This window comes from Lactuca virosa, chromosome 1 (genome assembly GCF_052849685.1).
Source record: "Lactuca virosa cultivar CGN04683 chromosome 1, Lactuca_virosa_CGN04683_v6, whole genome shotgun sequence".
Classification (NCBI taxonomy): domain Eukaryota; kingdom Viridiplantae; phylum Streptophyta; class Magnoliopsida; order Asterales; family Asteraceae; genus Lactuca; species Lactuca virosa.
The window spans coordinates 129,851,626-129,923,714 of record NC_136426.1 but is presented as its reverse complement, the minus strand read 5'-3'; the positions used below and the strand labels follow the sequence as shown (position 1 = coordinate 129,923,714).

The 72,089-nt window shown below is 35.9% G+C and overlaps 4 protein-coding genes across 5 annotated transcripts; 2 read left to right on the top strand and 2 right to left on the bottom strand.

The window, feature by feature from the left end:
• Positions 1-7,483: 7,483 nt before the first annotated feature.
• Positions 7,484-10,583, top strand: LOC145158089 (2-isopropylmalate synthase A-like). Its single transcript, XM_079077034.1, has 12 exons — positions 7,484-8,207; positions 8,365-8,578; positions 8,640-8,720; positions 8,845-8,934; positions 9,018-9,104; positions 9,184-9,284; positions 9,386-9,419; positions 9,514-9,588; positions 9,665-9,748; positions 9,846-9,980; positions 10,065-10,207; positions 10,289-10,583. Exons 1-12 carry the CDS (start codon positions 7,573-7,575, stop codon positions 10,383-10,385), a joined length of 1,776 nt encoding a protein of 591 aa, XP_078933160.1. The 5' UTR covers positions 7,484-7,572; the 3' UTR covers positions 10,386-10,583.
• A 4,347-nt stretch (positions 10,584-14,930) lies between these two features.
• On the top strand, positions 14,931-17,755 carry LOC145158081 (uncharacterized). The gene is made up of 10 exons (XM_079077028.1): positions 14,931-15,334; positions 15,873-15,967; positions 16,057-16,114; positions 16,206-16,400; positions 16,482-16,561; positions 16,643-16,725; positions 16,875-16,926; positions 17,018-17,086; positions 17,147-17,233; positions 17,309-17,755. Exons 1-10 carry the CDS (start codon positions 15,217-15,219, stop codon positions 17,585-17,587), a joined length of 1,116 nt encoding a protein of 371 aa, XP_078933154.1. The 5' UTR covers positions 14,931-15,216; the 3' UTR covers positions 17,588-17,755.
• Positions 17,756-19,361: 1,606 nt separating this feature from the next.
• LOC145158071 (Pentatricopeptide repeat (PPR) superfamily protein) lies at positions 19,362-23,479 on the bottom strand. Of its 2 annotated transcripts, none has more exons than XM_079077021.1 (12): positions 23,122-23,479; positions 22,617-22,734; positions 22,276-22,516; positions 22,073-22,175; positions 21,396-21,460; positions 21,161-21,277; positions 20,965-21,063; positions 20,713-20,866; positions 20,542-20,624; positions 20,301-20,450; positions 20,123-20,218; positions 19,362-19,725 (listed from the first exon to the last, which is right to left on the bottom strand). In XM_079077021.1, the coding sequence occupies exons 1-12, from the start codon at positions 23,192-23,194 to the stop codon at positions 19,633-19,635; spliced, it is 1,392 nt and encodes a 463-aa protein (XP_078933147.1). In that variant the 5' UTR covers positions 23,195-23,479; the 3' UTR covers positions 19,362-19,632. The 2 variants fall into 2 exon arrangements, with proteins under 2 accessions (XP_078933147.1, XP_078933151.1); XM_079077025.1 differs by having other exon boundaries at positions 23,161-23,477.
• A 3,956-nt stretch (positions 23,480-27,435) lies between these two features.
• LOC145158060 (clathrin interactor EPSIN 2-like) lies at positions 27,436-31,842 on the bottom strand. The gene is made up of 12 exons (XM_079077015.1): positions 31,518-31,842; positions 30,776-30,841; positions 30,641-30,692; positions 30,457-30,536; positions 30,286-30,364; positions 30,121-30,204; positions 29,884-30,029; positions 29,512-29,784; positions 29,192-29,421; positions 28,957-29,114; positions 28,250-28,877; positions 27,436-28,168 (listed from the first exon to the last, which is right to left on the bottom strand). Exons 2-12 carry the CDS (start codon positions 30,808-30,810, stop codon positions 27,810-27,812), a joined length of 2,124 nt encoding a protein of 707 aa, XP_078933141.1. The 5' UTR covers positions 30,811-30,841; positions 31,518-31,842; the 3' UTR covers positions 27,436-27,809.
• Between the last annotated feature and the right edge of the window lie 40,247 nt (positions 31,843-72,089).

Sequence of the window (72,089 nt, the reverse complement as noted above, 5' to 3'; positions counted from 1 at the left end):
TTTATAGTAATTGAATTTACAAAAACTACCCTCCATAATTACTTAATCACCTTATAGTTATATAAACGACTAAACACCCCTTCATAATACTATTTTAAATAGATTTAACGATATTTGTACTAAACTAATGTCGAAAGTACTCAACACTAGTCTTATAATAACCGCATCGTCGATACCTTTCTAATGATATATACATTTGTATATATATGTGTACGTATATATGATTTATACTTTATTTTAATACGTAAATATGCTATTATAATTTGTAACTCGTTCATACGAACTCCATTTTTGACGTTCTTTATATCCACGCGTTGGTATTTACGAGTACTACAACTTTCATTTAGAGGCCGTCAGCTAATTCTCATTCTATCTCAGATTTACAAAACTGTATCGAATTTATCGCGCTCGAAGAGTAGGGACCAAGTTTCGTCCATATCTTTAACATACGAGCTCTACTCTCGACATTCTTTATATCTACGCGTAGGTAAAAACAAGATCTAAAACTTTCATTTAGACTCCGTCGGCTAATTCTCGACCGATCTTAAATTTAACAGTAGGAGGAGATTAGACTGTTAAATGACCGTGAAGAATTCGTAACTCCTCCATACGGACTCTGTTTTCGTCTGTCTTTTTACCGTTGAGTTCCTATTAATGAGATCTTCAACTCTCATTTAGGTCGCGTAAGCCAAAAACCGCTCGAACTAAAATTCGAGTTTCAGGCCGTGCACTGCTAATCCGAATCTTAGAAAAATCATAACTTCCTCATACGAAGTCAGATTTGGGCGTTCTTTTTATGGATGTTCTCGATTTAACATATTCTACGACTTTCGTTTAGATTACTAAGGCTAAAAAGTCTTCTACTGTAAATTCACTATTTACGTCTCCCAGTGTCGTGTCGGTTTTGCCGTAAAACTTCGACGGGCCATAACTTATTCGTTATAACTCGGATTTCGGCGTTCTTTATATGTACGAAACCCTTGTAACATATACTAAAACTTGGTTAAGATTAATCCTTCTAAATAATCTTCCATCAAAAACTCATTTTTGATGCTCTTCGTCTCTAAATTGACTAGCCCGGATCTGTGGGCGTTACACACATACCATACAATCATATAGCATACATACTGCCGGACAATTCTGGGGTGCCCGACCTACCCGGTACGGCCATTCTGGGGTGCCGACCTACCCGTGTCAAGCCATTCTGGGGTGCTGACCTACCCGTCGGTCCTAACAACCGACCCTCGGGGACTATACCACCCCCTACTGCTACTATCACATATATCATAACATAAACATACTATCATACATATCTGGGGTGTCCAAACTACCCTTCGGTCCTAACAACCGGACTTGGGGACTATTCCCCTCCTACTACCACTATCACATATAACATATCATGCCAGCATATAAACATATCATCACATACTGTCAGACATATCTGGGGTGCCTGACCTACCCTTCGGTCCTAACAACCGAACTCTACTACTATCACATATAACATATCATGCCAGCATACAACATATCAGGTAGTAGCAAACCTAGATGATATCAAAAAGACGATCATCTAACATACAACTCATACTGGTGGGCCGACATTGTGGCCGTAGACCCACCGCTACTGGAAGGTAACTCACCTCGTACGAGTAGCTGCTGAAAATCTGTGCGGGAAATCTCTGTCTGTTGCTGCTCCAGAAATCCTCCAGCTATAATCCCCACAAAATACTCAGTCAAAATATGATATCTACTCTTAGGGTAAAATGACTATTTTACCCCTGACCAAGTCTAAGTCCAAGTCAAAGTCAAAGTCAAAGTCAAAGTCAACTTCCAGTTGACCTGACTCGCCGATTTGGGCTGCCAACTCATCGAGTCCCTAACCTTTTAACTGTCCTCATCCACGTCTCTACTCGTCGAGTTTAGAAATGACTCTACGAGTTCTCCTTCTATACGAGCATCGAATGAACCTTCATCCGACTCGTCGAGTTGTATGAACAACTCGTCGAGTTCATCCTCATCCTAAGAACCAGTCCTGTCCTCGACTCGCCGAGTTGTATGAACAACTCGTCGAGTTCATCTTCCAGAGTTGGGAGATTGCCTTGGACTCGCCGAGTCTGTTCATGCACTCACCGAGTCCTATGAACTCCAGGACTATGGCTTAGCCCAATACGTTGGGTCACTCCCCTGGACCCTCTAAAACCTTTCCAGCACTCCACTGGGTCTCTTTGACCCATAACAGAAAAGGGGAGTCTAACCTCGGACCCGCCGAGTCGATACTGTCCAAGTCTATTTCTTCGATTTCTGGCGTACAACTCTTGTCCAAATGATAGATCTAGGTCCCTAAACTCGATCTAGCACATAAAGTTACGAACTTTACGTGCATGCATGGGACTTTGAGCCTAAAAGGCTCTAAAAGAGACTTTTAAGTTGCATGGGGGTTCCATGGGTGCAAAAGCAGCCCTTTTCTGCCTTGTAACTCCTTCATGGACCTAGATCTGAAGCCTCAACCCCCAACCATGCTTGCAATCATGGTTGGTCACCAAGAATGGTTTATAAAAGCCCTAAATCTCCCCAAAAAGGGATCTAGCAAATGAACAAGCAAGGTACCGACTTTATACCTTCTGGGAACTGCAAATGATGCACAAACTTGAACTCCCTTGGTCTTCTCTTGATCCCTCTAGGCCCTTCCTTCTTCCTTGTGATCAAAATCACCAAAAATCACCACAAATGCCTTTAGATCTTCACACACACAGTTAGGGTTTGCTATGGGGGTTTCTGGAAGCAATATGGACGAAGGGTGGCTGAATGAGATGCTTAAATAGGGTGCAAACCCTTAGATTAGGGTTTTGTCTAGTCAGAGTCTACTCGTCGAGTCTGGAGGCCGACTCGACGAGTACGTCATTTAAATCTTGTATCCAATCCGCTTCTACTCGACGAGTTGGGCCTTCAACTCGCCGAGTCCCAGGCCAAAAATGCATAATACTTAAATAAAATACATACCAGGAACCAGGTGCTACATTTTGTCCCTTTCTTGGATGTTCTTGGAGTTTGAAGAACTCCAAAACGTGTGGTGGCTTTCCTAGGTCCTTGGAATTCTGTTAATTGAGAAAAAGGACCATGCTTGGTGTATTTTGTACACATGTTCAATTTATAGCCTCATTAAGGAATTAATGGAATTTGAATGCTAGATCTAGCCTTGAAATTGAATCTTAATGGATAAAGTTGGAAACTTTATCCATTAAGTCGGTGTGGAAGAGTAGATCTAGAAGTATGAGCTTTGATCTGAAAGGATTAAGCTCTTAATGAGAGAAATGGCATTTTGCTAGTGGCCACGACGTGACGAAGTCAAAAATATCGATTGCCTTATCCTGGCATTGCCACGCCAAGGAGGGACACGACGTGGCAATGTCCTTCTTGATTGACTGTTTGACCTTACGTTCCCACAACGTGGCGTTGACTTTGACCAAGATTTACCGTTGACGTTTTGACCAGTTTGACTTAAGGTAAAACGTGAAGGATTTGGGTTGTTGACTAATATCCTACCATGTTTTGGTGCTAGTAGGTTCGTGGGAGCATTCGGTGCAGAAAGGGAAGTGTGTCGTAGTGTTTCTAGGTTCTTCGTTTCAGGTGATTTTTCCTCACTATACCCGTAGGTCGAAGACACCAATGTCAGCCCACTAGTTTTGATTATCATTTAGTAGGGGGTGCCCTAAGGGCTAGGGATGAGATTTAGAACCAGAAAACCGGACCGAAACCGAACCGTTAGAACCGGAATCTATAGAACTGGTTCTGGTTCCGAGTTTAAGGAATAACTTTATACAGGTTCCGGGTAATCCGGGTTTTGGGTCCTTCGGGTCCAAGTAAACCGGGTTTCAGAACTGGAACCGTGTTAGGAACTGGAATCGGTTTTAGGGGACGGAACTGGTTTCTATGAAAAGTTTAAAACATGCATATCTCATTCGTTTGAAGTCGGATTGGCATGAGGTTTTTTCCAGAGTGTAGTTTATAGTTTGTACATGATTTTACACTATAATTTTGTCATTTTTTGGGTTCATATTCATTGACTTATAGTCCCTCAAATTCGGGATATCAATGCTGGAAATTTTATATTTTTCAATTTTTTTTTCTTTTTGTATTTTGTGAATGTTTTAAAACATGCATATCTAATTCGTTTGATGTCGAAATAACATGCGGTTTTCAGCAAACTGTAGTTTAGAGTTTGTACATAAATTTAGACTATAATTTTGTCATTTTTGGTTTCATATTCATTGCCTTACAGTCCCCCAAAGTCGGGATATCAAAGCTGCAAATTTTCTGTTTTTCAGTTTTATTTTTGTATTCTGTGAAATTTTAAAACATGCATATCTAATTTGTTTGAAGTCGAATTATTATGAAGTTTTTTGCAACATGTAGTTTAGATTTTGTACATGATTTTAGATTATAATTTTGTCATTGTTGGTTTAATATTCAATGACTTACAGTCCCCTGAAGTCGGGATATCAAAGGTGAAAATTTTCAAAGTTCAACCACTAAATAATTACCAAAAAATTTCGGTTTTCCCGGGTTTTCTGGTTCTAGACCCACTTTACCCAGTTCCACCCGATTCACTTTGATGTTTCCAGGTTTTCCGGTTCTAGACCCAATTTACCTGATACCTTACCCAAAACTGGTTCCAATATACCGGTCCGGTTTCCGGTCCTACAAAATCTCGTTAACCGGTTCCCGGGTTTTTCGAGTCCGGTTCTACCGGTCCAGTTTTGGACCTACTCTCATCCCTACTAGGGGATGTATGTAGCCATGTAGGATAGACTAAGTACTTTTGATATATTCTTTCTTTCATGTTCCTTGTTTGGTTGTGACTATATAGTAGGATCATCTGTCCGAGTGTCTATCTCACCTATGGATACATATGGCTATGCATTCCTTGGATATTTGGTTATGTGTCCTTGTGTATAGGATGTTGTTGTATTGTAGTGAGCTGTTAGATATATATAAATATCCTTGTGTGTTAGGATGCATCAGGAGTGATATGTTGGTTAGAGTACCAGTAGGTTGGTTATCGTCTAGTGGAATGCCCTAGGGGTTGCATGTAGCCACGTAGGATAGCTTGGGAACTCTTGATCTAGGCTTTCTTGTATGTTCCTTGTTTGTTTGTAGCTCTAGAGTAGGATTATCTGTTCGGGTGGCTATCTCACCTCTGATTCCTTATGGTTATGCATAAAATGGAGAGTTGTCGGTAGCGGAGCAGTGTGCTATGAAGGGTCTAGTAGGTGGTAGTGAGTTGTATGATTGGTAGTTGTCAGTATTTATGTGCCTACTTGATCTATTGTTTGTGTATATGTCGACATATTGTGGCGGTTGAAGTTGAGACGGTCCTGTTGTGTGATGTAGGCCAAGAGACAAGGTGCGGGCGGGCTGTAATCCGTAGGCAATGAGACTCAGGAAGAGCGGTTGGGTTGAGGCGATATGCCAACATACCCGGGGTAATCCAGTCCGATGATTGTGGACCAAGTATGCATGCTTGTATATTATCTGTTATACGGTATTTTGGGGGAACTCACTAAGCTTTGTGCTTACCTAATTGTTTATGTTTTATAGTTCTATCGGTGATTGTGGGAAGGCGAAGGTGTGACTGTACACACTCATTATCAGCATTGAGGATTCCTCGTTTATTATATTACTCTAATTTTCGACAAATGTGATTTGGAATATATGGTTTTCTTAAAATGGATTTATAAATGTGAAGTTTTACCTTAATAAAAATGAAAATTTTTTGTTGTGAAAATGGGACGTTACATGACCCCTGTATGGTCACGTCGTGACATATGGTTTTTCCCAAAAACCATGCATTTGACTCTTTTACGCCCTACACTGATCCATTCTGGGAGACGGGTGTTACATATGATTTCTAACTTTTCAAAACTCTTTATAACCTTTTAGGTTGTAAATGACAAATACCCTTAAAACATGTATAAGCTAAGAAAAACATTTTGTTAAAAAAACAACTTATTGACTTATTGATTTTTCTCACCACAAAAATTAATCTAAACATTTTTTTAAAACTCATTTTCTCATCACCATAAGTCAATAAGTTCTTTTGACTAAAAGTCCTTTTGAGGTTCAAAACGAAATACCAAACACTCTCTTAAACCAAATCTGCTATATTGTTCACTCAAAACATCATCTTCGTCATCTAAATAGGACCAGGTAAGTCCTTTTGCCAAACTCCAAACCCACATAAACCTATCCGAAAATGGATTCACCAAGCTCCTAAAAGTTCTTCTGCTTATTGACACATAATTTCATGTAAACTTTAAGATCACATATAAGAACTCATCATAAACAAAAATTGCAGATTTCAGCAACAAAATATTTCAGATTCAACTAAAAATCAACAAAATCGTGAAGTAAATAGAACTAATTTCAGCTTCATGAAACCGAAAAGAAACAAAAAAAAAACTTGTCGTTGTTGAGGTGGTTTGACGAGGTAGCAGCGACACCAGGAAGAAACAAAAATGTGTCGTTCGACGGGCTGCGTCTCGGAGATCGACTACTGCGTCAGCGGAGCAACGTCGTCGGTCTTAAGGTTGTCCGTCGAGGCAGCAACAAAGGAGCAAGGATGAAGGGTGAAGTGGTGAAGGTGATCAACAAGAGAGAAGGGTGAAAGTGGCCGCAAGGAAGAGAAGAAACAAAAATAGACATATTTTTCTAGGTTTGTAGAAAATGAACACATGTTTTTACATCTGCAAAGTTTATAGTGCATGTTCCATGTTTTCTAGCAAAAGAGGACGTGCATACGTTTTGACATGTACAGTCTTCTAAAAAACAAACAATCTTCAAGTTAAAATGTGTGTCTGTTTGTAGGTATAAAAGGTTAGAAGAGCTTTAAAAATAAAAAAATTAATAATAAAAAAAATAAAAACAAAACGTTAGATGTTATATTTCACTTATAAGACTATTAAAGAGACCATCATTTACAAAAGTTCAAAAAGATCAAGCTTGAGAAGAAAAATGAAAATTAGTAAGTTCTTACATGCATACATTTTTGGTACTTTTTTAAGAATTATTATTAGCCTGTTATATCATTAAAAATTTAACTTAGTGGTATTTAAGTATATTCCCCATATTTAAGTTCAAGTGTTTGATTTCGTTTTTGATTCCTTCACTATATTTAAAAAAAAAAAAAAAAAAAAAAAAAAAAAAAGTCATTTTGGGAGTCCAAAAGTTTCTAGGTAACAAGGCTACACTCTAACATTTTAATTTGTAGCATCAATAATCAATTCATTGTAGTCATCATCAATCACATAGGGTAGGTATATATTTGGCTGAAATGAAATGAACTGATTAATAAATTTCTTTTATGGCATATGGACATAGTTTATAAATTTATTTCCATTTTATAAAATATTTAATAATATTAGGAATTTTTCTATTATGAAAATAATTTGTTCATATATGAATGTTTGGTGAAATGGGAAGCATGTCATGTTGTGGTTGAGGTTGACTACTTCAAATAACCCTCTTTAAAACTTCATCCCTCACCCACGCCCACAGAGCTCTGTCTCCACCATAGCCATGGCGGCGTCTCTCTCGCACATCCCAAGCTTCTTCTCTCCGACCATCAACCCCTCCTCCACCAATCGAATCCGCACTCTATTCTATTTCAAACCCTCAATAACCCAACCCCACAAATCATTCGCAATCCTCTGCTCCCGCCGCCCGGACTACATCCCCCACCACATTTCAGACCCAAACTATGTCCGCATCTTCGATACAACTCTCCGAGACGGAGAACAATCCCCCGGCGCTACCATGACCACCAAGGAAAAGCTCGATATTGCTCGTCAACTTGCCAAACTCGGCGTTGACATTATTGAAGCAGGATTCCCTGCTTCCTCCGAAGCAGACCTAGAAGCCGTTAAGCTAATTGCAAAGGAGGTCGGAAATGTCGGCGCCGAAGAGGGTGGCCATGTCCCTGTCATTTGTGGCTTAGCGAGATGCAATAAGAATGATATTGATAAGTCATGGGAGGCTGTTAAACATGCTAAGTTCCCTCGGATACATACCTTCATTGCAACGAGTGAGATCCACATGCAGTATAAGCTAAAGATGTCGAAAGAACAAGTGATTGAAAAAGCCAGAAGTATGGTCGCATATGCTAGAAGTTTGGGCTGTAATGACGTTGAATTTAGCCCTGAAGATGCTGGAAGGTACATTATCATTCATCCCTCATTGTTGTATTGGAACAATCAGAATCAAAATCATCAGGATTTTGCCCCAATTATTCCCTTTCTCTGATTCTTCTGAACCTGTCATGATTAGGGTTTATTGATAGAAACTATAGATTCGTTTTATGTCTATGAACAGATCAGAAAGAGAATTTCTATATGAGATATTGGGTGAAGTTATTAAAGCAGGAGCAACTACTCTCAACATTCCTGATACAGTGGGCTATAACTGGCCTCGTGAATTTGGGCAACTCATCGCCGACATAAAAGCAAACACCCCTGGAATCGAGAATGTCATCATTTCTACTCATTGCCAGAATGATTTAGGGCTTTCAACTGCTAATACTCTAGAGGTAATCTACTAATCTTATACAAATAAACCTTGATTCATATGCTAATCTATTTGGATTCCAGGGTGCTTATTCAGGTGCAAGACAATTAGAAGTAACAATCAATGGAATTGGAGAAAGAGCTGGTAATGCTTCATTGGAAGAGGTGAGTGTAAAACTGTAAATAATATACAATCAACTTCAAGTCTCCATTTTTTAACAAATTAAAAGTTATTTAAATAATGGGTCTCTCTCTTTTCCTCTCTTTTCTTTTCTTTTATTGAATATAGGTTGTAATGACTCTAAAATGCAAAGGAGAGTTATTGGGTGGTTTGTATACTGGCATTAACACAAGACATATTGTCATGGCTAGCAAAATGGTATTATATATTTATACTTTCCTTCTAATATATTATAAGTTTATAATTTATAATTATAACATTATATAAATCTTGATCTATAGGTGGAAGAATACAGTGGACTAATGGTGCAACCACATAAAGCTATTGTTGGTGCTAATGCTTTTGCTCATGAGAGTGGAATCCATCAGGTTGCAACAATTTACATATAAATTTGTGTGAAAAGTAAAAGTTTCAATTAACTTATAATACCAAATATACCCTTTGTAGGATGGAATGCTAAAGAACAGAAACACATATGAAATCATGTCTCCTGAAGATATTGGACTTTACAGATCTAATGAATCTGGTCTTACACTTGGAAAACTCAGGTATATTCTTATAACAAGTTATTTATTTTTTGTTATTTTGGTTCCTTGAAAAAAATAAAATTCTTTATACAAGATAATGATTTTTAAATATTGTTGTACAGTGGACGCCATGCTTTGAAATCTAAACTTTTTGAGGTGAAATTCTCTTTTGAACTCATTGATTTTTTTAATTAAGCAACCAATTATTTAATTGTTATGCATTAAATCTTTTTTCTATTTCACTCTTCAGCTTGGTTATGACATTGATGGAAAGGAACTTAATGATCTTTTTTGGCGATTTAAATCCGTAGCTGAAATGAAAAAGGTACTAAAAACCTTTTTTTCATGGTATCTAAGATTATTTTAATTTCTAAAATCTAATAAAATTATTATGTTTTTAGGTTATAACTGATGATGATTTAGTAGCATTGGTATCAGATGAAGTATTCCAGCCCCAAATTGTTTGGAAGTTTGGAGATGTTCAGGTATTTTTCATTTTCATTTTTATTTAAAAAATTAAAATATATATATATATATATATATATATATATATAAATATTCTTATAGTAATAAAATTGACAGGTTACATGTGGGACCCTTGGTCTATCTACAGCAACAGTTAAGTTAATAGACAGTGAAGGAAAAGAACACATTGCTTGCTCAACTGGAACAGGACCTGTTGATGCAGCTTATAAAGCAGTTGATCTCATTGTCAAGGTTCAAATCATAAATCTTTTTGTAAGGGTAAAATGGTCATTTTGGATTTTAAATTATGATTTTGTTTTTTTGTTTTATTTACAGGCGCCTGTGAAACTATTGGAGTACTCAATGTCAGCAGTTACAGCAGGAATTGATGCAATTGCAAGCACACGTGTTGTAATTAATGAAGAAAACAATCAGACAACAACTCATTTAACTGGAGGAAAGAATGCAAGATCATATAGGTATATATATATGATATATTATATCTCTTTTTTAAAATTAAAAAAAAAAGTTATATAATTGTTTTTTTTTTTTTTTGATAGTGGAACAGGGGCATCCATGGATATTGTGATTTCAAGTGTGAGAGCGTATGTTGGAGCTCTTAACAAGATGTTAGGGTTGAAAATGCAATCAAAATGAAAGTACAATTTTATATAATTGGGGGTGTGTAATGTTTTCTTGTAGTAAAATTAGGGCTTTCATTGGAGGATTTTATTATTATTTTTTTTAATAATTGTGACATAAATTTGAGAATTTTGGATTTGTTCAGTTCTGTTGTGTATTGATGCCACTGGTGTTGTCTAAACTTTCTAAAAAAATGCATAGAAAGTTGTTAAATGATTCTGTTTTTTTTTTCCTTGAAAATGATCTAATTCAATGCATTTAAGGGCTGTTTGGTAGCCTCTTAATTTTTCAATTATTGATTTGATAGCCTCTTAATTGTTCAGCAGCTCCAAATTATAAAATGAGTTATACAAGAATAAAAAAAGAACGTGTTCTAGAAATACCATAATTTTTCAATAAACCATTTTCCTTCTCTTTTTATTTCACACCATTGTCTCCTTTATCTTTCTCATTGCCTTTTCTTATCTCTTAAAAATTTAGATTTTAAAAGTTGATATTCTGCCAAACAACCCCTTATTTGGATTTGTGTTTTAAAGTTTATTATTATTATTTGAAAATCAAGCCAATTGAATAAAGTTGGGTCTAATTCGGCATCTTTATATTTTAATAACCGGTTTTTGTAATGAAAACAATAGAAAATCAAAATTAGAATCAATTTATGCCAAATTGTTAATGAAATTTTGTTACAGTTACTTCTATGGTGGAATTTATGTGGTGGTATATTTTGTACCTTCAATATTCAAGAAAGAGCACTAAAAATAGTTACTAGTTTTGGTTATTTGGATCTTATGCAAAAAAAAGTAGTATATTGACACCATAAAAAGGTGAATTTAAAGTTGAAAAAGAAGGGCTATGCCAACCTAAACCACTGCTAGTTTGATTCTGCAACCAGGTATTTTGCATTGAAAAATGCTCATTTTTATTTATTTATTTATACAAGACATTTCATGACAAAAGTAAATCATACTTTCTGAATTTTGATATGAAATTTCGATAGGCTTATCGTTATATATATATATATATATATATATATATATATATATATATATATATATATATATATAATGTATGGTTATATCCTAAATTAGTTTTTATGTTATTGATGCCTAGCATTTGTGTCTTCTTTTTTTTTTTGACGTTTTAGCAGGTTTTGCACCCTCTTAGCCCTTAGCCGGTCACAAAGCCAACCCTCATATTTACATGAAATGTGTGTATGACCACCATTGTCTACTACCACCAGCCTCTGCCACCACCATCACACTCTGCCATCACCACCGCCCTATGCCACGAGCAACATCGTCTATTATCTATCACCAACCTTTGCCACCACCACCACCACCGTCGCCGCCACCATTGTCCGCCACCACCGGGAACTCGATACAAACACACACAAACCATCACCACTGACCACCACTAGAAATTGACATGACACACATATTTGCAAAAAATCAATACACACACATAAACCATAATACCGATACACACAATCATGAAATCGACACGCACTTCATCTTATTCAGAGCTCCATCGTTGTCAGAATAGTCGAAATCGTCCGATGGAATTGTCGTTTGAATCGTCCCATGGAGGTGGCTAGGGTTTCGTCCGAGGGGATGGTGGCGAAGGCGTAGAGGGTGTTGAAAATGGTGTTGAATATGGGAAGGGATGGTGAGCGTCGAAGATGGTGTCGTAGACGGCGGTTGACGATGTTGGTGGTGATGGTGGTGCTGGAGATAGAGATGGCGATGGTGGCGATTGTGTTAAGAAGGAAATGGACATAATTTCATAAAAGCCCTCATATTTATATAAAAACCTTCATGTGACCGGCTACTTATTCACAACTTGATAATAAGCTCTAAATGACAAAACTTACTCAAATGTGAGGTATTAATGAACACAAATTTGAACTTAGGACATAACCACATATTTCATATAAACATAAGGAATTTTATGGCAATAACCCTTTAATATATATATATATATATATATATATATATATATATATATATATATATATATATATATATATATATATAACTTGATTTTTGGTGAAACAACTCGGGTTGTCTTTGAATTTGCATTTGGGGCAAACGGGGATGCTTACAATCCTTGTGTTTCAATCATGAAAATGAGATTTAACTACTCCTTTCTTGGTTAAAAGTGAGATTTCTATCGGTTTCAATAATTATGCAAAAATACAACTTTAATTGGAAATATAAAAAACAATATATAAAAAGACAAAAATAACTATTTCTCAACCTTTTTTTAAAAAATAAGCAAAATCTAAGGAATTTTCAAATTTAACCATAAATTTAGGACCTACAAAATGAGTACTCTATTAGAAAATGCTCAAAGTAATACTGTTTTTTATCGTTTCGTAGTAATGTCTCTCATTTTACAGGCTCTGTGAAATATTCATCCCATCACCTGCGGTATTGTAAATATACACATACATAATTGATTTTGAATATTAATATATGAATATCGAGTATCTTGTAATATTGTAAATAGATAAACATATAATTTCATAAGACATATTTTTAGAAAAAAAAAAGTACTAGTTGATAATATTTTAACTACTAATTCACATATCTACTATTTTACTCATAAATCTATATATTTTGTTATGATTAGGACTTGAATCCTCGACCGACATATTTCTAATAAATGTTCCATGAAAGTGTTAAAATTAAATTTATTCATGAGTCTACCAATTTTACGTGTTAAACTTAAATTTTGTTTTAAAATATCTCTCATGTGTCCACCACAAAATGAGGTCATGCTTGCTTAGTCTTTGTTCTTCCCTAACTCATGCCACCAACCCCCTCTCACTCCGCCACACACATTTGCATTTGTGCCTTTTACAAAAAGTGGATGCTTTTTGACCCATATTTTTGCTATTATCTACATACCAAACACTTTTTTAGGGTGCCGTTAAAAATAAACATTTTTTCATAGTGTTCATCAATAATCAATTTAGGTCTAGCTTCTTTTAACTTGATGATTATAGCTATAATTTTAAAGGTTTTATATAAAAAATAAAAACCATAATTAGAAAATAACTAAATATACAGTTTGATGGGATTTTGCATTAAAAATAAGGGACTTGCTGCAAACATAAGATATATTATTGATCATCTTGAATACAAGTTAAAAAACATAAGTTTCCCAAGTAATTAAAAAAAATATTACTTATAACATTCAAATTTATGTGGAGTAGATAGGCTTGTGAATGGTAACATAAAAATCCGGTAATTAATATATTTTGAATTTAATAATATTTAATTTTTTGAGAATTAATATTATCTATATAATATATATTATTTTCAAAATATATTTATTCCTACGATTAATATTTCAAATTTGGATACAAAAACATGTATCCTCTAATTTAATAATATATAATTTTTTGAGAATTAATATTATCTATATAATATATATTTTTTGTATGTGAACACTGTATTTACATGCATCAATCTTGTAATTTGTTACTTGGTATAATCAATATCTTAAATATATTTGCCGTGTTTGTAAATCCTTCCTACTTGAATACATATTGCATTAAACTCTTTTTGTTTAATTAGTTGATTGTTGACTTTTCATCTAACAATATATTGTATATGTTATGTAACCTATATTATATGATAACATGACATATTTGTCACTATATAATATGTAATATATAAATTGATTAAATATGTTGAACAATATCTAGGGGTGTTTGGGATTGCTTTTGAGTATCAAAAATTCTTTTTGTAAAACGACTTTTAGTGGAAGAACTTTTTGTAAAAGATGTTATTTAAACACACCTTTTTGTAGAAGGACTTTTAGTGGAAGAACTTTTTGTAAAAGATGTTATTTAAAATGTGTTTGGATTAGACAAAATGACTTTTGATTAACTTTTATAGGTAAAGTCACAAAAAGTTAGATTTTGTGACTTTTTGAAACTCTTTCTTTTACTCTTTGCAAAAAGTCATTTTAAAATACCCTAATTAATTTTTAAAATATTTTTGTTGGTTGAAATTGCATTGTTTTCCGAAAAAGCTGATTATAAGTAGTTGATTATAGGTTGACTTTTTATAAAAGTGATAATAGAGTGTCTAAAAGGTGTTAAAAAATCAATCTAAAAGCTATGCCAAACACCCTCTTACTAGGTTTTGTTTATAACAAATATGTTCACTTGATTCATTTTTAAAGTAATCTTTAATTTATTGTCCGTATAATGTCTTAATGAAATTCGTGTTTGGATAATGTTAGTCACATTTGAATCCGGACATTGATTCTAAGTCTAACATCTATAATTTTAAACTTAAAATGCTAAAATTTTCAATTTAGTTTGGAAATTGGGATATTTGTTGTTCGGCTTTATAAGTTATAAGGCAAACTTATATAATATATTTATTTTGTCAACATTTGCTTAAAGAATTGAAAAGAAATGATGAAAAGAACGATGAAATATCGTTTTTATGTTCCCCATTTGTCCTAAAGGCTTTTGGACTTCTTTACAGCCGTTGATTCTTTATATAGAATGTCTCTTTCGTTTCCAACTCTGTCACTCTTATTCTTATACACTATTAAAGTATCAAATCATTTGAGTTTGACTTGCTTCTTTGTATCAAAGCAATCAGATTTCTTTGATAACTTCAAGAGTTCTTCATTTTCCAAACCTACCCACTTCAAATCCTAAAGTTGGGAGCGATTTTTTCACTCACTCCTACCATATAAAGATTTCTGTACCCAAACGAATCGAAAGTAGAGTCCTGTTAGGTTTCTGGGTATTCTCGATTCGAGTGTATGATTAACCTTTTTCCTAAATTCTGGAAAAGGGTAAGAGTTTTTTAATTCAATCATGGTGAATTTGAAGGAAGTTTTAGCGAAGAAGACAGTGATAGGTCTTGTATTGGGACAGATTCTCTCTCTTCTTATCACCTCAACTGGATTTTCATCGTCGGAGCTTGCTAGAAGAGGTTTGTATTTCGCATTTCATTTGTTTTTGGGGATTTTCCATTAATAGAAACAAAATCGAGCTTCTTGAAACCAGTCAAACTACCTGTAATAGTGACATAGTGTTATAAGATTAATCTCCCATAAAGCTAATAATATTTAATTCTACACAAAAAGGGGGTTTTCGTTCTCTATTCTCGACTCCCTTTATTGGTTTTAAAAGAGTCCAAGAAAGTGTTTTTATCTTTATTTTATCATATGCTAAAAGTCATGGTATTTGATGCTGTAAGTTGTAATTCACTTTGCTTTATTCTTTACTCTTTTTGAGTATTCAAGCACCATAAGTTTCTTCTTATTGAAAATTAAGCATCCCAATTGTGAAAAATGCCAAAAATACACTATCTAATTAGCAAGAACAGCCTTTTGTGGAGAAAAGAACATCATACTTGCCACTTTCTATCCAAAATCACACATTTTTTGCCAAATCTGATGTTATTTTCTCTATATTGTCATGTAAAAGTTCATATATTTTCTAATTTTACTATTTTTTTTGTAACTTAGGAATCAACGCACCTACTTCACAATCTTTAGCCAACTATGTGATGTTGGCAATCGTTTATGGAGGAATACTAATATACAGGAAAAGTGGGCTTAAGGTTTTTTTTATCTTCAATCTATATTTTCTTCTCACTTCATATTTGTTTCAAAATATGTTGTAATAATTCTTTTTATCGCCCTTTTGTAGGCTAAATGGTATTACTATTTACTTCTTGGACTTGTAGATGTAGAGGCAAATTATCTAGGTAAGCTATAATATATGATTACGAATGTTTCTTATTTACTTAATACAGAAAAAGAACAAAAAAAGGTGTTGACTTTTTTTATTATAAACAGTGGTGAAGGCGTATCAATACACATCTATAACAAGTATAATGTTACTCGATTGTTGGTCAATCCCTTCTGTGATCTTGCTGACGTGGCTTTTCCTAAAGACAAAATACAGATTCAAGAAAATTGCAGGTGTTTCCATTTGTATTGCGGGTCTTGTTCTTGTTATCTTTTCAGATGTTCATGCAGCAGATCGATCACGTAAGTATATTGAAATTACCAAATAATACATTTATATAATCAATTGTTGTTTTTTTAATTTGTATTTTTGTATAATTTTAGAAAGCGGAAGTAGCCCTATAAAGGGCGACTTACTAGTGGTTGCAGGGGCTACCCTTTATGCTGTCAGCAATGTTAGCGAGGTAATCTTCTTGTCTTTTAACCTTTTTGGTCAAAGGGCAATTTTGTCATTTTGCTTAATGGATCACTTTGGAGTTATGCAGGAGTTCTTTGTGAAAACTGCTGATAGAATTGAACTCATGGCTATGTTGGGGTTATTTGGTGCTATTATTAGTGGTATTCAAATGTATCCTTCTTTCATTTTGTGTTCAATTAGGGCTTTATAATTTGCAAAATATAATACCAAATTATAGCAATATTCCCAAATACTATAAATATAAAGAAATTAAAAACATTTTGCCCTTTTGCTTTTGTTGTCTTTAACAATGTCAATAGAAGCATACTTGAACGAGTGGAACTCAAATCCATCCATTGGTCTTCAGGAGCTGTAATCTCTCTCTCTCTTTTTCTCTCTCTGAAAAAGACGAAAATGCCCTCCATATCTTGAATGACATGTTGTTTGTTTGACTGACTTTTAGTTGCTTCCTTACACGGGATTTGCAGCAGCAATGTTTCTATTTTACTCGGGAGTCCCTGTTTTGCTGAAGGTATACAAAATTACCTTTTTGCCCATTATCATATGTTTGTTGATAATTTAATAATTTCAGATGAGTGGATCGACAATGCTAAATCTGTCTTTATTGACATCCGACATGTGGTCAGTTTTGATTCGTATCTTTGCATACCATGAAAAGGTTTGTAAAAAATAAAAATATCGATTTTAGAATATTTTAAGTTCTAATTTGGAGATATTGTTGACTTTGACTTAGGTGGATTGGATGTATTTTGTGGCGTTTGCTGCTGTTGCTGTTGGGCTGGTTGTTTATTCAGGGTTTGATAAAGAAAACCATGGAGAAGTTGTGGATGAAGTGGAAGAAAGAAGTAGATATTTAGATGAAGAAGTTGGAGGTGTGAGTTCAAATAAATCATATGTAGCAATTGGTAGCAGTAGTAGTAACAGTAGCAGTAACAGTAACAGTAACAAGCATGAGTCTGCTTCCACAAGTGAAAGAAAAACGGGAAGCAACACACAGATCAAGAAGATTTGATCTTGGAGTTTATTCTTACAAAAAAAGAAAAATGCATTTTGATGATTAGCAATACTAATAGTATAACTTTATAAATGAATTTAAGGAAAGCTTAATTGATGTTTTGATCTTTTGTCTTGTAAACTCTCCATAAGTATTTGGCTTTTTGGTTAAAAGCTATTCTTTTTATTAGCATTTCACCTTATGGTTTGTGGAGTTTTAGGGTAGGAGTGTAAACTAGGGGTAGGTTTGATAAGATGGAATAAAATTTCAACTATATAAGAATGAAATAAACAAAGTAATTATATGAACTAAGTTTAATTTGGTTCAGCTTATCACATATTTAAAATCTAACAAGAGAATTAATATGAAATGTTCTTAAATTGTTCATGAGACTGGAATTTGTTGATATTTTGCGTTTTGTAAGGTTTGCACAATTGTTTATAAACTTTTTTTTTTTGGTAAATCCTCGATGTACAAAACCAATAATAAGGTATTACGATGATGAAATATAGGTGTTTATTCATTGAAAAAAATTTTTTTTTTTTTGTAAATTATCTTACGTTCGTCCAAAAATCAACTATTTTTTGGGCATTTATAATTTTACGATATAAAAGTAAATAAAAAGTTCAAGTTTTATTTTTTTCGAAAAAAAAAGTTAGGTTTGTACTTATAAGTTTTAATTTTGAGGTTACACAACCTTTAATATGGTTTCAAGTTAATAGAAAGTTTCTGTGTTGATGTATAATTTTGGGTCCCAAGTGTAATAAAAAAGTTCATTTGACAGTGAATTCAAAACAAACAAATAATTTTAGAGGGATAATAACGAAAAACTACTATATTTTGATATTTTTCCGGTTGAACCATCCAATTTAAATTGTTCTAAAAAATCATTCATTTTTTATAAAAATTCTATGGCAACCACTATTACCTGCAAATACATGTCAAAGAGGTAATGTCTATTTTTTATTCTACAAAAATCATCCATATCTTAAAAAAATTCTACCGCGACCCTTATTTTTTCATAAATATAGTGGTTTTTTTCGATATTATATATATATATATATATATATATATATATATATATATATATATATATATATATATATATATATATATATATATATATATATATGTGTGGTTTTTGTTAGAACAAAAAGAAGAGACATTACATGTTTGACCTGCATTTGCATATCATAGTGGTTGCAATATAACGTTTATCCAATATGAGTGGTTTCTTTCATAACAAATTAAAATCAAATGGTTAAATCGGAAAAATATCAAAATATAGTGGTTTTTTTCGTTATTATCTCTAATTTTGGATGACAAAATTTAAGCTTATCATAATAGAATAACAACATATTTCAGTTTTATCTCTGTTTATTTAATCTCTTTTTTATTTAGAACGATAACATACTTTAACATTCCTTATTTTAAATAATATATTTTCGTTATGTTAGATAAAACAGTAAGAATATATTTTAGATCTCATCATTTATAAAACTAAAATATGAAGTTTAAAATAAATATATAAGATAGATATATACTTAGGTCATCCAAACCAATACAATGTCACTCATATTTTAATTGTATCACATCAGCATTTGCAAGTACCCAAGCATCTGCAAGTACCCAAGCATCGCGCAATATTACATCCTTTCAAAAATAGACCCCACTAATAAATTAACTTAGTTTATATTGAATTATGAACCATTTTCTTCAAATGTATTCTCCTCCCAAATACTTTCACACACATGATATGGGGGATGAGATTTTATGAGCAATTTGGGAGAACTTTTATGAAGGATTTGGTCTCTTAACAATTAAAGAACAACATTTTCTTTAATCAAATATGATTTTGCTTTCCTTTCTCTTGAAACAACATAGGCAGCATACAACCATCAGTCTATTATACTAAACTATGACTACTTGCTTATTAAAGAAACTTAGCATCACAAATCAAGTGTTGAACAACATTTTTCAATATTCATTTCTTTATTTTCAATCTAATCCTAAATCTATCATGAACCCTAGGATGTCTTTATTCTTGGACTTTCTTACAACTTTCAATCCATTTGTTTCCTTGTTAGCCTCTTGCGCCTTGCTCTTGGAAACAAAAGCTGTTGGATCTGTTTTTCTGCACCCGTTTCTGATGTCACCTGTAAATAAATAAATAGAAACGAACCTATTAAATCTTCCATGATCCAGCTCATTTTAGCATAATCCGGCTCATTTTAGCCATAGGTCATATATTTATATGATGCAAAATTAAAAGAACAATCATGGGTCACATTCACTTAAAGCATCTAATCCAATCAATCTTCCAAGATCCGGCTCATTTTAGCTAAGATCCGGCTTATTTTAGCCATGGGCACTATTTTTATGGCGTAAAAAGAAAAAGAACCACCGTGGGTCCCATACCATTTACTATATTTAGAGAGACATAAGGAGGGACCCACAAGCACCTAATCACATGAATCTTCTAAGATCCGGCTCATGTTAGCCAAAAGCCGGCTTATTTTAGCTAGAGGTCCTACTTATTATATCAATTATTACCCGAATTTTGAAGGGGAAACGATGGGTTCTCACTTCATGGCCAATGCAAACTCTAACATCCATGCCAAGACTATCAACACCAATTATATTTGCTTCCTATAAAATAAACAAAACCAGAAATATATTTAAAAATAAAAATTAATAATCGACCAAAAAATCCAAGAAAAAAAGGTATTACCTCAACATGAAATCCATTCTTTTTACATAAAGCTCTAAGTGCAAGATTAGAGTTCATTGTCTTCTCATTCAAGTTTTCAACAATCTCATGAATCGAGTGTACAAGAATATCAGCCTCAGCATCTTTAAAATCTTTCAAATTTATTACCGACTGTAAAAATATATAAAAAAAAGTTCCATAAAATTTAATATGTATCGACTTTTTTTTTTAAATGTTAGTAAAGCAAGATTTATATGCATACCTGAACACCATACACAGAGAACAACTCGATTTTCATAATCTCCAATCTGTAAAAAAGTGATGCACTCCAGTTTACATCTTCATCTGCACATAAAATAACACATAATTATATGATAAGTTGATAACTCATAAGTTATATGTTTAAAGCTCCATTGTTTTTTACTTTTTTTACCTTCCCAATTCTCATCATATGTATCCCTTTCTTCAACACGAAAGAGTCTTCTTAAATACAACTCTTCATCAACAAAAGCAGGACTTAAGCATCCCAAAACAGAAACCCCATTTGAAGGATGATCCATCCTTCTAGAATATTCCATGTTAGAAGCCTAAAAGGCACCCAAATTTTACAAAAAGCTTCCAAGAACAAAAAGATTAAATGATAAATATTAGCTCTACTATTGATATTTGATTGTAATTGTATCACCTTTGTCAAACACTTGGCAAAATAAATCGGGTGGACCCCAGCAGAATCAATTGGTATACCCCATTCTGTAAAGCCACCCAACATATCTGGAACCTCATCCTAATAATAATAATAATAATAATAATTAATAATAAACAAAGACAATGTAGTAATGTACTTTTATATAAAGATAATAAAATAGAAAGTAGGATAATACCTCATAATAGTCTTCAAAGAAAAGAATGTCATCAAGAGAGGTATCAGAAATATGACTTTCAGGGATAGATAACAGTTGATTCTCAAAAACTAGAAGATCCATTCCAATCAAAACATTCTGAAAATAAATAAATAAAAATATCACCTTAAGTATTAATCAAAATGTGATAAAATTGTAAGCTAAGATGATTAAGGTGAAATTGGTACTTAAGAGTTAGAATCTAGAAAGTTCTTACCACAGGGTTTCTTGCTTCAGGATCTTGCATAATGTTTGCATCATCTGGAACCTTGAAGTATATATCTGAAGAAAATACAGGACATTAAAAACAAGGATTTATCATTTATATTTAAGAAATATGCAGAAAAAATAACTTGTTACCACTACTTAGTGTGTATTGAATAAAGCTTTGAACTTCTTGATGTATGATGAATAAAGATTTGAAGCTTTTTATTTTGTATATGTAATAAAGATTTGAACTTTTTGGAATATAATATATAAATCTTTAAAAGTTTTGTGTATATATTGAATAAAGCTTTTCACCTTTTTGATGCATAACAAATAAAGCTTTGAACTTTTTGATGCATAACAAATAGACCTTTTATGGATTTTGATGTATACTGAATAAAGCTTTGAACTTTTTGACATACAACAAAGAAATCTTTAAAGTTTTGGATGTATATCGAATAAAAAGCTAAGTTAAAGTTATGAAAATTTTGATGGATAACAAATAAAGATTTGAACTTTTTGTTTGTATAACAAATAAAGCTTCAATTTTTTATTGTAGATTTGTATACTGAATAAAGCTTTAAACTTTTTCATATATTTCAACTAAATCATTAAAGTTTTTGACATATATTGAATAAAGCTTTGAACTTTTTTAATGTATATGAAATAAAGATTTGAATGTCAAACCTCCACCATCATCAATCACATATGGATATTCCACCCATGAGATATGCTCATGTGGTTCAGAGTGTATTGTTCCAGGGAATATCAACAATCCACTACTATTACCCTAAAACAACCAAAGTAGACCATAATTTTTTTCATCATCAATTAATCAAAACTTGAAAGATTTATGCATCAATAAGTAATATGTGTTTAAGTTTAAGAACCTCGATTGTTGTCTTTGCAATTTCTGCACTTGTAAGCTTAGTTTCACGAACTCTTTTGCAATTTTTGATTTCTTCAAGTGGATGATATCCATTTTTTGCAACATAACTTGATGATGATGATGATTCAGGGACTGAATCAGGATAATCTGCAGCAACTGAAACTTTGGACATGCAATTTTTTCGACCAATTCGCCTCCAATTTAATCCAACATCTCCAAGAAACTGATTTTTGCATCTGAATCTGGATAAATAGACATACACCCAATTTAGATAACTATTCATATCAACCATTTTAACAAATTTTCAGTTTTTGGGTTGCCAAAAGATGTTTATATATAAACCTTGATTCTAAATTATCACAAGTTCTTGGAATCTCAGGAGAACGAATCCAATTGCTAGTGACTCCATATGATGTAGAGCAACCAATGCCTTCAGAATGACAAACACCACATGAAGAACCTAAAATCAACCAAAAAAAACCCTACAAAATCAATATAATCTGAAGAACAGGAAGAACAGCAACATTTCTAGGCTGATCTTTACAAAACTTGGAAATAGGGCTCAAACAGATTATCGTTCCTGATTGCAAAAATCAAAGAATTTGACCAAACAATCAGTTGAAGGTTTTCATAGAAACATAAACTTTGATTTCGTATGTGATACTAAGCCCGAGATTTGACTAATTAAACAATTTCTTTCGGGGTTCATACGAATTCCTTATACGATCGAATTGGTCTAATATGTATCCATGAAACTAACTCGTTATACAAACTGCCCTCAAACAATGACCTCAAGTTTTTAGTAAGTAAAGCATACGAATACGAATGATTACACAGTAAAATTTACATGTATTGAAAGAGACGGGATTTGTATTTTTGGGGTTACCGATGGAAATAAACCGAGGTGCTGCAATCACCATCTGTTGAAAGAGACGGGAATCGCTAAAAGTCGAAAGTGGCAGCGGATTTCATAACAGAAAGCAGCTGATATTCTGCAGATATTGCGAAGAGAGATTTGGATTTGAGTTTGTTTTTGTTTTGTTGGTATTGAAAGACTGCGGAAATACACAAATGGAAAGGTCTTTGTCCAGCAATCGACAAACCTGGCGCCTGTGCACAGACTTCTTCCAACCCAGTTAGAGCAAAAAGCCCATTTATGTGAGAGTGTACAAGTCAGGATGCACAACGTACAACTCCATCTGAACAGTGAGTGTCCGATTATTTGGATGAAATTGACAAGTTCATAAATTGGTTCTATATTAATGTCTATCATTTCGGATAAAGTTTTGTTTTGTTTTGCTTTTTTTTTATGCGATAAACTTATGTAGTTTTTTAAACTAAAATCCAAAGGGACGTCGGATTAAAATTTTATTTCAGTATTATAATACTAAAAAACTTGTTTTATAAAAGTGATAATACATTACTAATTTAATTTATGTTTTATTAATAATAAAATTAAAGTTTGTTAAAATTTGATAAATACCAATTAGTCTTTAAATGTAAAGATATTTACATTTTATGTGCTTGTAATCTTTTAGATCATCTCCAACTTATCTCTATTTTTTTTAGAATAAAAAATTAAGTAAATACTGTTTCATCTCCAACTCTACTCTATTTTCTATCACATTTTGTAACCCAAAAAGTACATTCCTAGAATATTTCATTTTTATAACTTATATATATTGTCAAATACACCCCTCTACTAATTAGATTTTAACAAATATTATATATTATATTTTTTCATTACAAAAATATTATCATAAATAAAAAATTTATATATAATAAATTTAAATTAATTATTACTTTATTATAAATAATTATTAAATAGATAAGATTATATTTATAATAAATATATCAAGATCACGATCATATTTGATTGCTATATTTTATAAATTATATTACCGTATTTCAAGTCTTTAGTATATATTTAATTTTTTTATATGAATTCGATAAATAAATATTAAACTTTATATTTATGATTAATTAATATAAATTAGTATATAACATGATATTACAAATATTAAATATTACATTTAAATCATAATTAGTAGACAAAAATAAACTAAAATGTATAAAATAAAAATGAGAGGGACTAAAATTGGCAACCGAAACTTCAACTCCATTTTTGTAGATGTGAATAGTATAACCCCAAATATGGGGGAATACTATACATATCTCCAAAAATAGAGATGGAAATGGGGTAGAGTTTGTAACGACCCAATTTTCAAAGTAAATTTTTCATTTTAGAATAAGCAAACATATTCCCATACATTAAGAAATCTAGTTATAATTGTTTTCAAAACATAAGTCAAGTACAACTTTTATTCCAAACATCTGAGTGTCTCATAAAATGTCAGTGAGAGGGTGCACGTCGCGCCATCACACCTTGCCCTTGCCCTTGGGATCTGAAGTACCTGAAACAATAAACAAACTGGTAAGTACGAAGCTTAGTGAGTTCCCCAGAGCATACCCCACACACAAACCACATAACATGCTAGCTATAAAAGCTACCTCTACCTCGTACACATATCAATTAGCTATAAAGCTACCTCTACCACATAATGCATATCAATTAGCTATAAAGCTATCTTTACCACATAATGCATATCAATTAGCTATAAAGCTATCTCTACCATTAGTCACAAAGGCTATCTCTACCCTTAGCAATACTGGTTATCTCTACCTTTAGCCCTGAAGGCTATCTCTACCGCTAGCCCTGAAAGTTATCTCTACCGCTAGCCCTAAAGACTATCTCTACCACATATCAATGCATAGCAATGCCACACACCTCTACACAGCAAGTATACCAACTATCATAAGATGGGCCGACCTTGGTGCCTTAGACCCATTGGTATGGTGAGAAGACTCACCTCGAATGCAGAAGCTTCCTGAAGAAATCCTTAGCTGCTGCCCCGCCCACTTCCTGAACCATCAATACCGATCATTATACCCAATTAGCAACTGGGTCCCATACCATAATTCTTAGTCCATGCATGGGGTAAAATGGCCATTTTACCCCTGGCCCAGTATGATCCAAAGCTAAGGCCCAAATCTCGAAACAAAACCCAACACTAGGTAGGCTTTCCAAGCCCACTAGTGGTCCGCTAATGGCCCAATTTGCTCAATTTGGGCTCAATCCCTCTAATGGGCCTTACCCTAAGCCCAAGCACATTTCTGGCCCAAAACATCTGACTCCTGATGGCCCACTAAGGCCCAAAGACCTAAAGTCCACTGCTTGGCCCAACCCGGGGCCCAAAACATCACAAACCCATAATTGATGAGTACGCGGGGCGTACTCATATGTACGCTAAGCGTACTGGCTGAAGGTGGTGTACGCTGCGTGTACATGCGTGTACGCCCAGCGTACTCCTCTGTTAAGCTACTTTTCCATTAAGTGCTTAATACTCGGGATTTCAACATCAAACTTCAGATATAAGTCCATTAAGACGTCTTAAGGCATAAAGTTGGCAACTTTATGCCTTTGCATGCTCCATATACCACCAAACAGTTGCTGCTCTACAGTATGTAACTCTCTCGAGACCAGATATTACTTTTGCTGTCAACAAAGTTTGCCAATTCATGCAAACTCCAACAAAAAACCATTGGTCTGTTGTTAAACGAATACTTCGTAATCTCAAGGGAACATCGCATTTTGGCCTCTTTATCTGTCATGGGTCTACTTCTACACTTCAGGCTTTCACCGATGTTGATTGGCGCGCTACCTTGAAAGCATACTCTGATGTTGATTGGGCTGGTTGTCCGGATGACCGTCAGTCCACACAGGGGGGGTTTGCCATCTACTTGGGTTCAAACCTAATTTCATGGAATGCTCGCAAACAACGTACGGTTTCTAGATCTTCCACCGAATCTGAGTATAAGTCCTTGTCGACACGGTTGCTGAGATAACATGGCTAGAAGCTATCCTAAACGAGCTTGGTATTACCTCTAAAGTCTCTCCCTTGCTTTGGTGTGATAACTTAAGAGACGCGTATCTTTTCGCCAATCCCATGTTTCATGTACAAACGAAACACGTAGCAGTGGACTACCATTTTGTACGAGAAAATGTTGCTCAAGGAAATTTGCGAGTTCAATTTATTTCCACACATGATCAAATCGCCAACGTGTTTACGAAACCGCTTCCATCTCAAAGATTTTCGATGCTAAGATCCAAGTTGCAGGTCGTTCCCCGCCCTCAACTTGTGAGGGGATAATGGACAATATTTATTTAAGAGTATTTTATTTATGTTATTCTAGATGGTACTAAAGTGTAATATCTAGTCTTATATATAAGGCCTCTATTGTAATCTTCTGATCTTGAGAAAAATACAAAATCAATCCGGTCTTATCCTAGTCTCCGACAGTCTCTCCCAAAACTCAGTTGTATTACTAAGTAGTTTAATACTTATATACTTGTTGCAACTTATAGCGTCTACTTTCTTAGGATATAAACTCAATTGTATTACTAAGTAGTTTAATACTTATATACTTGTTGTTATGGTTGTCAAAATCTCGATCCTGATCGTAGGATCGTACGATCCTAGGTATGAAAAAACGAGTCGGATCGTAAACGGATCGTATTTGAGGTAGGATCGTAGGATCGAGATCCGATCCGATCCTACCTTCCCTTGATTTTTTTTTTCCAAATGAAATTTTATTTTACCATTTTATGTCTTTTACCCTTTACCAATTTACCGTTGATCATTTTGTGTTGTGACTTATAACTAATATTTGGAAGTTTTATAACTTTTGAATGAAAAATCGAATGTTTGAAATATTTTTCATATTTTAAAATTAAAAATTAAAATTATGATTTATTTTGTGGGATCTTAGGATCTCGATCCCGATCTTGCAAACCCAAAAACGATCCTACGTAGGATCCCGGTCTTAACAACCTTGGTTGTTGCAACTTATAGCGTCTACTTTCTTTGGATATTGATATTTTCTTCAACTGTTTTATGCATTTGTGGCAGATGTTTGGACCATGCATTTACTAACGTCCAAAATAATCAAGCCATCACTTTTAAGAAAAAGAAATATACACTTTTGTCGGTTAAAGAAAACTATAAATGGGCTCGGAAATCTACTTTTGGACTTTTAGTTTTGCAAAACCTAGAAAGAACTCCAAGTATTTGTAATTTTGGTTTCTTCCAAAATTGCTGTATTAAAGAAAAAAATGTCATTTTATAGCAAATAATGCAAGTCCTCCTCCCTCCCTTGTATTTATTGGCAATACATGATTCAACTTCAACAAATAATAAAACACAAAATTTGTTCATATGTTTATCCCCTCAATGGTATTGGTATACACCCTTCACATTTCACAACACCTAACAATATCAACCCCATCAATCAATATTACATCATATAATCAATCATACATTAACAAAAAAAAAAAAAAAAAAAAAAACATTTCCATCTTTACACATCCCAAATAAAACTTTCGGGCCCAAATAATTTCTTTTTTCACGTGTTTTGGGCGTCATAGATTCCGGAAGGTTCTCACTCTCACTTCTTACCTTAAACTTCACCGGAACTTTACCTATAGCCACCACCATATGGCGGTGGTTGCCCATAACCACCACCACCACGACCCAAACCCATCATTGGGTTGTAAGTTCCAGATGGATATCCAGCGGTTGGAGGTTGCATCTGGAACTGACCCATGGGTGGGTTCGGGTACCCACCCATGGTGAGACCTGGACCCATCATGGGGTTGGGTTGGGGTCTTGGTGCACCCATACCAGCCCGCCCGATACCCGAACCGGAGCCCATGGCCTTACCCATGGCTACATTTGAAGTAGCCATTGGTGTTGTGTTGGTTTTCTCCATTCTCCTTTCCTTTCTATTTAAAGCTTCAAAGTCAACTCCAATATCAGACAATGGGTTTGTTTTAGCTGCAAAAAATACAAAAAAGATTTATTAATATTATATTTAATAATATATTTTTTTTTTAAATAAAATTTTATAAAACTTACATCCGGCTATATTGAGATTAACAAGGCCTCGGTTTAATGTATCAGCCCAAACAGTGGATTTTGTTTCAAATTTTGCTGGTTGTTGAGGAACTAAAGCAAGAGCACCAGTTGAAGAATTCAGGGTTGGCTGTGGCTGTGGCTGTTGATAGGAACTTGAAGGGTTTGACTGGGCGGCAGGTGTGGCGGTGACTGGCGGCACAGGTGGAAGTGGAGCTGAAGAGCCTTGTGGTTCATAACCACCGTAAAAGTTAGCCAGTTGACCATTAGAACCGGGATAACCAGAGCCCATTTGAGCTGGAAAACCACCATGACTGGTGGTTTGACCACCATGGGACATGAATTGACCACCACCTTGAGGTTGACTTTCTTGCGGTTGACCCTGAAAAGGTCCAGATGGTGGCAGGAGACCCGCTAGAATATCGGTGTTTTGGTCAAAACTGCTGCCATATCCAAAGTTATTGACAGTGTTTGGTGTCGGGGTGGCTGGTTGTGGTTGTGGTGGTGGTGGTGGTGGTGGTTGACCGCTTTGACCGACAGCGACGGTGGATGTTGACTGGGGAGGAGCTGAAAATCCAGCTGTAGAAGGAACAGCTCTAAAAGGACCATCACCAAATGGATCTTCAAATGCCTGCATAGAGAACAACATGGCTGAATAGAGGGTAATTTAGTAATTTGGGTAATAATAGTTGAAAGGGTATTTTAGGTACCTGACTAGAAACACCAGAAGGAGGATTTGAGTTTGTGTCAGAAGTTAAAGATGTAACAGGCACAAGAGCCAGTGAATTCAAAGAAAACGGGTCCCCAAACAAGTCCATGTCAGCACCACCTGATACTGGCGGCGGTGGTGGTGGTGGTGGTGTTGTTGCTGTCGTTCATAAACAACCACACATTCAGATACAAAAAAATCACTACAAATATATTTTCAAAGTAAATTATTCACACCTTGAAAAGAGCCACGAGGATCAAACTCATCAAAACCGTTATTCTCCATGTTCATGGTGGCTGCAGGTGGAGGTGGTGGTGGTGCAGCAGTTACTGGCGGTGGAGCAACAGTGGTGGTTACTGGCGGAGGTGAGGTTTTTGGGTCTCCATTAGCCACAGCATCTTCATAACTAGGAGGTACCCCTTCTGGTGATTTTTGAGATTGATCATCAGCTTTCACATTGCTTCCTCTGCAATAAAAACAAACACATCACCACAATGGATCCCACATAAACAAAGAAGATACATATATATAGATATATAGATATAGATATAGATACCTTGAAGAATAATGGGCTTCATCATCATAAGCACGTTGTTCCCTTTCTCTATCAGAGCTTCTACTTCTTCTGCCATAGTTTTCAGCATCAAAGCTTCTTCTACCTCTGTTGTATTCATCATCACCCCATTCTCTTTCTCTTTCTCTCTCTCTTCCATATCCATTATTACTATTACTATTATCATCTCTGCTTCCATATCTATCATCTTCATATCCTCCTGCTCCTGGATATGATCCAGGTCTGTATTTAGCACTTCCTGATGTTTTGTGAAACCTGATTTGATTCCATTCTTTTTGTCACATTTCTTGTAAAAAAAAAAAGATAATAAAAGTTTCTACTTTTTTCATGTTTGGAAAGTTATAAAGAACTCACTTATCCCAGTTGGCAGCAGCTTTCTCTCTAACTTCCTGTAATTTTTCTTTATCATTGACTAAAGCCACAAGGCTTTGTGACTTCTTCCTTACATTGTTCCCTTGATCTCTTCCAGTATGATCAATATATTGAAACTCAGACAATGTCTAAACACAGAAAAAAGAAGAACATATATTTAATAATCATTAAAAAAAAGAAAAGTTTTTCCCATAATCTAAAGATAAAAAGTTTACTCACTGTTATCTGGTAAGAATGTTCTTTAATCTCATCTATGACACGTTCTGATCCGTTTGCTACCAAGTATTCAAGAACAGTCAAACCCTGGTCAACAACAAGAAAATTCAATATTAGATTAAAGGAAAATCATTTGGGGGTGATTTTTTACATATGGACTAAACTAACCTTGTACACATGGCGCCAGTTTTTTCCAGTGTCATTAACTCGCTTCCAGATTATAGACATTATCATCTGGTATTCATGACTGCATATGTGTAATGAAAGGTGTGAATCTTTTGAGGCAAAAAGAATTTAATTTTTTGTTTTTTTTTAATGGAAAAAGGAAATGTATTGTACTAGTTTCTTGAAGCGAGTGCAATATCAGCAAGAAGAGATCCATGAGGACCCCATGTCTCATTACTAGTAGCATCAAGAACCTGGGAAAACATCAAAACAAAGATTAAAATGTTAATAATGTGAGGTAAATGATTCAAAATGTATCAATTGAAAAGGGGAAAGAGAAAGATAGAAAGAAAGTTACCTTCTGTTCAATTGAAGGGACTTTAAGAACTTTCTTGTTGACTCCTCTTTTACTGCATGGAATCAATTATAAGATCAAGCATTATGAGAGTATAAAATTTTAATTACAATCTATTGGATTAGAAATTGAACTTACATGTCCCTGACAGTTTGATCAAAGGCCTTTTTCATTGTCCCCAAGAAGGATGCAAATACTCTTCAGCTGAAACAGGTTTAGGGTAAATCAAGAGAGAACTTATCAAAATTAAGGAAATTCAAAATAGTTTGCAAAAACGAGTTCAATTAGGAGAATTATAAAGCTCATACTCATGTTAATGTGTATCATTGACTAAGCAAATAGTATTATAAATTATGATTACAACAATTACTATGGGTAAGTTGACTGTTTTCCTAAAACCTTGGAGTAGGGTTCAAGGTATAAGAAGGTTTCCTTAAATTGTATGAAGCTTGAAAATGAAAACAGCAATCTAACATGAAATTTTAAATCGAAATCACTGAAGTATACACCTATAGGACTATAGCATAATGATTGATTATAGACACCCAAACCCACACTCGATTTTCTGGAGAAGTTTATCGAAACCCTGACGATGAACAGCACAGCCCAAAGAAAATCGTTATACAGACTCTATTGGAGGGAAATGCCAAAGATGAAAACCCAATTCGGATGAATTGACTCGATAATTATAGATCAAATCATTAATCAAACGAAATTGTAACATTCTCAATAGTATATGAGCTACCGACATCCAATATATATGATCAGAATTACCCAATTTCCATAGAAATTCAAAGAAAAAAACAAGATCTAAAAGAAGTAGCGGATCAATCAATAGAAATGGAATAATCCTGATCCAAGCAAGTGAAATATATCAAACCTGGTCAAACAGAAGGCGGCAGATCTGAAGAAAATGGTATCCGGGTGTTGTGAGTTGTCGGAGACGATGAGAACAGAGGATGATGGAGGTGAAGACGGAGAAAGAAAACAAAATTGGAATCGGATACGCAGGAATTCCCCACCGTTTGAGTTGAAAGTTGAAACTGATTGAAAAAATCAAAATCAACGATTGAGGATTGGGTAGTACTACTGTATCATGGCGTCTGTCAAAGCAACAATTTAGGGGGAGAGAGAAAGAGAGAGATGAAGAAATTATACGGAGAGATTTGTGGGATACAAGAAGTATTTTGATGAAGAAAAGGAATAGTAAGTAGTCGCTTTTTTCTTTATACTTTTTAGGTGGCACGTACCAAGTCTTTCTTGTTCGATCCATGTGGTATATTTATTTATTTTTTGGTCTAAATATAAACCTTATTGCTTATTATTTTGTCATATTTGTATGACTCTAGATCCTAAATCTGTTAGCTCGAACTATAAAATTTATTGAAATAATCAATTTATTTTAATATTTATTATTATTATTTTAAATATTACATAATTCCTAGTGCCTCTCACTTATACTATGATTGACTCAATAAGCGAAAATCCATTTGTCTTTATTTATCGTTGGTGTCTTCACAACTTTCCCTTCTTATATGTGTCCCTAGTCCCTACCCTTCTCACCTGCCATCCTTTTTTTGTCGATCGGTTTTCACTGAATCTGTGTTGAGTTGATATGAGCGGTGTTAGAAAATCAGGGTATAGATATACTTGGATCAATGAGAGTTGTGAAAACACTTTCAGATTAAAGCATTTCGAAGGTACACTCAAAATCTCTAATCGGATGAAACTCACTGTTTTCTAGAATGGAGAATGAAGAAGATGTTATGAAAATATGTACCCAAAAAAGATTTAGAAATTGATTATATAACAGGAACTTCCTGTCTTAAAACTGTCATATGGTAGTTATAGGAAAACAACTTCTTGTCCAAAAACTATTACCTGTCACAAACTAACATAAAATCGAATCTATAAATGGATCACAAAAGCGGATGTCTTTACAGAAAATACGGATTTTCAAAACATTTTTTATATAGCAACATAACTCATATAAAAAAAATTTGCGATGACCTTGCAGCTCGACCCAGGGGCTCTGCCCCTTGGACCCCGCCAGGGGCCGCCACCCCTTGGACCCCACTCCCAGGGGCGCTGCCCCCCGACCCCCGTCAGTTCAGGGGCATCGCCCCTAAATAGCAATATACTTTCAACAAAGACAAAATTAAACAAATGTGCACTCCGCACCATACCAATTTATTCAATAATTATCAAAGTGACATTGATCAATAATTTAACCTCATTACACTTAAATAATATTAGTGATATAGTTCACCATAAGGAGGAGAGATGGTTTAAAGTTGGAAAAGAACACGATGTTAATTCAGTATTAAAAATTTAATTTATATATGTAAATCAAGTGTTTATGCCTCATGGATCATGCAATTAAATAATTATGTAAAAATAAAAAATAGATCAAAGGAATTAGGTAATTGGGAGGGTAAACGGTCGGGAGGTAAAACAGTCGTACATTCGTTTAAAGTTAAATGTTATTTTCATAGTTTACATGTGAAAAGCGAAAACACAATGAAAAAAAAGTGTGAAGGGGAGAAGGGAAGCATAAACAGAACAATAAAGTTAAATTTAAAAATAAGAAATTAAGCAAACTAACCATTACAAATAAACTTTTTTAAAATAATAATCATTTTTTCAATTTTAAAAAATGACCGGTTACTCTGAAATATCATATTTTGGATTTGATCTTCAAATTTCGGAGTTCTTTATTTATGTTCGAAATGTCCCTCATATCGTATATACTTCACATTTACTATTTTATTTAACTTTTTATTATATTTAAATAAAAAACAAATTTTATCTCAAAATTATGGAATTGTTCATCGAATTTCGGACTTGTTGTTGAAATTATTGAGTTTTTTTAGAACTCCAAAATTTCAGTCCATAATCCAAAAATCCAGAATGTCAATCCGAAATATATATTTTTTTTTGTCAGAAAAAAATGTTTTTTTTAGTCCGTACTGGCTATGTGATTATTTTTGTTAAAAATAATTTTTTTTGATTATTTTCTTCAAATACATATTAAATTGTAGTTAGAATATTACTTAATTTTCCTTTAAAAAGAATGGCAAAATTAAGAAGATATATATTTAAAAAGGAGGATAAAATTAAGAAGATAGATATTTAACGAAAATCACCAACAACTTAAAAAAATTCAGGACTTATATTACTCATTAGGCCGTTGGGTGAACCATAAACCGCACACTGCGGTGGCTGATGTGGCGCCACAATGTACGGTGCACACAACACCGACCCCCCACAAGCCAATTCTACAACTTTTCAAACCTATTTTTTTTTTCAAAAATGAATCCAAACAATCCTCAATTTACCGCTCGGAGCAAATCGCATCCAAATGCACGACTGTTGGATACGTCAGTTTACTGGCCTCAACTTGATTCATCCATGATTTCGTCCCGTCCCCAACAAGTTTACTATTATTCGATGCAACCTCTTAGCCCACCTATCTTTCAAAAAAATTCCTCGCTTCCCGAATACATCCCGGATATTGAATTTGTCCAGTGAACACAACTCGATCCCGAACTGATAACCAAACCCGAACCGTTTATCGAAACCCAACCGAACGTTGTTCGCGAAACACAAGCCAAACCATCAAACCACAAACGACGTGGGAAAGGAAAAGCGTAGGTTTCGGGAAAAGAGACGGCGTCAACTCAACAATGGCAACTGGACGAAGAGATGAAGTTAGTTGAATCATGGGTCGACATTTATGAGGATTCACAAATCGGAAATGCACAAAAAGATAAGCAGTTTTGGCGACGCATTATGGAGTGATTTCTTAGTGTCATGGCCTTATCGTATACCAATGCAATAGCAAGTTTCGAGAGATGAACAAATCGGTTACCAAATTCAACGGTATTTACAACAACTTGCTTACTCAACGGAAGTGCGGGGAAAGCAACCAACAAATTTTCGAGATGGCGCTTAAAATATTTTTTGTTGATACTAAAAAGTCTTCCAAATGTATTGATGTTTGGAGATTTTTATCCACGCCCCTAAAATAGGTAAAATAGTATATGGAAGAAGAAGAAGGTGGTGAGAAAAGAACAAAAGTTTCGGAGACGAGTTCAACTACTTCATCGGATACGCATTTTGGGGACGTGGATGAGCTCAAACTCGAAGAGGTAGTTCAACCGATGGAGCGGGATAGGGCGAAAAAGAAAAAGTCATCATTGAATACATCGATTGTCGTAAGAGGAGTTAACATTCAAAAGGTCGCTTCTAGTTTTGAAATTTATAATTTGCATTTCGAAATTCGTTTGATGTAACCGGAATTTGCAGGTACTTTCGAATCCTCCCTTCATTATTATTTTGACACTTTTAGTCCTTGCCCTAATGGCTAGTATTGTAGTTTTAGATTAAGAAGAGTACGCTGCACGTACATAAGGGTACGCTGAGCGTACTAGGCGCGCCTTAGTACGTTGGACGTACTCACGTCAGAAGGAAACCCTAATATTTAGGGTTTTGGGTGGTATAAAAACATCCTTATGAGCTCATAACCCTCTATCATTCCAGCCTCCATAGTCTTGAGCCATTTTCCCCAAACCCTAACCCCTTTCTTGAGTGTATGAGCTAAAAGTGTGTGTTTTGAGTGGTTGAAGAAGAAGGAGTTGCATCAAGGATTTGGAGAAGGAAGGCAAGCTTGAAGATCTGAGGTTATCTTGTACTCAAGAAGCTCCAGTAGGTAAAAAGCTTCTGCATTTGTGCTTAAATAATGTAGATCTTGCCTTATTAGCTTTATAACACCTTTCTTGTCCCAAAAGTCCCAATATTGTGCATGTTGTGTTTTGGACGTGTTAAGCTGTCCTTTCAGACCCTAGGAAGGATTTTAAGTGATAAAAATGAGGTCTCAATGGCTAGAAGTGTCTCATGCAAGTGGTTGAGAGGTCTTAATGGATTAAGACCTTGCATTAAGAACTTTCTGAACGTCCAAAGCCTTAAAGTTTGAGACTTTATGGTTCTAAGACACATTTGGTCGATGGATCTGGAATATTGGCTTAAGTGCTTAAGCCATTAAGCACTTATTAGGGTTTTGGACTCAGCGAGGGTACGCCCCGCATACGCAGCCAACGTCTCCGCTTTCCATTCAACGCGAGGCTCGCGTACACCCCGCGTAGCTTCGGAGTACTCCCAATGTACGTCTTCTGTGCGCTTTTGTGATTTGGGCTCCGGGATTGGGCCATCTTTGGGCCAGTTGGTTTGGACCTTTATTGGACTTTCTGAATAGATGTGTTTTGGGCCAAATATGGAAATGGACCTTAGAATGAGGCCCGATTAGAGAGTTGGGCCCAATTTGGAAATTGGGCTAATTATGGGCCTTGTATATTGGGTTTTGGATTAAGGAATTGGCGTTGGGCCTTGGCCCAACTTAAGGAAAGGATAGAATAGACTATTAACATATGTTGGGCCCTTAGCCAATATTGAAATTCAACTGTTGACCTAGTATTCGTTTATTGTGATAGTTTGGGATTCTCGGTGAGTCAGCAGTCGGAGATTTCAGTACAGTTCGACATTGTGAGGTGAGTTCTTCTCACTATATCAACAGGGTCTAAGGCACCAATGTCGGCCCTTTTTGGATTGTATCCTAGTTATAGGATGATGTTATTCTTAGTGACCTGTTAGATCTGTGTCCTAGATATAGGATGATGTTATGTTTAGTAATCGGTTAGATCGGTATCTTGGTATATAGGATGATGCTATGATTAGTGATCTGTTAGATCTGTATGATTGCCTGTACATGCTAGCTAGCGTGTGCTATTTATGTGTTAATTGTGTGATTGTGGGGTGGGTTGAGGCGGTCCTGCTTTGTGCTCAAGGCCAACATACCCAGGGCGGCCCGGATAGACTGCAGACCCATCAGGGCGTACTAGTCAGGCCGAAGGACCGGAGAACGGTCCAGACAGGCTGAAGGCCTGGGAGGGCGGACCAGACATGCTGAAGGTTCTGTGAGTGGGCCAGATAGACTGAAGGCCCGGTAAGGGCGGTCCAGTCATACTGAAGACTCTGAGAGTGGGCCAGATAGACCAAAGGCCCGGTGAGGGTGGTTCGGTCATACTGAAGACTCTATATGCATGTTGTTTGTTATGATATTGTTCTGGTTGTATGGCGTTGGTATTTTGGGGGGAACTCACTAAGCTTCGGACTTACAGTTGTTGATTTGGTTTTAGGTACTTCGGATGATCGCGGCAAGGCGAAGGCTTGATCGTGCACCTCCTCACATTCTATGATTTTGATTTCTGGGATTCTCTGATATGGAACTATTTTGAAAACATTTTGTAATAGCTAATGGTTTTTGGATGTTTGAAAGAGTTTTAAATTTGATTGAATTTTATGGATGTTACATTTGAATTTTGAGAAAGAAAAGTTGGAGGAGAAAAAGAAAGCGCGAGAGGAGAAATAAAGAACGTATGATGAGGAATTTTTAACAAAATCATTTGATCATCTCACCGGCAACGAGCCCGATATGGTTTTGAGGGCCAGAGCGGAAATTATGAAAAAGTATTATAATTAGTCGTATTTTGTATTCATTTTATTTTGATCGTCATTTTATCTATGTAGTCGTTTTATTTAACTTATCGTTTTATAATTGTAATCGTTTTAATTAAAGTACCGGTGTATTTTTCTTTTATTAATTTTATAAAATTACATTTTTATTAGATTACATCCAATATATATATATATATATATATATATATATATATATATATATATATATATATATATATATATATATATATATATATATATGGAAATGATCAAATGAGAACACCTAAAAGGTTGAGAACGCGACAACAGTTCTGAGCCAATCAATATATAATGACATATAAGTAATTGTATATTTTAATTAAAATAAAATAAAATAAAATTCAATCAAATACTCTTAAATTTAGGATCAGTTACCAAAAAGAAAGAAATATTTGATTTTTTATTTTTCTTATTAATGGGATATAAAAAAACATTTTTGCCAAAATTTATTTAAAAAATGAAAAAAATCAAATTTTTTCTCCTATTTCACGCTTTTTTTTTCCTTCAAAAAAAAAATGAATAGAAATCCAACCCCAAATCAATACATTTATATTCACAAATGATTTTTTTTTTCAAAAAACCTGAAACTACTCCAATCACAAATGAATACATATCAATTTACAAGTAATCCAATTCCTTTTTTTAATCAACTGAAAATAAAAAGAATACCTCTAATCATAAATAAATACACTCATTAACACATGATTACACTGATATTCACAAATGAATACATTGTTATTAACAAATTAGTACCCTGCTATTCACAAATGAATAAATGAAGACCTCTAATCATAAATAAATACATTCATCCACACATGCTATTCATAGATGAATACAATGTTATTCATAAATAAATACACATTCTAAATGTATTCATAAAGAGAGATCAGGAGACTTAAAGATAAGAAAGATGTAGTAGACTGCAGAAGCTAGGGTTCGCAGTTTCGCACCCACCATCTATGTCCAAGAATCCACACCAGCTTCACCGATCGAATCCAATCCTCCAAAGCCCTAATATAGGACTTGGGGAACGACTACGAGTGAGATAATGGACTTCGATGAGTATGAGTACTTGGAGAAGACAGTTGACGAATCCGACACCAAGAATGGTTCGTCTTCGAACACCAAAGACGGTCTATCTCTCTCGACGTCTCTCTCTCTCTCCATCCCTGCATTACTTCTGTGACATTCCGACCTGGAAGACCTTTCCTCACGGTTACGGCTACAGCCATGGTCACGTTCTCTGTCTAAGTCCTTCCTGCTCCCGTCGTTCTCTTCGTCCCCTTTTATATTTCTTTCTCCTTCTTCGTTTTTCTTCAATGTGGTCATCTGGACCATCTTCTCCATCGTCTTCTCTTCCCTTCCGCTTCTGTTTCATCGGATTCAAGGATGCAAGTCTAGAATCTCCAATGAATACCGATGAAATAAAATCGAGTTGTAGGAGAATGATTGGAGATCGAGTTGCAGGAGGCCGATTTGGCGTTGAAGCCTTGGAGGGTTTTAGTGATGGAGAGGTCTGATGATGATCGAGTTGAAGGAGGTCGCTTCTGTTTCATCGATTTAATGCTCTACGAGATTAGGTCAAGAAAGAGAGAGGCAGAGAGTAATTATAAGAGTTTACAAAATTAGGGTAATGCTTATTTACCTTAATAGCCTTTATAATTTTCTTTAATTTAAAAATTAAAAATTAAGTGTATTAAAAATTAGAAAAATAACAATTAATTATAGCCACAAATCTTAAAAATTAGATGGTCCAGATCTGTTCTCACGTTCTCAACCTTTTAGGTGTTCTCATTTGATCATATTCCTATATATATATATATATATATATATATATATATATATATATATATATATATATATATATATATATATAGTTTTGTGAGGTGAGAGTAAAAATTATGTGACGATGACGTGACACTCCAATAGTATGGTGAGTGTGGTATAACACCATATGACCTTATCATAAACTTAAGTTCCACAGTCCACACCCTTAATTATGAGATTATGTTAAGACATAACTGCAAATTTGGTCCTTGTGGTTTGCAAAAATCTTTGGATGGGGTCCAAAAAGTTTCCAACTTGCATAGAAGGTCCAAAATCAATGTTTTTCTGGGTTTTTAGTCCAAAAAAATTTGAAAAGATGGTTATACCCTTATTTATTTACTTTTACATTTTTTAACATTTTATTAACATTTAAATAATAATAATAATAAGAAAATGGGTAAAACTCTATCTCTCTTACGTCTCTTTCTCCCTCCCTCCCTCCACTGATACTTCTCTCTCTCTCTCAGTGTATTATCATCAGAGAACATTACATTCTCTCTGTACCTTCAAAAATCATCTCCTCAAGAACACACACTCACAAAACTCTACACACACACAAAGAAAATTAAACACACACATAGTGAAAAAAATCCAGTTTTGCTAAACCTTATATATGATTTCTCCAGCTCCGACGATTAAAGACCCATCGACGAATTCCCCTTCTCTGTTCTTCGTGCCACTGAGTTGTGCTTCTCCGACTATTGCTAGGATTTCATCTCTAGATTCAAGACCCACTGACGAGTTCTCCAACTCCGACGATAGCTCTAGACATGTATCGGTGGTGGAAGCTCCGACATGTAGCAATGGTGGGATTGCAAACAGAAGGATGAAAATATGGAGCAATAGTGGAATCACTATTAAACCCTCTTTTCGATGATGTATCCTTCAAAATCTCGATACACTTGAGTTAATCCAAACCTCAATTTCTATGCAAACCGTCTTATTGCAGTGAAATTATGGTTTGCATAGAAATTATGGAACCCCCAAATGGAATATGGTTTAGACTGAACACAATCACAACAAATCGTGAAAAAATTGAAAACCCAGATCTTCAAACGCTCAAAGAAGATGATTAGTTGAACCCCTCCGTGAAGCAATCTTGCCACAATTTCTCAGAAACGACGATCTCAGTCATAGTTTGTTTCCCCTTCTACATCATTCTCTTGTTGATTTCAAAAGTTGTTGTAGTGTACTCAGTTGAATACACTTATTCTTGAAAGAAATTTGATTCATCCAAGTTCTAAGTAATTTTACAAATGATCTGGAGATGAATTATGTGAACATAGCAAGAATTATGTAGGTAAGATTTTGCAGTTTTGATGATGGAATGCTATTTCCAAGTTGTAGGTTGGTGTGTTGGAGAAGACGAGAGAGAGAGAGAGAGAGAGAGAGAGAGAGAGAGAGAGAGAGAGAGAGAGAGAACGTATGGGTGGGTGGGGGATAATACATTTCTTTTTCTTTTTATTGTTATTATTGAAATGTTAATAAAATGTACAAAAAATGTAAAAGTAAATAAATAAGGGTATAACCGTCTTTTCAAGTTTTTTTGGACTAAAAATTCAGAAAAACCTTGATTTTGTACTTTCTGTACAAGTTGGAAACTTTTTGGACCCATCCAAAGATTTTTGCAAACCACAATGAGCAAATTTGCAGTTTTGTCTTATGTTAATTTCTTTTTGACTGTCTTCTCCTCCTCAAACAATATATTGTATCAAAGGAGGAAGGGCCAGAGATATAAAAGAAATTTTATGGAAAAAAAATCGTATATAATACCATATTTCTTATTATTTTTATTATTTTGTTATAAGATGGATGACATGAGATTAAAATTTTGTTGTTGTTTTCTTTATAAGAAAGTAATTATATATCCAACTCTTTTATTTTTATTTATGTTAATAAAATATCAAACTAATATGACGAAAAAAAAGTAAATAATTAGTTGACATTGTAATTAAATTCAAAATCCATGAATTTACACACATATTAGAAAACTCATGGCTCAAGCAAAGAGATGCAAAGAAATTTATATGAATAACTTCTCTTTATATTCATATATCTCATTTGCTTTTGTACGTTGGCATTAAACTTTTGTTTTTGTTCTTTATTATACTAAATGGATGAAATTACACATCAAACTCTTTATCTTTCTTTATATTAATAAAAATCATACTAATATGATAAAAAAATAAAATTTTATCTTGAACGTGATAAATAGATTTAAAATCTGTGAATTTATGTATTGCCTTTAACAACCTTTTTGGAGATTAGAAAAAAAATATATTTATAGCACAGACAATATTTATGAAAGATGCCCTTAACTAACTCATATATCTTATTTTTCTTCTATAAGTTGGGTGATGTGTTTGATCTTTGTTCGTTGTTTGTTCTATATGTGGATGAAATTACACATGAAACTTTTTATTTTCCTTTATATTATCAAATAGTTTTAATTAATCGGATAAAAATAAATGTTTTAGATATATAAATATAAATTTGGAGAGACTTGGATTAATAGATAGCTACAAATTAAATAATTACCGGTATATATAATTAATTCTAATATATTTTGATTCAATTTTCTTTTGTGAAGGCATATAAAGGTCTCATAAAGAAACAGTGATCATGTCATCTATGTCACCTTTATTATATTTCATATGTTTTCTTTCTCATTTTATGTACTTTGAATGTTTCTTTCTTTATAATATTTTTCATGATTTGTTGAAAAAAAAAGTCTACTAATAATCATTGCATGTGACAAACCACCTAAAGGCGTCGTATCATATACTTTTTGGTGACCTTTATAATATTATTTAAAACACCATTCAATGAACATTTTAACTATTTTAATTACATAAAACATATAAGAGATGATATTGAAGCCACCATGTTAAAAGAAATCTCATTTTTTTAACAACTCGATTTCATTAAACACGTTAATAGGGAGCTAACATGGAAAAAAACAATTACACGTAAATAATATTAATTGGGTTTTGAAGCCAAGAAACCTCAGTTTTCTACGATTTATCGATTATTCTTGACAAATCAATCAAACAAGTAATAACAATGAAATAAAAATGGTTGTGCGAGTCAACTTATTCTTGCTCTCATCAAGTTGTATTGCTTCTGGTGTTGATCTCTTATTAACAGACAAACCAGGGGCGGAGCTACTATGTAGCCCGGGGTATCCCGGGCTACCCCTCCAATTTTCCCGTCAAATATAAATTTCGTGTTTTTTTTCGAAAATTCGTCACAAATCCGTCAGCAATCCATTACAAAGTTTGATAATTTTAAAATTAGTGTAAATTCACCGGTTTAGCGACGATTTTGTAATGGAAACTTCCTTTGGAAACAATTTTTTTTCTAGTAGTTCAACCCCAAAAGAATTTGTGTTACCCCTAATTTTTCTTTCTGGATCCGCCACTGAGACAAACATAATGAATCTACCCACATAATGATTGTAAGTTGTAACACCCCACTTTATAGAACTTTTATAAATTTATTTTTATTTATGAAAACACATCGAGTAGTCATGTACTCAAAGTCCATAAGTGTTTATAATTTTTACAATATTTTGGGTATTACAAACTGAATACAAAACCATAGTTGAGCATAATATCTTACATAATATTTTTATTTATTTACAAACTGAATACATGGGGCCTCAAACTTTTATTCTTTAAATAATATTTATTTTTCACTTGAAGCTCTTGCATCCGAGATATATGACATAAAAAAATACGTAAGACAAATATGTCTAGTAAATTACTTGGGTTTTTGACACAATAATATTCATATTCTCATTTGTAAATTTGTTTCTTTAATTTATATACATGCAATGCTATGCATGAAATGCATACAACAAACAATGTACCGACAATTTACTCTGTTTATCTGTTTTGTCACACTAGCATGACATGCCATTCTAGCGTGGTATTTGCCCAATATAGGAAGAACAAATCAGCCTATAATAGCAAAAGACATCTACTTCGCGAAGGAGGTACCGCCCCAGTAGAGTCTTAATCCTCTTTCTGGATTTCTATCTGGACCTGTACTCAACTTTTATGTAGTCACATTCAATGTATGCATGAGCGCCGCTTTTCTTTTGACTTCTCAAACACACAAATGCCATGGATGCACTTTTATATAAATTTTTATATAAAAGTTATAATTTTTTTCCATATCTCATTTTTTATGACAATTATAATAAAAAATCTATTAAATTATATATTATATATCAAATACTCAGATAACCTTGAAATTTTATTTTTATGCAAATACATTTGCCATATATCCCAAACGGGGAAAAAGTCGCCAAGTACTCACCTGAATAGTTAGAATTACTAATGATTATTTCTTTGAACTTCTGACATCATAAGCGAGCCCTGTTACGGATAGCATATTAGGCTTACATTTTGACAACTTTTTTGTGAACCTTGTCGATCACCGTATGCCATCCTTGCAAAATGCTATATTGGAACCAACTGAGATCCCCAGTAATTAAACAAAAGTTTTTCCCGTCTGCAACCCATAATACTCGTAGATTGTTCTTGAAACATCCCAAAAAAATACGGTCCAAAATTTTCATTTTTAAATCATTATTAAAATCATAATTATCATCACCATAGTATAAAATCATAAATCATTTATCTCAAAATATCGCAATATCTGTCAACTTATCAAAATCTCATATCAAATATCAGAGTAAATCTCCCAGGCTAGAAGAACTGTGGTGTGTGTCATGCGATCATCCCGAGTCCTTCCCTTTGCTAGCTGAAGTACCTGAAACCAAACTGAAAATTGTAAGCACGAAGCTTAGTGAGCTCCCCAAACTACCACATATCATACACATAACATATAACTGTTGGGTTTTGAGCAAACTAACACTCCTAAGGTGTTCATGCAACCCTAGAAACCTTGGATCTATGTTTGTCTAAAATACATGCAAAATAATTTTCCAAGGTTCATAACCTATCTAGCATACATGGGGTACTTTTAAACATAAAAGATACTAGAAGAATTACATACCTTTGTTAGTGAGTTGATTCCTTGGGAGTTTGAGAGCCAAGCACCAATAATGTGAATGCCTCAAATGGAAATCACAAATCACCACAAACTTGGAAAACTTATGAGAGAACACTCTAATACTCTAGAAATCGGCCACACCTTATGCACACACACATAGTCTCTTTTCAAGCACTATAAGCCTCTTTATATAGTGTAGATGATTAGGGTTATGAACCATGCAAACCCTAATAACCCATGTCTTTTCCTATTCCAAGGATCCATGGGTTAAAAGCTCCATGGATCATCCATGGACTCCCATTCAAGCTTAGCCCATTTCCTTATGAGTGTTAGCCCACACTATATAAGTACAATAGCCCATTATTTAATTAGTCACCTTATGATCACTAAATTAATTCATAATTAATTTAAGATCAATACTAATTAAATAATACAATCTCATATTAATATATTATAACTTATAATATATTAGTAGACCGCAAATATACTCTTCTCATAATGTTATCCATATAAATAGTTCGGGTGAAGTGCAACCCAAATGGACCATGCCGGGTCTAGTCAAGTATATACCAAATAAGTTATGGACTTAGACACCTTATCCAACAGTCTCCCACTTGGATAAGTCTGATAACTGTATTTGCTTATATAGCTTCAGGAACCAACCAGCAATCGTAGCTCTCGAAAACTCTGTTGAACTATGAAGCGCCATTTTAGATAAGTGATCACATAATCCTCTGCTCTCATGATATCAGCCGGACAAATACATGGAACAATGTCTAACTTATTGTCCATCAGTTTGTTTCCCGATTTCCGATTTGTTTGACAAAGAACTTAATCGAACACATCAATTTAGTTCTGACCGGGGCCGGTACATAGGTCAAAACAAATCATCGAGGGGCCCAGATATCGCTTCTATTTCTAGAAGGAATACCACAACAGATGTGAATACCACAACCTGTATCAAGAACCCAAAAATTAGAATATGGTGAGTTATTAGACAATATAGTGTAAATACCTGCATGGGATGGTTTCACTTTCCCATCCTTGACATCCTGCAAGTACTTTGGACATTTTCGCTTCCAGTGCCGCTTATTCTGACAGTAGAAGCATTCAGCATCCTTAGGGATGGCAGAAGGAGTGATAGAACCACCTTTGGTTCCAGATGAGGAGCCTTCAAGGGACTTTCCCTTGGTACCCTTCGAAGGGTGCTTCCTCTTCTTCCCTTTGCCTTGCCCGATAGCCAAAACAGGGGTAGTAGTAGGAGTAGGAGTAGTAACCGACTTACTCTTAAGACCACTTTCGGCAGTCTTCAGAAGTCCTTGAAGCTTACTGAGTGTGACTTCCTCCTTGTTCATGTGGTATGTCATACGAAATTGATCATAACACGAGGGCAAGGAGTGCAAAATGATATCAATTCCTAACTCCTCAAGGAAGTTCACATTCAGTTTCATTAGACGGTCCACATACCTTTTCATTTTCTGCATGTGGCTCTTGATTGGTTCGCTATCCTTCATACGGGTAGTGATCATGGAGGAGATTATTTCATACCGCTCTTGACGAGCACTCTGATGGTACCTTTCCATCAGATCCTGATGCATCTCAAAAGGGTAATAGTCCTCATAGGACTTTTGGAGTTCAGCTGTCATGGTGGCCATCATGATGCATGCCACCTTGGTGGCATCTCTTTCATGTGCCTGATACTCAGCGACCTCCTCAGGAGTAGCAGTGGACTCATCAAGCTCCTTTAGCTCCTTATCGAGGACATATTCCTTGTCCTTGTAACGAGTGACCATCCTGATGTTCCGGATCCAATCCATGAAGTTGGAACCATCAAAGATGACCCTCCCACAAAAGTTCATGAGGGAAAAGGAGCTAGTAGGGTTAGAGCCCGAAGCATTGTTGTTGGAAGATATCTGAAAAGAAGAAAATAAGTTTAGATTAGATATATCGAATCCTTAATAATACACCCAAATGTAATATTAAGGCTAGGATCCAACACAATATATTATAACTTAGAAGAGGGATGTCGTAATCTAAGCTATAACATATTTGAAGGTAGGTGAATGACAATTCACCAATTTCCACCATGAAAACGAAATGAATTATTAGGTTTAATTGGTTTTGAAATTCCTAGATTCTTTTGAGATTCATTGAACTTTTCAATGGCATATTTCAATCTCGATTGTGCCCTTCAAGTTTTATGACTGGGATGCCAAGGATCACAAAACAAGGTGTGAATAACCATGCAAATTCACTTGATACCCTTAATATTATCACCTAATCAATGTGCCGGTTAACCACACACGCTCCACCAACGACTTGGTAAGGTACAAAGTGTGAATTTCATGGGTTAGCACCATATTCACATTTTCCTAAAGTAACTAAGATTGGGAATTTATTAAAGGTTTAGTTACTTTATAATATTCATTATACTTTTAATGAGAATTTAAAGTCATTGTCCTACCCGTTCGGCTAACGACCCTCCACCGATCAAGGAAGCGGTGGGTGAGAATGGACACCCATTAAGTTGCCATTTTATAGGCAACAACCTTATACCCCCCTTATAGACCGGCTTCGTGAATGAGGCCTACTAACGGTAAAACGACTTAATCTTATACATCTATATAATAATTAACCATTAATGTTATAAATAGTATAAGGGTTGAATTTTAACTTTTAAAACTCTAAGGGTTTGGAATTAAAGTATATTAAAGTGTGTGTAACTTTACAAATTCCAAAACTTGAGGACAAGTTTTGAAACTATTCAAAACTTTTCATTTCATAACTTATGAATTAAAGGTTCATAAAATGAAGACTCTTCATTTTCATGTAACTTATGTGTTTTAAGTGTGCATAAATGAAAGTGACCTTTGGAAATCCATAACTTGAGGACAAATTATGGACTCCATTAAAACACATAAATGATCAAGAATTATCAATAAACAATTTAGCAAATAATTCCTATGATCTAACAATAATTCATAAGAACATGAACATCATATCAAAAATTCCAAGAACATATGAACACATATTATCATGCAATTTTGATATAAGCCATTGTAAATGGATTAGCATAAACATTACACCATCTAAAACAGGTTTTATAACACCAAAACAGTTTAGGGTAATGTTTCTAGTCCATTTCCAGCAACAAAACTCAAAAATCTGCATTCTGAGGCTTCTACTCGTCAAGTGCACGAACCTACTCGACGAGTAGGATGAATTTACTCATGGACTCGTCGAGTTCATGCTGCAGAATGCAGAAAACTTGAGTTTTTCAGCAAGTTTGCATCAAGTATCAAACAAACAAGCCTAGGCTCTGATACCACTGTTGGGTTTTGAGCAAACTAACACTCCTAAGGTGTTCATGCAACCCTAGAAACCTTGGATCTATGTTTGTCTAAAATACATGCAAAATAATTTTCCAAGGTTCATAACCTATCTAGCATACATGGGGTACTTTTAAACATAAAAGATACTAGAAGAATTACATACCTTTGTTAGTGAGTTGATTCCTTGGGAGTTTGAGAGCCAAGCACCAATAATGTGAATGCCTCAAATGGAAATCACAAATCACCACAAACTTGGAAAACTTATGAGAGAGCACTCTAATACTCTAGAAATCGGCCACACCTTATGCACACACACATAGTCTCTTTTCAAGCACTATAAGCCTCTTTATATAGTGTAGATGATTAGGGTTATGAACCATGCAAACCCTAATAACCCATGTCTTTTCCTATTCAAAGGATCCATGGGTTAAAAGCTCCATGGATCATCCATGGACTCCCATTCAAGCTTAGCCCATTTCCTTATGAGTGTTAGCCCACACTATATAAGTACAATAGCCCATTATTTAATTAGTCACCTTATGATCACTAAATTAATTCATAATTAATTTAAGATCAATACTAATTAAATAATACAATCTCATATTAATATATTATAACTTATAATATATTAGTAGACCGCAAATATACTTTTCTCATAATGTTATACATATAAATAGTTCGGGTGAAGTGCAACCCAAATGGACCATGTCCGGTCGGGCCAAGTATATACCAAATAAGTTATGGACTTAGACACCTTATCCAACAATAACATGTAACATAAACCTTGGGACACTGCCCAGCTGCATCGGGACGAACCCGACATCGGCTTACCCGGCATCGGACTCCTACCCGACATCGGGTTCACCCCGGCATCAGACCACCTCTGGCTTCGGGCTCACCCCGACATCGGGCTTGCCCTGGAATCGGGCATACCCCGAAACATACATAACATATCATATATAATATACACATAACATAAGCATACAACATACATCGGACTTACCCCGACATCGAACCGAAGCACATATAACTAACATGTATCGGGCTTGTCCCGGCATCGGGCTTACCCCGGAACACATAACGCATAACATGCATGAACCACAAAGACATCAGATATACATATACTCTTCTCGGGACCGCCCCGACATTAGACCGTAGTCCGGAACTACTAACAACTAAACAGGCCGGTATTGTGGCCTTAGACCCGTTCCTACTGGAGAGAAACTCACCCCACAAGAATGACTGCTGAAAGCTCGAGTGAGGAATCCTTGTCTGCTGTCCCGGCGACTCTCCGGCTATAAATCCATAATAACACTTAATCAAAAACCGATAACTCTTCGTAGGGTAAAATTACCATTTTACCCCTGGTCAAGGTCAACGCTCGGGTAAAAGTCAACATTCTTGGTTGACCAACTCGCCGAGTCAACCTCTCAACTCGCCGAGTTCTAAAACTCAGAAATCCTGAAAACGCGATCCAACTCGCCGAGTCGTCCCACCGACTCGTCGAGTTCTATCGGACTGCTTAGTCGCGACTTGGCTAATCCACTCGTTGAGTCCTTCAACAAACTCGTCAAGTTCTACTAACTATAATCAGGACAACACGATACGACTCGTCGAGTTCCCTTATGGACTCGACGAGTCCTTCTGTCTGTTTGGCCATCTTAACAGATTAAGCCCCTATCTCTTATATCCAAGGTTCTTAGGTCGTTTGTCCACTGGAAAGGCCCTCCTAAGGGTAAAGTTTCCAACTTTACCCGTTCATAGCTCTTCTAAAAGGGTTTAGACAAAACCCTAATTATTATAAAACATGAATCTTGTCCAAAAGGCCATATAATCTCAAATCCACGCAATCAAACCCAGATCTAAGGTTTTAGCATCTGTTGGACACATAAAGCTCCGAACTTTCCTTCCATGCATGGTCTTTTAGGGCTAAAAACACCATAAACTTGCTTATATGCTTGCAGGGGGCTTCCATGGTCATAAAGTTTGCACCTTTATGCCATGGAACCCTTTCTAGATCCTAGATCTGAGATATAAGTCACTTGGGACGTCCCAACCCCAAGTACCAAGGTTCTTGACCCAAAACTTTCATAATATAGAGATAATATAGAGATAACTAGATCCAAGAGAAGAATGATCAAGTTGGAAGCTTGATTACCATAAAATGCAGTAAATGAAGTTTAGCTCCTGGATCTACTTCTTTCCCTTTGAGCCTTCTATCTTCTTCTTCTCCCACAGGCTTCACAAATGCATAAAAACACTCAAAATGGCAAAAACTAGCTCAATATCACTTATGGCGGATTAGGGTTTCGATAATAGGGTTTGGGGTGATGGAGGCTGGGGTGGAGGCCAGATATGTAACGCCCGTAGATCCGGGCTAGTCAATTTAGAGATAATAGGGGTCGAAAACGACTTTTCGACAAAAGATTATTTAGAATAAATACTCTTAGCCAAGTTGTAGAATATATCTCAAGGGTTCCGTACATATAAAGTGTGACATCCCCATTTTCTCGGCCAGAAAAGACCGATTTGTTTATGCTTTGTTTTATAAATCAGAATAATCTTTTAAAGAAAACGGTTGCGGAATTTGTTCTCAAACAAGATATGATAAAACTTTATCAAAACATTTCTCAATGAGAATTTACTTTTCATTAAATAATAAAATCTCGGGATGTCATGTTCCGATACAGACCAAAAGCATAAACAGTATAAAATAGACCTTACAACAGTTATTTATAACTGCTGATCTATAATCCAAAATCTCTCGTCAAGTCCACCAACTTATACTCTTGTGCCATTACCTGTAATGCAAAGAAAACTGAGTGGGTCAGGCTTGGGAGCCTGGTGAGCATATAGGGTTTTCAACCCACAATAATATAATTTTTATATTTAATCATCAAACAAACAATCCAATTACCCATCCCCATTATCTTCTTTATTTCGTAAGTTCTTACCTTAAGAATCCACTATCATTCATTCATTCGTTCCTAAGGATTGACCTAAGGAATTGGCACAAAGTCCATTGCTGCCCGAGGTTCATCTACGCAGTACTAAATCCATAGCTACCAAGGTTCATCTACACAGTACTAAATCCATAGCTACCATTGTATTTATATAAGGCACTAAGTCCATAGCTGCCAGGGTTTTTAGAGTACACCGGTGAACACATCGTTCACAACACCTACAAGTTGCGAGCTTGCTACTGTTCCACAGGACTGTCTAGAATAGTCCGTGGTTGTCATCCCTACTCTGCTGAATGACGGGGGCCATCGTTTGGGTAACGGTTTCACTCATTTTTCACCTATCACCCTCATCTCATGATCTATATCATCTTTCGTCTCATCCTCAAACAAATCTTTCATCACTCACCAACTATTTCATCTACCCATGTTCTACCCAACATATTTGTAGATATAAATTACGTATATAGTTTAAATCATATACAAACCTGTATAAAACATTCATCCAACATCCATCTAAAAAAAACAATATATAAACACATAACACGTATTTCATAGCAAATACTTCATATCTATGTGTTAGAAGACAGTAACTATACACTCACATGATAACACGATGATCGAACAACACCTCGTCTCTTAAAATAATATTTTCCGATAAATCCGGGACGTTTTCTCCAAAACCGGGCTTTACGCGGGCAGAGTCTCGGCTCGGAAACTTTGCTTCTCGGGATCTTCGGGGCTTTGGGACTTGCTTCGGGGCTCGGGAATGATACTGGGGCTTCGGGGTATCTCTTGCACGAAAATCGATGCAAAATTGGATAGAGAGAGAGAGAAGAGAAAATGAGCAAAGGAATCGGCTGCCCTCGCATTCTATTTATAGGGTGCTGAAACTCGATTTATGTTGGGCGTAATTTCGGAGTACGCTGGGCGTACTAAGCTCTACGCTGGGCGTACGCTTCGGATAAGCTTTGGTATGCGTGCCTCGAACTTCAAAAATTTATAACTTTCGCATACAAGCTCCGTTTTCGACGTTCTTTATATCCACGCGTAGGTGAGACTATGGTCTACAACTTTCATTTAGACTCCGTTGGCTAATTTTGACTTTATTTTTATTATATTATTTTTAGTAGGCTGGGACAGGAAAACTCCGTTATAAAATCATAACTTCTTCATCCGACGTCCGTTTTCGTCTGTCTTTTTACCGTTGGACTACTAACGATGAGATATTCAATTCTCGTTTAGATTGTTTCGGCTAAATATCGCTCGATCTCATATTCGAACTTCGGGCTGTACACTGCTAAGCCGAAATTTCGAAAAATCATAACTTCCTCATACGAAGTCAGATTTAGACGTTCTTTTTATGCACGCTCTTGGTTTAACGTATTCTACGACTTTCGTTTAGATCGCTAAGGCCAAATATCGCTCTAACGTAAATTCACTATTTACGTCGCGCTGTGTCGTGCCGGTTCTGTCGCGAAACTTCGACAGGTCATAACTTATCCGTTATAACTCGGATTTCGGCATTCTTTATATTTTCGGAAACCTTGTGACATATACCTCAACTTGGTTAAGATTATTCATTCTAAATAAACTTCCATCAAAAAGTCATTTTTGATGCTTATCGTCTCTAAATTGACTAGCCCGGATCTACGGGCGTTACATAAAGAACGCCGAAATCCGAGTTATAACGAAGAAATTATGGCTCGTCGAAGTTTTACGGCAAAACCGGCACGGCACCGGGAAGCGTAAATAGTGAATTTACCATAGAGCGACTTTTAGCCTTAGTGATCTAAACGAAAGTCGTAGAATATGTTAAACCGAGAACATCTATAAAAAGAACGCCCAGATCTGACTTCGTATTAGGAAGTTATGATTTTTCTAAGATTCGGCTTAACAGTGCACGACCCGAAACTCGAATTTTAGTTCGAGCGGTTTTTGGCATACGCAACCTAAGTGAGAGTTGAAGATCTCATTAATAGGAACTCAATGATAAAAAGACAGACGAAAACAGAGTCCGTATGAAGGAGTTACGAATTCTTCGCGGTCATTTAACAGTCTAATCTCCTCCTACTGTTAAATTTAATATCGGTCGAGAATTAGCCGATGGAGTCTAAATGAAAGTTTTAGATCTTGTTTTTACCTACGCGTGGATATAAAGAAACGTCGAAAACGGAGCTCGTATGCGAAAGTTACGGGGTTTAGAATCGGCAGGGTGTTGTGCGAAACCGGGTGACGTGGCTGAATATGGGCCAAGGCTTTCTCCCCAAGGAAAGCCACCAGGTGGTGACACCTGGCCATGGACTCGACGAGTAGGACCTCCTACTCGACGAGTAGAGCAGGATTCCAACCTATAAATAGAGGTGTCGGGTTCCCTCATTCTTCACACCTTCCCAACTTCACTTTCTCTCTCTAAGCCCCAAAACCCCTCCTAAAGTATAGGTAAACCCCCTAGAACCCGAAGGAAGCCCCGAGGCTCCCGAAGCCCCGAGAAAAGAGCCTTTCGGCTCAGAAACTCTGCTCCGGCGGAGTCCGGTTTTCGAGAAAACCCGTTGTACGTGAGCTACGCCTACCCTATCTTTAGTATAGCTTATGTTTTAATATAACAACATTATTAGGACCTTAAAATAATTATTTGGGCTATTATTATGAGTTATATAAGAGTATTGCTTAACGCTTATATAATAGTAATAATAGCTAGACTATTAATTAGTCGCGGTTAACGTTAGACTAAACTCTAGTGGTAATGATACTAGGTTTTGTCCGAGGGAAATTGTTTTAAGATTAACGAAGCGCTGTCCGAGTACCGAGTGACCACCTTATCACGTGAGTGCATAGTTACTTTCATCTTACACATATATATGAAGTATTTAATATAAATTACGTGCTATGTGTGCATATTGTCTGTATACTTGCCGTCTGTGCTGGGTGAAAGATTTTTATACATGTTTTAAATGATTTAAACTGTATATGTATTTTATATCTACAAAATGTGTTGGGTAAAACATGGGTAGATAAAATAGTTGCTGTGTGACAAAAACAAAATGATGAGAGGTGATATAAACCATGAGATAAGGGTGAGAGGTAAACCATGAGAGAAGCCTTTTACCCATGTGTTGGCCTCGTCATTCAGCAGAGTATGGATGACAACCACGGACTATTCTAGACAGTCTAGTGGACACTAGCAGGCTCGCAACCTGTAGGTGTTTTGAACTGTGTGCTCACCAGTTGTACTCTAAAAACCCCTTGACATGTGTTGTGAGAGGAGTCTCGGAAACGACATTGTCGATAGACGAGATTAACCCTGGCGACTATGCAACGTAGTGCCTAAACCCCTTGACATGTGTTGTGAGAGGAGTCTCGGAATCATTACTGTCGATAAAAGAGAATAACCATGGCGACTATGAGACTTAGTGCCTATTGAGTAAACCATGACAACGATGGACTTCGTGCCGATTCCTTAGGATAATCCTTAGGAATGAATGAACGAGGAATAGATGATTCTTAGGGTAGATCCTTAAGAGTAAAGAAAATAATGGGGATGGGTAATTGGGTTGATTGTTTGATGTTTAAACATAATAATTATATTATTGTGGGTTGAAAACTCTATGTACTCACCAGGTTTCCCAAACTGACCCACTCAAGCTTATTTGTATCATAGGTGTCGATATGAAGCTACTTTACACTGAGGGATTTAAAAGAGATGTAGATCACTAGTGTAAATGAATGTAAGTTCTGTTTATGCTTATGTTTGTGTATTGATGATGACATCCCAAATGTTTTAAAATGGATAAAAATACTTTTTTTCGAAAATGATTTGATAACGTATTTATCATGTTTTTCTGGGAACAAATTCCGCAACATTTTTATTAAAAGATGTACTCTGATTTTTATAAAGCATAAACAAAATCGATCTTTTCTGGCCGTGAAAATGGGGATGTCACAGTTGGTATCAGAGCATTAGTTTAAGCGAACTAGGAATTTGTAGGATTTCTAGACTTAAACTTAGAATGCTAAGCGATGATTGTGAGATGTGAGCACTAGTTTATTTTGGGAATTATGCCTAAAATGCTTTTATGTGCTAAGTGCTTTGTGCCTGATATGCTGTTATTTGTTCGGATCTATGGTCTGTTGCCGACCGGATCTGGAAACCTTATGTGTTTAGGATTCTAAACGTACGACTACGATATTAGAACTAACATGTAAACGTTTCGGAGTGATAAGGACGGTTTAAACGACTATCCTAAATAAAGATATATATTCACCTTATCCGGTGTATAGATCAAAATGGCAAGAACCTGCAGTGGAGCCGGGAATGCAAATGGAAATAGAAACCAACCTCCAGTGATTGAGCAAATACCGGTTGTGGTACCCGCTCCTGAGCCAATAACGATGGTCGGAGTGAAAGCGATGATCCAGATGATGTTGGATCGTCAAATGGAGGAAACTAGACGTTTGCTCCAACATAATCGAGAGGAAGCTACCATACCGATCGAACAGCCCGAGTTGAACGAAGGGCAGTATGATGAGGGAAACTAAAGCAGGACCGTTGGTCAAGCTGATCCACCGATGATTAGGTGGAACAACCAAGATGATGGAGTCGAGAGGAATGGATGCAAGTACAAAGATTTTCTAACTTGCAAGCCATCGAATTTCACTGGGAAGGAAGATCCGATCGGAGTTATGGATTGGGTCTCGGAGATGGATATAGCCTTCATGACATGTGGTTGCAAAGGCAAGCTACAAACCAAGTTTGCAGTGGGTCAGTTCCGAGGAGGCGTGGTACGTTGGTGGAACACCCTGGGGAAGAATTTAAGCCCCAATGAGCCCCTGCAACTAACATGGGCAGAATTTTTGGGGCAGTTCAAACGCAAGTACTGCTCAGCCCAAAACCTGCTCGAGCTAGAGAACCAGTTCCTGACCTTGAAGAAAGGAAGCATGTCAACTGATGAATACACCAACAACTTCATAGAGAATATGGAGTTCGCCTTGCGTCTTGTTCCGGATGAGCTGACGAAAATCGACAAGTACGGAAAGGGACTTCCATGGGAGTACGCGGTTCCAGTGCGTCGAGCACCTACTTTGGAGGCAGCTATATGGGCTGCCAAGTATGTGGAGGATATGATTAAGGGAAGAGCTGCCAGCAAGGTTGAGGTTGGCGAGAAGAGGAAGTTCGAGGGGCCTGCAAAGCCCAACAATAAGAAGATCAAGTCTGGTTCAAAAGAGTTTAGTGGAGGAGGAAACGAAGCGAAATGGTGCGAGAAGTGCAATAAGAAGCACTTCGGGAAATGTAGCGAGGAAGTGACCTGCTACAAGTGTGGGAAGACCGGACATTACGCCAACGAGTGCACCACCAACAAAAGGGTGTGTTATGAATGTCGTGAAGAAGGGCACATTGCTAAGGATTGCCCGAAGAAGAAAGAGGCGGTAAGACCAAACATTCCACCGAAACCGAAGGCAAGAGCGTTCCATATGATCCTCGACGAAGCAGATGGCAACGAAAGGGATCAAGAATGAGGATCTATGAAGTAGTCGTGTAGATATGACCACGTGGTGTAGCCTATTAGAGGCATAGTATAAGTTGAACTTGAACACCTATGTAATCATTTCAGGAAATAATATAAAACCTTCGTTTTGTTATCTGATGTGTCAAGTTGTTATGTGATTTTCTTGTACGGTGACTTGGGTGAACTGCGAGACAATACTTGGGACGAGTATGAGTAGGTGTGAAGGGTAGTAGAGGCCTATACTACCGGAAGCACAGGACTCACACTTGGATCAGGGAAAGTCACAAGGTTACCAAGAAGCTAGTAATTGATACCATTTTATTCAAGTATGTCGTTACCATTGTTTCGGTAACGACTAAGAAGATTTTTGTTATTCCGACCCTAATGGTCATATCGAATTGAGTCCGACTAAGACGAGTATGTTACATGGTTCAGAGAACCAAGTCCGATGTAGCACATGACTTAAGCCGGAAGAATTAATCAAAGTGATCAGTAGAGGTATCGCGACGGTTGCTTGTAGCTAAAAATGCTACCTTTTAAGATGATATTAGAACATGAAGGAAAGTATAGTCTGTTCTGGAAGACTCTAAGAGACCTGAGTCTAAGCGTTGCAACATACGATGATAGGTCATTAGAATTTGACACATCGTTCCATTGTAGTAATAAAAGAACTTGTCTTAAGTTCGTATCCAGTGAGGATCGAGATTGTGACTTGAATGTCATAATTTGGAGTCTAACGTGAGATAGGGAGCAAGTGCAAGATCGAGCACCGCCTGCAGTCAAGGAGTCCAAGAGTTAGATACTCATTCGAAGGAACATAGAAGTTACGATTATTACCTAGGATAAAGAGATAACGTACAGAGTCATTATACAGCCCTGTTTCGTTGATGATTCTGGGACGTAATCATCCTAAGGGGGAGATAACTATAACGCCCGTAGATCCGGGCTAGTCAATTTAGAAATAATAGGGGTCGAAAACGAGTTTTAGACAAAAGATTATTTAGAATAAATACTCTTAACCAAGTTGTAGAATATGTCTCAAGGGTTCCGTATATATAAAGAACGCCGGAATCCGAGTTATAACGAAGAAGTTATGGCCCGTCGAAGTTTTACGGCAAAACCGGCACGACACCGGGAAGTGTAAATAGTGAATTTACGATAGAGCAACTTTTTGTAACACCCAAAAATTCAAGCCAATTTAAAACTTTTTAAATAACCCAAAAACCATTAGTTATTACAAACTTGTTTTCAAAATGTATAATATCAAAGTATCCCAGAAACATAGTCATAAAAAGTGAGGAGCTGTACGATCACGCCTTTGCCTTGCCACGATCCCCTGATGTACCTGAAACAATAAACTGAAACTGTAAGCCCGAAAGCTTGGTGAGTTACCTCCAAAATACCGATACATATACAGTCCACATAACCATGTCAGCAACATCATAACATAACAAACTGAACAGAACATCACGTAACGGGTCCACAGCTTTACAGACTGGAATACCCCTGGGCCTACAGTATGAGTCTGGAATGCCTACCGGGCCCTCAGCTCACATCTGGATTGCCACCGAGCCCTCAGTATGAGTCTGGAATGCCTACCGGGCCCTCAACTCGTATCTGGAATGCTCCCAAGTCCTCAGTATGAGTCTGGAATGCCTACCGGACCCTCAACTCATATCTGGAATACTATGGGGTTTGTTGGCTACCGCACGGAGCAGTACAACCTCAACCCATCCCACTTAACATGTCGACATCTAACAGATAAATGCACATACAGGTAATCAATCAGTATCACAGGTAGTCCTACAGACCTACCCTCTAGCATATCAAACTAGCATGCGTAACCAACTCATACTCAACATAATACAACTACTAGGATATCATATCCAATGGGCCGGCCTTGGTGCCTTAGACCCCTTAGTATAGTGAGGATAACTCACCTGGCACTGTTGAAGTCCCGCTGATACCACTCCAGCTGCTGGTTGACAGATTCCCGAACTGTCAACATCAAACAACACCCAATTAATAATTGGGTTACAAGCCCAAGGTGCAACTCCCACTACAAAAGCCCAAAAGTCAAATAATGGGTCAAAGCCCAACATATGGCCCAATTTTCCAAATTGGGCCCAGACCTTTACATGGTCTTTCCTTAAGGCCCATTCAATTATTCCAATCCAATTCCCATGGCCCAATATCACATAATCATAAAGGCCTAAACATGGCCCATTTATGGCCCAATTTTCCAAATTGGGCCCAATTCCTCACATGGGCCTTATCCTAAAGCCCATCTAATTACTCTGGTCCCTTAATGTCACACCCCCAAACCAAGGATGGCGGAAACGTCCGGGGGTGGAGGACTTCATGTATAGTATCACAACAACGAGTATAATAGTGCTCAAAGTAAATACAACCATCATAAATATAATTGAAAAGGTTACACCATAGTATATGTTTACATGTTTCAAAATCAATTACATTATGATGACAAAATGAACTGTTTGATGATTTAACGTCCCATCCTTAAAATGTTGTTGGTTTTCCTGTTTCACTGATTTCCTGAGAATACAAGTAGTTTTGAAAAAGTGTCAACAATTAAGTTGGTGAGTTCATAAGAGTTTGTTTGAGAAAGAAACCGTTTTCCTTGTAAAAGCGACAAAGTATGTTTCCAGAAAATCCAATATTTTCTTTATTAAGTGAAATGAATGCTTCTATGTTATGCGATAATGAACCCTAGAAAGGCCCATAGATTTCCTTCTATAATCGCCCGGTGTATATAAGTTATATAAAATTTAAGTTAAATAAACCGTCGAATATAATGGGTCTGCCCTAGGTCCACAACCAAACAAGGATCAGGAAGTAAGGCGGGCCCACTAATTCTAAGTCGATTATGACTAGATTCTTATATAACTCTAGCATATACACTTAGCAATTATAGCTGAAGTCTAACAATTCTAGATGAAATATAGTTGTAACAGAGATATGATTCTAAAGAAAATCCTATATTTTCCTTATAAAAGTTATGTGGTCCTAAATCCCAGGACCGTAAATAAACAAGTATTTTCCATACTTAAAGATATAAAAGTGGTTCTAAATCGGCATAAAACCCTTTTTAAAGTTAGGTAGTCCTAAATCCCAGGACCGAAAATAGACAAGTATTTTACCATACTTAAAGATATAAAAGTGGTTCTAAATCGGCATAAAACCCTTTTTAAAGTTAGGTAGTCCTAAATCCCAGGACCGAAAATGAACAAGTATTTTCCCATACTTAAAGTAGTTTTTGCAAGTTTAAATCGACATAAACTCGTTTAGTTTTAGAAGTAAAACCCTTTTTCAAAGTAGAATTTTCCATGTAAACTTGAATGATTGTTAACTACCTATGTGAGTCGCTATAACCATACTATGACGAGAAATAACCTGCACAACGTTTTTCAGACGTTAAGATACTATGACTCTTGTCACCCGCAGACCTGCAGGTCCCACTGTAGCTAGCAGCAAGGTGTGGGGTGTCAAACCCAATATAGATCTATACACAATTATCACGCTCTACCTACAAGAGACTCTGGTTATAACTTACAGGAATTGGGATCCCGTACTCGAACGTACGGGGAGAGAATTGCCTCACAACCTAAGTTAACTAGTTTACACATAGTTTGATATTAAAACCTCTTCCGTGGAGGAAGAAAAATCACCTTCTTTGAATAAATAGTGATACGAAATCCTTAAACTATTACTATTATAGTTTATCACGTAGGATATGAAAAACCCATTTGTTTTGAGAGTAAAACCTTTTTCGTGTAGTAAAATCCATAAACTATACTTATTGAAGTTTATTATATGTGCTCGAAGCGAATGAGTAAACCTTATCATGAATGACTAAATTTCAGTTTAAGATGATAAACTAACAAGATAATACATTCAATATTTAGAACTTATGGTTATGCACTTTGCTCAACATATTACAAAGTGTTATGAAAGTTATAAGCTGTTAACTAGTTTTTAACCGTTCTGCACTGTTTTAGAAAAATCATAGAAAAATCATACGAAGTCAAAAACTGAATCCGTAAATTCTGAGAGTTCATAAAATATGTCTAGTTTGTTCATAATTTTTATGATGATTTTTGGAAGTCTTTAACTTGTGTTAAAATGTTCATATTCACAGACTGGTCCGAATTCGTTTTTGAAATGATAGGCAGTTTTGTAAAAATCACCATAAATCGTAGAAAAATCGGATGGTGATGTGCAAGTAGTCATTTTAAAGGGATGAACCTGAACTATTTGCACCTAATACAGTTTTGAAAACTAAAATGTTTAAGTTGACCAAAACAGTCTGTGAATGGAGTTGAACTTTTCTGATGAAGGCTGTTAAATGAGTTTAGTTGTGTTCTTGGTGTTTTAACTTGTATTCCCCCCCCCCCCCCCCTTAAAACTTAAGAAAAACATGAAAAAATAGGGGTATGAACTCACCTTGAGTGATTTTAGTAGATGGATGATGGAGAAAGGTAGTGTTCAACTCAAGAATACTTGGGAGATGCTTGAAGATTTGAAGATCTAACACAAATATGACGATATTTGTGTAAGCAATCTATGATTTGGATGAAGGATAGTATAAAATCCAAGTGTAGGAGGAAGATACTTACCAAATGTGGAGGAAAAACCCAAGACCATCCTTTGAATCTCGAATTTTTAGAGAGAGAAAGTGGAAGAGAGGTGTTTGTTCTTCTTAAGAAAGAGTGAATAAAGTGGGAGGAGAGAGGAGGATATCTCCAACTTTTGTTCAAGATTATGGCTGAAAAAGAGTGGGAAAAGGACAATGATTGACTAGGTATGGGTGAATAGTGACTAGGGGTTGTACTAGGAAGGTATGGGGAGGTTGCTTGTGTCCTTGTTCAAAGGATAAGTCAACACTCCACCTAAATATCTCACCAATTAGATTTTATTCTTAGGCAAAGATTTTCCCCAAAATATAATTAAAATATGAATATTTGGGGTTTATTATGTTAAAATACGAGTTTGGGTGAAAATCCCGCGTTAAAATCACGAAAAACGGGCTTAAAACGCTAAAAATATTGAAAACCGGGTAGGAATTGCTGAAATCCGAACTTCAGGGCCGAAGGTGCGCAGGTTCGGCTCCTTAGGAGCATAGAACCGAAGGCGAGGCTCGGTTTTGCATGGGAACCGAGAGGTCTCGCAGGCTGCTCATCAAAAGGGACCGAGAGTGGAGGGCTTCGGCTGCGCAGGCTCGCTCCTCGGACAGAAGGTGGGAAGTCTTCTTAGACCGAAGGTAGGAAGGGAGAGCCGAAGGTCAGGTCTCGGCTCGAAATTTTCAGGGGACCGAAATAGACCGACCGCTCGGTCCATTTCGGTTGAGAGGGTTTCGGTTCTCAGGAGTTTCGGTTCCTAAGAGGAGTTTCGGCTCCTGAAGGCTGTTTTTCGCGTAGACTTCCGTTTTCGAGCTGTTTCGTCAAATTCGAGGGTCGGGATACCCCGAGTGATTATAAAAAGTTGAGAGAGATTTTGAGAGAGATTTGGGAGAGATTTGACATACTTGGAGAGATTTGACATACAGAGAGAGATTTGGGAGGGATTTCACATTCTTGGAGAGATTTTTCATACAGAGAGAGATTTGGGAGAGATTTCACATTCTTTGAGAGATTTCTCATACAGAGAGAGATTTGGGAGAGATTTGACATACTTGGAGAGATTTGACATACAGAGAGAGATTTGGGAGAGATTTCACATTCTTGGAGAGATTTCTCATACAGAGAGAGATTTGGGAGAGATTTCACATTCTTGGAGAGATTTCTCATACAGAGAGAGATTTGGGAGAGATTTCACATACTTGGAGAGATTTGGGAGAGATTTCACATACTTGGAGAGATTTGGGAGAGATTTCACACACTTGGAGAGATTTCTCATACAGAGAGAGATTTGGGAGAGATTTCATATACTTGGAGAGATTTGGGAGAGATTACACACACTTGTAGCGATTTCTCCTACTTAGAGAGTTTTGGGAGTGTTAGAGTGAAAGAGATTGGGAAAGACTTCTTTTGTGACCTTTTTAAGTGTTTGGCTTCGCAACGCAAGGTTTGTACATCCCGTTAAGTCTCGTTGTGATTGTTATATGCCCCTAAGGGTTAATGAATAATGTTTAATCGAGTAGTTTCATCACTTGCCCTGATTAGGGTTTAGAATTTCCGAACACGTGAAAACTCTAAGTGATACTCTGTATTAAGATTGCGAGTTGTTCAATAAGAAACATAATGGAAACCCTAATGTACAAGGGTTAGATGAGTTGACCGGTTTGACTTGTTGACTTTAGTTGACTTTGACTTGGCCAAAAATTGACGGTTGTCACACTTAACTTGTTCTTGGATGGTCCATCAATAGTCCAATTTCCAAAGCCCAATAGGAAGGCCCAATTCAAAGCCCGAGTGAGATTAGCGCTTTCACATGAAATGATGATTAGGGTTAAGTGTTTCTTACTTAACTCCTAAAGGACTTAATCCATTAAGTCCATTATTGCTAAGTTATTTTAAGTTTGCCAATGATTATTAATTATTATTTTAAGTTTAATAATTAATTCTCGTGTGTGTGTCCCAAACAATTTCCACAATTAGGGTTTCATGGCATTAGGGTTTTCCAAACCCTAATTAGGGTTTCTAACCCATATTAACCCAATAGGCCCAAAAGCTAAGTCCTTAAGCCCATTAGGGTTTCCACTAGGCCCATCAGTCTCATGTTTGGGCTTTTAGGTCCAATAGGGCTTTATTGGGCCCATTAGGGATTTAGTCGTTTGTCCAAACATCCAAAAAGCAATTCCAACACAACTAAGCACACCGCCACCCGACACGGCGGCCGGTGGCGGCAGCCACCACCCTAAGGTGGTGGTTTTGGGTTTTTCTCTTCATTATTCCACTTTTGTTACAATTACAAGGCTGAGAAACAAAATAACACACACACACACACTAACACAAACTCACACACACACCTAAGACCACAGCAAAACACGCACACAGCCACCACCACGCGGCGGCTGGTGGTGGCAGAGCAGCAAGGCGGCGGTTACCACCATGGTTGGCAGCCATGGTGGCCTTCCTTGGTTTCCGGCCAAACGAACATCTCTATGGAAGGTTCTCTAGTGGCAAAGTCACACCCACACACTTGATCGGAAAAATAACCCAACCACCCACCTGGTGGTTCCGACAGCAGCAGCGACCATTGGCTCCGGATGGTGTTGGGACGCAACAACACTAGCGGCAATCGGAGCACCACAGAAAGTGTCCACTCGAGTTGTGGTGGCGACGGGCACGACTGGGGCGTATAATGGCGACCTGGGCAGCGGCAGCGACAAGGGTGCGATAGTAGAACGAAATGGAGAAAAGACACGGTGATGTGGTTCCTTCCGAGTGCAGCTTTGGCGACAACATGACGAACGTCCGCCCATTTGTGATCCGAGTCGTCGCCGGTAACGAGAAGGCGACATGCATTTGATGGTTCAACATGGAGGCAAAGTGTCGGTTGTCACCGGCAGCCGATGGAACAGTGGCATCCATGGTCCGCCACTCCACGACAATTATAAACCAACCCGACATGGGGAAGAATGGAGGATGTCGACGGTTCTTTTGGCTGATCGGAAAGACGAGTTGAGAGTGAAGGGTGGTGGCGGCCGGATGATGGAGGAAGGAGAGATGGCGGCTGAAGTATGGAGCATCTAGGGCTAGGGTTTAGAAGGATAGCCGAGTTATATACCTGGTTCACACAACCTTCACTCATAATGACGGAAATGGTCCCTCCTCCTCCCTTTTCTTTCAAAACCAATCCTTAATTTACCCTTTAAACCCCTGTTCCATAATTCTTTTTCATAAGAAGCCCAATAGTTACAAAACAACCCCTCCTTCACAACTTATTCTCAATTAAGATCCATAAATTACCATTTCTACCCTGGCTTCAATAATCCTTCTCAGAATAGGTCCGACATTTACTCTTTAACCCTCGAAACTCAAAAGTATATCATTTGGCACCCCGAACCAACACCCCACTAATTATTATTTGATTTTGGACAATAATAATATAAAATAATAATAATACTTGCTTCCCGGGGTTCCTGATTTATTATTTAATTTCTCTATTTAAAACAGGATGTTACAACTCTCCCCCACTTAAATTTGATTTCGTCCTCGAAATCGTTTCTTATCATTCCTTACACGCCAAACTGTTGGGTTTTGAGCATTCTAACACTCCTATGGTGTACATGCAACCCTATAAACCTTGGATCTATGTTTTCTCTATTATACATGCAAATATTAACTATTCCAAGGTTTCATCCTAACTAGCATATTATGAAGCACCTATACTACAAAATTCTAGTTAGATGACATACCTTTTGATGTAGCTTGATGTCTTCAAGCTTTAAGAGCTTAGCCCCAATAGTGTGGAAGCCTCAAATGGAATCACAAATCACCAAAACACCTTGGAAGAACTTGAGAGAATATGTATGCACACTAAAATCGGCCCACTCTTATTTTCACACACTTGTGCCAATTTTGTGAGCTAAGGACCCCTTTATATATTATGGAGGATTAGGGTTACATCCATGTAAACCCTAATACCCATGACCTTTCATTTACATAGGATCCATGGGTTAAAAGCTCCATGGACCATCCATGAAAGCTTAGCCCAACCTAAATGAACTTGGCCCATTCCATATATATAAGAGTCCATATTTAATTAGTTCTTTTTGATCACTTAATTAATTCTAAATTAATTCTTGATCAATACTAATTAAATAATATGATTCCATATTAATATATTAGAACTTATAATATATTAATATAAATCATAAATATACTATTCTCAAAAGACTATCCATATAAATTGTGCCGGTGAAGTGCAACCCAAATGGACCATGTTGGGGTCGGGTCAAGTACATACCAAATATAGTTATGGACTTAGACATTAATCCAACAGTCTCCCACTTGGATAAGTCTAAAACTATTATTGAGTATGACTTCAAAACCTAACTGGCAATCGTAGCTCTTAAAGCTGCTGTCGAACTCTGACCTTGTCAATGACTTGTCCATTAGATAAGGGATCATATATTCCTCCATTCTAGATATCATATGGACTGAGACATGGATTATAATCATTCTCTCTGTCCATTTGTTGTTTCCCGATTTTCGATTTATGATGACTGACTGATTGAACAAATCAAATCAGTCCTGGCTTGGCCAAGCACTCACATGTGACATCACTAAATCATCGAGGGGCCCACACATATCGCTTTTATCCCGAAGGTAAAAGGAATGGATAAACTTCGACTCATATGGCTTGTTCTACTACTTGTTGAATCATACACAAAGGCACGTTTTATAACATCGAGTTACCAAATGCGTTTTCGTGCAATCAATGTATAACCAACTCATAGTAACAACTCATATCTCTAGGTTTGAAGAATATAAGATATTATCGTCTCATGATCACTCGTGATAAAATCCATGAAGTGATTCAAATGAGCGCGGGTTGAATCCAATACACAGAACTTATGAGCACTCATGAGTGTTGTAGCACCACTTTTTCCACCAACTTGGACCTCTACAAACCAACTCATGACAGTCTTGATTCATATCTACTTCCAACATATGACCGACTGTGGATGGTTTGAATAACTTAATCATTCAGGAAGAGCGACTTAGTTATTCTGGAAGTCAAAACATGCAAAGTGAAACACAAGAATAAATTAATCAAATATGGTATCAAACCCTATGAATATAAATAAACACTTTTATTTATCACCATACTGATTACTCATTATTCATTGTTTCGGTTTTATCAACTTTATACTTGAATTAAAAACACTAGTTGTCCCATGCTCCAAGCATGTACACTATGTTTTTCTTAAACAATAGCTTTGCCATACACCAAGTATGCACTCTATGTTTGTCTATGATCCTTACTTTGTGAAATAAACCAATTGAACATAATTTCAATGATTCTAATTTCACACTCCCAAATCCTTATCGAAAAATGTGAGAATTTCAAATTCCTATCATTTATCGAAATGTGTTTAGATTTTAAACTTATATGCACTGACCCTCCTGTAATGAATATGTACAAAGTCACAAAGACTTGTCAACAGCCATTATAAGGTATTCCAATGGAGATCAACTCCATGGAAACTAAGTCTCATATTCAAAGTACATTACTTTGGACATGCTTCTTGCATTAAGTTTTATACTCTTACACAGATAACTTCCACCTATGGAGACAACTCCATATTCTCATTTTGACTATCACTTCTGAATAAGAGATGCCTCATTTCAGAATATGTCAATATGGTCCTTCCAAAATTAGCACTATACTTCCAACTGTCCCTGAGCAACCAATCTTTGGTAAACCTCAGATTGTCCTCGACAATTGCTTAATCATTTTAGTCATATCCAATTCTAGACCTTTTCCCTTCTTAATGCCTCTGGGCATTTGGAAAGATTTAGAAATGACAAATATTATAGCACATGCAATCGATCCTGTACCCAAAGCAAATGGTACACGATTCATGATGTCTCACATAAAGACATGATTCTAGACTAGTCTTTTGCTACAATATTTTTATTTGCCATGTTTTCAAAATTTGACTATGAAGAGGGATGCCGTAATCATAATCGAATTTTGAGAACGCAATATATAGAATTTCCTTAAGTTGAACCAATCCAACATGAAATTCATATATATATTCTTGACTAAAGATGATTAAGGTCTCAATCTAAGCCTTTAGAACTGAAATAAAGTATATCCTCTCCCTTAATTATAGCAAAACAACTTTTTCAATCCCTGCAGCCTCACGAATTGAAACTTTTGTTTTCTATAATTAACATTGCTAACTTGCAACACTAACAATAATTATCATGCTCCCACTAACATGATGATTATTAGCATAACACTTATGCTCCCACTAGCTTTGACATGTACTCAGAAATCACCTGGACTTCTAGAAATCAATACTTTATTGACTTTCTTACCAAAGTTCAGATTTCTGATACGAGATGCTTTGATAAAACTTTATCAAAATCATACACCTTTCCTTAGATAGCATGCATGTGTGTCTAAACAATTTCAGAACTATGAAAAGGGATGCCGTAATCATAGTCTCAATTGTTTAGACCTTTTGCCATCTGCTTCAAATCTACTTGGTGGAAGTGTTTCCTCACCATCATTTTCATGAATCGGAGAGAAACCTTATGACCCTTATATTTTATGGTGTATGTGTTCTTATCCATGTGAATCATCAAAACCATAGTCACAAGACAAGGATAATGACAAATCCAAACTCATATGGACTGAACTTATGCAATCTTAACTTCTCGCCACCTGGCAGTACAGGGCCTGCCATTGCTTCCAAGTTGTTATGCAACCAATTGAGAACTTTCAGAACTCCTATGCAAAGCCAACTTTAACTGGAATGGGCATAGAATATGTCAACACGATATGTTATAAACCTCAAGTCGTGTGCTAGTGAAGAACCTCAGGTTTTATTCTTGATTAGTTCTTGAAATTCTTTTTAGGATCTTTAAGACTCCCACTATCCTCTTGAAATATAAGACTATCTTGCCAAATATTCAAGAGATAGTGCGGATTCTTTATCAAGACAAACACTTCACACAATTGGCCTTAGTTGGTCTTTGTTTTATCCAAAACATCACAACTTACCAATTTCAAATGTACAAGAGTAGGACACTTTTACTCTTACATTTGACAAGTGTTTTAAACCTTTCTTTAATATATGTCACTCAAGTTACAATCTTGGAGTATGACTCTAAGAATTGTTTTGGAACGAAGTATGACTCATCTTCCTGATCTAACCATTTCAACAATTCATGACTCCTCTTCTTAGTCATAAGAATGCACTAAGATGACCTTTAGAGGACTAATTGTGATATGATTTCTAAATCATTAAGATGATCACAAACATGACACTAAAGTACTCTCCCATCTTTTCAGATTTGAGAAACTTTTATCTTTCTGCCTAATTTGATTCTTCCCATTCGTTCTGCCATACATTGAGACTTTTCCAATGTTTCAGAATTATACTTAAACTTGTAAGTATAACCATATTTACTAAACTTTAGTAAATCAAATAGTCTTAACGAGCTTTGTGGTGGACATGACCAGTGCACAAGAATGTGTACTCGATCCCTTTAGTCCTTCACTTGACTCACACATCCATGTGAACAAGTAATTAGTCTTGATTTTCCAATGCTTGAAAGTTCTCATTCATCATACTATTCAACTTGCATGATTCCAAGTTTCGGTCCAATTGAAACTTGGGTGATGAGGAACTTTCCTGATTTGGTAAATTTAGACACTACCACAAATGAAAGAATCAAATCCATTTTCAAATATTGCTGTCAGTGGAATCATATAAGCAACAATTTTCCACAAATGTCATTGTAAGGATACTTCAAATAAATAAAATTAAACAATTTTCTTTTATTTTAAAACTTTGCGGAAAAACTTATCCTTACAATCCACATGGAAAATTGTTGTTATCTATTCCTTAGCAACATATCATAACTTCTTAAGCAACTGCTCAAAATTCTGATGCGATCGAAATCCACCTTCGCGATCAGAATCAGTATATACTTCCTTTAAGATTTATCTCTATTCTTTGATTCTTAAAACATCAACATGTGACCCAGTCACATCATGTAATGAGGAACTCGGAATAGAACTTAATAGAGTTAGATAATTGGCTCTACCTGATGTAGAGTGAAACTTATTGACTTTAACATCCTTAGGTAAATTTGGCAGCTTTGCAATCAACGCCCCTTCCTTTGGCAAAATAAACATATGGACCCTTTGGTAATGGGACTATCTCAGACTTAGCCTTTCTCTTTACCATTTGGTCAACCGGGTTGACTATGGCCAATCCCTTTCCATTGGGAAGAGAATGCTTTTTATGGATTTCCAGTGTCACCATTGTCACTGTCCATAAAGTTTTTGGGAAGTTGATCTTCTAATCAAATTTGCTTTACTATCGTTCCAAATCATTGCTGATTCAGCAGCACCAAACAAATAGATATGATCATTAAGGTTCATGTCATAGTCTGTTTCATAGTAGTCCCAAAGGAACTCACTATGTGACTTAGAAAGTGATTGAACATCCAACTTTCTCAAGACTTTGACACCCAACTCTCCCGGCTTGTCAATATGTGACTTCATCTCTAAGATGTGATCACACATAGACCTTGCTTGCCATTAGGGCTTGAGTGACCTTGAACTTGTGGGTTAGGGAGAATAATTGGAGGAGGTGGAGGAAGAGAAGTATGACTTCCATGAGCCAAACTCGGGAAGTCATATTCATTAGGAAAGCTTGGTTTGGGAAGATCATTGTTGTCTAAACCAGACATCAACAATGGGAGAAATTCACGTAAAGTTGATTTAAGTCTTTAATATAACACCCAATATGATATATTAAGGCTAGGACCCAACAAACTATTTTATAACTTGGAAGAGGGATGCCGTAATCCAAGCTATAAAATATTTGAAGGTAGGTGAATAACGATTCACCAATTTCCACCAAGATAAACGAAATGTATTATTAGGTTTTAATTGGTTTTGAAACTCCTAGATTCTTTTGAGATTCATTGAACTTTTCAATGACATGTTTCAATCTCGAGTGTGCCCTTCAGGTTTTGTGACTGGGATGTCGAGGATCACAAAACAAGGTGTGAAGTAACCATGCAAATATACTTGGTACCCTTAATATTTACCCCTCAATCGATGTGTCGGTTAACCACACACGCTCCAACGATACTATGATAAACATTAAGTTACCCTTTGCCTACCTTGTTAAGTCCAGGTTAGTGTGTCGGTTAACCACACACGCTCCACTAACAGCTTAAACAAAGTGCAAAGTGTAATTTCATGGATTAGCACCTTATTCACATTTTCCTAAGTAACTAAGATTGGGAATTTATAAGTGTTTAGTTACTTAGTATTTATCATTATACTTATAATGAATGGAGAATTATAGACCTTGTCCTACCTGTTCGGCTAACGACCCTCCACCGGTCAAGGAAGCGGTGAGTGAGAGTGGACACCCATTAAACTGTCATTTTATAGGCAATAACCTTATACCCCCCTTATAGACCGGCTTCGTGAATGAGGCCTACTAATGGTAAGACGACTTGCTCTTATACATATAATATATTAAACTTTTAATATTATAATAGTATAAGGGTGTATTTTAGACATTTAAAATACTTGGTGGTTTAATCTATTAATTAAACTAGACTTTTAATTTAATTAAACTCAAACCATATATTTATGGATTAATAATACTCTTTTAATTAAACGCTTTAATTAACTATTAATAAAGTCCATAAGAGTTAATTTGAACTATTCAACAAAACATCATAATTCCAATTATTAAACTCAAAATTAAAACCATTTAATTAATTGTTTAAGTTATGAACCCAGGAGTTTTAGAATTCAATTCTTTTTTTTATAAAAAACTTTTCTCAAATTCCAAAACTTGAGGGCAAGTTTTGTAATTCTTGAAAACCTTTGGATTCCATAACTTATGGAATTAATGGTGTTTTATGATGAAACTTTCCATGTTCCATAACTTAAGAACAAGTTATGGAATTCTTTAAAACATTAACACCAAATTTTGTAACTCCATAAAAACTTTGAATCAAATTTTTTTTTTTTAAAAAAAACTTTCATATCCATAACTTATGGAAGTTTCAAAAACCCTTAAGATCACAACTTTAAAAAAAACTTTTGAGCTCCAAAATTTTATGACAAAATATGTAACTCCTTAAAAGATTTAGATCAAACTTTTAAAACTAATAAAATAATCATATCATTTTATCTTTTACTAAATTTGACCTAATTCAACTCATATAGCAAATGATTCAAATTTTACAAATAATTAGTTTTTCACAAAAACAAGTAATTATCTTAAAATTTGACAAACGTCATGTTTTTTTTTTCCTTTTTTTCAACTTGAAAATAAAACATTTGCATCAATATAACAGAAAATAACCCATGGCTCTGATACCACTGTTGGGTTTTGAGCATTCTAACACTCATATGGTGTACATGCAACCCTATAAACCTTGGATCTATGTTTTCTCTATTATACATGCAAATATTAACTATTCCAAGGTTTCATCCTAACTAGCATATTATGAAGCACCTATACTACAAAGTTCTAGTTAGATGACATACCTTTTGATGTAGCTTGATGTCTTCAAGCTTTAAGAGCTTAGCCCCAATAGTGTGGAAGCCTCAAATGGAATCACAAATCACCAAAACACCTTGGAAGAACTTGAGAGAATATGTATGCACACTAAAATCGGCCCACTCTTATTTTCACACACTTGTGCCAATTTTGTGAGCCAAGGACCCCTTTATATATTATGGAGGATTAGGGTTACATCCATGTAAACCCTAATACCCATGACCTTTCATTTACATAGGATCCATGGGTTAAAAGCTCCATGGACCATCCATGAAAGCTTAGCCCAACCTAATTGAACTTGGCCCATTCCATATATATAAGAGTCCATATTTAATTAGTTATTTTTGATCACTTAATTAATTCTAAATTAATTCTTGATCAATACTAATTAAATAATATGATTCCATATTAATATATTAGAACTTATAATATATCAATATAAATCATAAATATACTATTCTCAAAAGACTATCCATATAAATTGTGCCGGTGAAGTGCAACCCAAATGGACCATGCCGGGTCGGGTCAAGTACATACCAAATATAGTTATGGACTTAGACATTAATCCAACACAAACAACTTGAACTACTTGGCTACAATCGCGAGCATAACCCCAGCTTTTCCAAGGAAACCGCAACCAACCCTCGCAGGGTTCTAAAACCTGAGAATAAACGAATCCCTTGCAATATGATCACATGTACTCAATCCGAAATCTGAAGTCTTGAGATGGAATTCACTGCACTTAACTCCCAATTGGCTACTCAACTGCTAATAACCTGGGATTCCCACCCGATAACAGAATCACAAATCCCACACTACTACCTGTAATTCTCTTCTTGACAAGAGATTAGGTACTCCTTCAAGAGAAATTCGTCTTGATAACCAATCCCTAGTGATCTAATGAACAACGGGATGTAAACTGGGTAATGAAGCCTCTTGGGTCAACACAACAATGTTTCCTTTAGTTCCTGAATCGCATACATATAATAACCGACGCATAAGCACAAA

Bases quoted from the DNA above. Each gene is read 5' to 3' on its own strand.
- LOC145158089 (XM_079077034.1), top strand. From the start codon at position 7,573: ATGGCGGCGTCTCTCTCGCACATCCCAAGCTTCTTCTCTCCGACCATC. The intron at 8,208-8,364 runs GTACATTATCAT...GTCTATGAACAG, and splicing joins AGCCCTGAAGATGCTGGAAG to ATCAGAAAGAGAATTTCTAT. The intron at 8,579-8,639 runs GTAATCTACTAA...TTTGGATTCCAG, and splicing joins CAACTGCTAATACTCTAGAG to GGTGCTTATTCAGGTGCAAG.
- LOC145158081 (XM_079077028.1), top strand. From the start codon at position 15,217: ATGGTGAATTTGAAGGAAGTTTTAGCGAAGAAGACAGTGATAGGTCTT. The intron at 16,726-16,874 runs GTATCCTTCTTT...CAATGTCAATAG, and splicing joins ATTATTAGTGGTATTCAAAT to AAGCATACTTGAACGAGTGG. The intron at 16,927-17,017 runs GTAATCTCTCTC...ACTGACTTTTAG, and splicing joins TCCATTGGTCTTCAGGAGCT to TTGCTTCCTTACACGGGATT.
- LOC145158071 (XM_079077021.1), bottom strand. From the start codon at position 23,194: ATGGTGATTGCAGCACCTCGGTTTATTTCCATCGGTAACCCCAAAAAT. The intron at 22,176-22,275 runs GTTCTTAAACTT...TGGTTGTTTTAG, and splicing joins TTGCAAAGACAACAATCGAG to GGTAATAGTAGTGGATTGTT. The intron at 21,461-22,072 runs GTTTGACATTCA...TATTTTCTTCAG, and splicing joins TGTGATTGATGATGGTGGAG to ATATATACTTCAAGGTTCCA.
- LOC145158060 (XM_079077015.1), bottom strand. From the start codon at position 30,810: ATGAAAAAGGCCTTTGATCAAACTGTCAGGGACAT. The intron at 30,205-30,285 runs GTTAGTTTAGTC...GTTGTTGACCAG, and splicing joins ACTGGCGCCATGTGTACAAG to GGTTTGACTGTTCTTGAATA. The intron at 30,030-30,120 runs GTGAGTAAACTT...TTCTGTGTTTAG, and splicing joins AACATTCTTACCAGATAACA to ACATTGTCTGAGTTTCAATA.